This window comes from Heptranchias perlo, chromosome 12 (genome assembly GCF_035084215.1).
Source record: "Heptranchias perlo isolate sHepPer1 chromosome 12, sHepPer1.hap1, whole genome shotgun sequence".
NCBI lineage: Eukaryota > Metazoa > Chordata > Chondrichthyes > Hexanchiformes > Hexanchidae > Heptranchias > Heptranchias perlo.
The window spans coordinates 54882222-54954310 of record NC_090336.1 but is presented as its reverse complement, the minus strand read 5'-3'; the positions used below and the strand labels follow the sequence as shown (position 1 = coordinate 54954310).

The following is a 72089-nucleotide window of genomic DNA, read 5'->3' as shown; positions in this document are numbered from 1 at the left end:
ATCACCTTACATCTATGTCCTCTGGTTCTTGATCCTTCCGCCATTGGGAACAGTTTCCCTCCATCTGTTGTTTCTGGACCCTTCAAGATTTTGAATATCTCTGCTCTAAGGAGAACAATCCCAGCTTCTCCAGTCTATCCACGTAACTGAGGTCCCTCATCTCTGGAATCATTCTAGTAAATCTCTTCTGCACCCTCTCTAAGGCCTTCATATCCTTCCTAAAATGCGGTGCCCAGAACTGGACACAATACTCCAGTTGTAGCCGAATCAGCATTTTATAAAGGTCCATCATAACCTCTTTGCTTCTGTACTCCATGCCTTTATTTAAAAAGACCAGGATCCTTATGCTTTCTTAACCACATTCCAAACCTGCCCTACCACCTTCAACGATTTGTGCACATATACCCCCAGATCTCTCTGTTCCTGCACCTCCTTTAGAATTGTACCCTTTAGTTTATATTCCCTCTCCTCGTTCTTCCAAAATGTATCACTTCACACTTTTCTGCATGAAATTTCATCTGCCACGTGTCCGCCCGTGTCACCAGCCTGTCGATATCCTCTTGAAGTCTATCTGACGGACCACCCGGCATCGGACCACTGGGCACCGGACACGACAAAGGCAAACCAAGCCCAGTCGACCCTGCAAAGTCCTCCTCACTAACATCTGGGGACTTGAGCCAAAATTGGGAGAGCTGTCCCACAGACTAGTCAAGCCTGACATAACCATACTCACAGAATCATACCTTTCAGCCAACATTCCAGACTCTTCCATCACCATCCCTGGGTATGTCCTGTCCCACCGGCAGGACAGACCCACCAGAGGTGGCGGTACAGTGATATACAGTCAGGAGGGAGTGGCCCTGGGAGTCCTCAACATTGACTCCGGACCCCTTGAAATCTCATGGCATCAGGTCAAACATGGGCAAGGAAACCTCCTGCTGATTACCACCTACCACCCTCCCTCAGCTGATGAATCAGTCCTCCTCCATGTTGAATACCACTTGGAGGAAGCACTGAGGCTAGCAAGGGCACAGAATGTACTCTGGGTGGGGGACTTCAATGTCCATCACCAAGAGTGGCTCGGTAGCACCACTACTGACCGAGCTGGCCGAGTCCTGAAGGATATAACTGCCAGACTGGGCCCGCGGCAGGTGGTGAGCGAACCAACACGAGGGAAAAACTTCCTTGACCTCGTCCTCACCAATCTACCTGTCGCAAATGCATCTGTCCATGACAGTATTGGTAGGAGTGACCACCGCACAGTCCTTGTGGAGACCAAGTCCCATCTTCGCACTGAGGACACCATCCAACGTGTTGTGTGGCACTACCACCGTGCTAAATGGGATAGATTCAAAACAGATCTAGCAGCTCAAAACTGGGCATCCATGAGGCACTGTGGGCCATCAGCAGCAGCTGAATTGTATTCCAGCACAATCTGTAACCTCATGGCCTGGCATATTCCTCATTCTACCATTACCAACAAGCCAGGGGATCAACCCTGGTTCAATGAGGAGTGTAGAAGAGCATGCCAGGAGCAGCACCAGGCATACCTAAAAATGAGATGCCAACCTGGTGAAGCTACAACTCAGGACTACATGCAAGCTAAACAGCAGAAGCAACATGCTATAGACAGAGCTAAGCAATTCCAAAAACCAACAGATCAGATCAAAGCTCTGCAGTCCTGCCACATCCAGTCGTGAATGGTGGTGGACAATTAAACAACTAACGGGAGGAGGAGGCTCTGTAAACATCCCCATCCTCAATGATGGCGAAGTCCAGCACCTGAGTGCAAAAGACAAGGCTGAAGCGTTTGCAACCATCTTCAACCAGAAGTGCCGAGTGGATGATCCATCTCGGCTTCCTCCCGAAATCCCCACCATCACAGAAGCCAGTCTTCAGCCAATTCAATTCACTCCACGTGATATCAAGAAACGGCTGAGTGCACTGGATACAGCAGTGGCTATGGGCCCCGACAACATCCCGGCTGTAGTGCTGAAGACTTGTGATCCAGAACTAGCTACGCCTCTAGCCAAGCTGTTCCAGTACAGCTACAACACTGGCATCTACCCGACAATGTGGAAAATTGCCCAGGTATGTCCTGTCCAAAAAAAGCAGGACAAATCCAATCCGGCCAATTACCACCCTATCAGTCTACTCTCAATCATCAGCAAAGAGATGGAAGGTGTCGTCGACAGTGCTGTCAAGTGGCACTTACTCACCAATAACCTGCTCACCGATGCTCAGTTTGGGTTCCGCCAGGACCACTCAGCAGCATTTGACCAAGTGTGGCACCAAGGAGCCCTAGTAAAATTGAAATCAATGGGAATCAGGGGGAAAGTTCTCCAGTGGCTGGAGTCATACCTGGCACAAAGGAAGATGGTAGTGGTTGTTGGAGGCCAATCATCTCAGCCCCAGGGCATTGCTGCAGGAGTTCCTCAGGGCAATGTCCTAGGCCCAACCATCTTCAGCTGCTTCATCAATGATCTTCCCCCATCATAAGGTCAGAAATGGGGATGTTCGCTGATGATTGCATAGTCTTCAGTTCCATTCGCAACCCCTCAGATAATGAAGCAATCCGAGCCCGCATGCAGCAAGACCTGGACAACATCCAGGCTTGGGCTCCTAAGTGGCAAGTAACATTCGCGCCAGACAAGTGCCAGGCAATGACCATCTCCAACAAGAGAGAGTCTAACCACCTCCCCTTGACATTCAACGACATTACCATTGCCGAATCCCTCATCATCAACTTCCTGGGGGTCACCATTGACCAGAAACTTAACTGGACCAGCCATAAAAATACTGTGGCTACAAGAGCAGGTCAGAGGCTGGGTATTCTGCGGCGAGTGACTCACCTCCTGACTCTCCAAAGCCTTTCCACCATCTACAAGGCACAAGTCAGGAGTGCGATGGAATACTCTCCACTTGCCTGGATGAGTGCAGCTCCAACAACACTCAAGAAGCTCGACACCATCCAGGACAAAGCAGCCCGCTTGATTGGCACCCCATCCACCACCCTAAACATTTACTCCCTTCACCACCGGCGCACTGTGGCTGCAGTGTGTCCCACCCATAGGATGCACTGCAGCAACTCGCCAAGGCTTCTTCGACAGCACTTCCCAAACCCGCGACCTCTACCACCTAGAAGGACAAGAGCAGCAGGCACATGGGAACAACACCACCTGCACGTTCCCCTCCAAGTCACACACCATCCCGACTTGGAAATATATCGCCGTTCCTTCATCGTCGCTGGGTCAAAATCCTGGAACTCCCTTCCTAACAACACTGTGAGAGAACCTTCACCACACAGACTGCAGCGGTTCAAGAAGGCGGCTCACCACCACCTTCTCAAGGGCAATTAGGAATGGGCAATAAATGCCGGCCTCACCAGCGACGCCCACATCCCATGAACAAATAAAAAAAACCTATCTTCCTCACTGTTCACTACACTTCCAAGTATTGTGTCATCTGCAAATTTTGAAATTGTGCCCTGTACACCCAAGTCCAAGTCATTAATATATCTGAAGGCAAGCAATGGTCGTACTACCGACCCCTGGGGACCACCACTGTATACCTCCATCCAGTCCGAAAAACAACCGTTCGCCACTACTCTCTGTTTCCTGTTACTTAGCCAATTTCGTATCCATGCTGCCACTGTCCCTTTTATTCCATGGGCTACAATTTTGATGACAAGCCTATTATACTGCTCTTTATCAAACGCCTTTTGGAAGTCCATATACACCGCATCAACTGCATTGCCCTCATCAACTCTCTCTGTTACTTCATCAAAAAACTCATTCAAGTTAGTTAAACGCGATTTGCCTTTCACAAATCCGTGCTGGCTTTCCTTTATTAATCTACACTTGTCCAAGTGACTGTTAATTTTGTCCCAGATTATCATTTCTAAAAGTTTTCCCACTATCGAGATTAAACTGCTCTTTCCCCATTGCCCTGTAATTTTTTTCCTTCAAGTATTTATCCAATTCCCTTTTGAAAGTTATTATTGAATCTGCTTCCACCATCCTTTCAGGCAGTGCATTCCAGCTCATAACAACTCTGCATAAAAAAATGTTTCCTCATGTCGTCTCTGGTTCTTTTGCCGATCACTTTAAATCTGTGTCCTCTGGTTACCGATCCTTCTGCTACTGGAAATAGTTTCTCCTTATTTACTCTATCAAAGCTGTTCATGATTTTAAACACCTCCATCAAATCTTCTCTTAACCTTCTCTGCTCAAAGGAGAACAACCTGAGCTTCTCCAATCTCTACACATAACTCCACATATTATCCAGTACTTGAAATGTTTCAAGGAAGATCTGTTGCCTGTAAAAAGAGAGATGCCTCAACTGTGCAAAATGCTGTGGGTGGAATTGCAGCTCCAGTGCATCATTGTTTCTGATACTCATGTATTCTTTGAATGGATATGAATTGTAGCTGTCCATTATGTAATCCTGACATAAATATATGATTTGCGACACTTAGCTATGGGGTGAATCACATATTTAGAGATTGTAATACAACACGTACACTGTTTAGTGCTCCTTTATAAAATGGTCACAGAATAAATCATTGCCCTGTGTTGTTTCATATTCCAGTTGATCAAGCTGTCATACAGTTCATAGTCTTATGCTGAAGGGTATCTTCAGCAGTCCCTGCAAATCATACAAAGAGTTCACAGACATATGCTTATGTTTCCTTCACAGGTATACCTTCCACATCAGAGAGAACTTTGGAAGACACCCTCAAAGGCACCATTATATGGTGTCAGAAGAGGAAGGTGGTATGATTGACGACACTTTACTAACTCATCTGCAATAGCTCGACACAGAAAAAGGGCGTCAAAGAAAGGATACCATCTCACTTCAAGGAACCTCCATACAGCCAAGAAGGGAATGGAAGAAGTCCACATGGGATCCGCCTGGACCTGAAAAGATATAAATGGAATATCGGTGGTCAGGAGTATCTTCCAACATACTGAGACAGCAGGAAGTGAGCAGTGCTTTGAGAACTTTGAATGTTAAAATGTTACCACAGCTTTGCTATCTGCATGAGAACTGATTTTTTAAAAAGACATATCGATGTTTAGTTTCAATTCAACTTTATCTATATAATCTGATCACTAATATAGTACTAATTAAAAAGTTTACCAAAAAACTATTAACTGCATTTACAATTTCACTCCGTACAGCAACAATGTAAAATTTTGTGAAAACATGCACTGTACTTTATATATTGTTAACTTGAAGGATGAGCCAGATTAACTGTTGCGGGCACAAAAAAAGTTTGTGATAAAAGTAAAGCCATTGATCACTATAGTAAAAATTGTGCTTGAACATGTTTAACAAGAATATTGTGATAAAGTTATTCTTATGATAGATTAAATCACAAATAATCATCCAGTTTGTTTCAGTCGATTTGGAGTTCGTTCTTCTGGCTCTGAAACAAACATGCCTTCCCAGTTGGTGGGTCAGAGTCCATGCCCTATACTATTCTGGTAATTGAAGCACCTGGGAGTATCTCAGATTCCTCTCCCGAAACTTATTTTTTCAACTTTCAGTGATACAAGATCTTAACTGCTTCTAAGTAAGAAAATCACACAAGCTTTACATATTATGTAGTATTACAACACAATGATAGGGTTCTGATAAACTGCTCTAGAATTTCAGTCTCATAGTTCATAAAAAAAAGCACAACCTAAAAATAGAAAGGAAAATTGGGAATAAACATACAATTTTAAATTACTGTGCTTCAGGCCGATAGCACTTGTGGTACAGCATTGGATTCCAATTTAGTGGCCCATGCTTGAGCCCCAAACTTTTTGATAGCATTCAAGCTGGCTACGTTTTATGGGACAGTTTCACAGGCTGGGGCTTGTTTTTCTAGAAAAGGGGAGACTAAGCGGTGACCTAATAGAGTCTTTAAAATTATGATGGGGTTTGATAGGGTTGACATCGAGAATGTGGGGGAATCCAAAACTAGGGGTCATAAATATAAGATAGTCACTAACAAATCCAATAGGGAATTATTTTCCCAGAGAGTAGTTAGAATGTGGAATTTGCTATCACATGGAGTAGTTGAAGCAAATAGCATAGATGCATTTAAGGGGAAGTTGGATCAGTACATGAGGGAGAAAGGAATATAAGGTTATGCTGATAGGATTAGATGAAGTAGGGTGGGAGGAGGTTTATGTGGAGCATAATCACCGGCATAGATCAGTCGGGCCGAATGGCTTGTTTCTGTGCTGTAAATTCTGTTTAATTGCTCTTCAGCATTGAAGCATTCTCTCACTGAAGGGGAGAGGAATGCAATTAGTTAGGACAGACGAAATGTGCCTCTTGCCATTGGCTGATATGTACCATTGATACCACCCACAGAGAAGTTCTTAGCCCAACCTGCTCTCCTACCTGAATGACAATATAGCATTGGGTGCCAGGAATATGCTTAGGGCCTCAGGAGGTGCCGATTGACAATCATTAGACTGTGTCGCCTTGAATGGATGGCCTAGATTGCATGCAGCAACCTAGATAATACATTGTGCATTACATGGCATAATGCTCCTGTCCTTATGAAGCAGTGTATCCTCCAACATGAGCAAAGCCAAGGAAGATCCACTAGTGTATTATAAATAAGCCAGCATTCAAGAGGTTAAGGGTTGCATGGCATTATCATATCATACATATATTTTTATGATCTCTCCCATCTTCTGAAATATAAAATGGTAATAATTGTATTCACTTTTGTAGCATATGTTTGATTCATATGCATCTTATTCCTGTTGTCAAGCACAAATGCATTTATTCCTATGAGGACACCATTTTTTTCTACATCTCCTGGCTTATGAAACAGTCCCTAAGATTAATGGTGCCATCCCATAAGCAGTAGGAATATTGATGTCGGATTCATCTGGTGACTAGCATTATGTAATGTAGCGTTTCCTACATTGCAACAGTGACTACACTTCAAAAGTACTTCATTGGCTGTAAAGCGTTTTGGGACATCCTGAGATCATGAAAGGCGCTATACAAATGCAAGTTCTTTCTTTAAATAACACTAAATGGGATGTGAGAGATTCATTACATGAGTTCTCTTAAAATACAATCTTTAAATGACTGTAAAACTTAGTTTGCTAAAGACCAAAGTCCTTCTAGATATAGAACATTTTAAATTAACTGGATACATTTTAACCAAACGTGGATAACATACAACAATGCATTATAGTAATTCTTGTATCATGAGTTTGAGTTCCAGTCAATAAATGGTTTGTCAAAGTCCTCTGATAGAGAAAATTACATATACTTTGAGTCTGTTAAATTAAAGAGCCCATCAGTAGTTGGCCTCAGGGAATTTGTTATAAAGCTTTTAAAGATACATTCTGCACACTAACTGCTATTAGAGAAACATCTAACCTCATTTTGAAAGTATATTGCTCTCCGTGTCTAATGATTATTTGTAACATATGAGATTGTATGTCGGAATAGCTGAAGCTGGGCTTGACCGAGAATCTTGTCCAGCCAACTCCGGCACATGCACCATGCAATGCCTTCGATGAATATCTTCAATATTTAAGAAATGCACATGAGCAGAGGGCAGGAGTCCCCACGGCCTGGAACTTCTTCACAACTGGCATTCACTGTCACTATACTGAAGGACAAGTTGCCCCCAATTCTCCCCCTAATTTCCTCAAGATGAAACACTTCAGCATTGAGAATCAATGAAAGACTTCAATAAGTTTTGAAAGAAGTCTTTTCATTTACACATTAATTCAAGTTCTTTTTAAAAATGTAACACTGAAAATTACTTTAAAATAGAATTTGACTATTAGAACTCTGGATGTATATGTTTCTTTTAGTTTAATATTGCGGTACCACCATTTTATATTGTGGTACAACCGTTTCTGTACCACAATACTTTAATTTCAAAAAACTAAACATTAAAATTCAGAACATTCCTCAATCAGTCACAGAATAATTTACTTTTATCACATCTGTCACTTATAGGGAATCGTACTTGCTCAGTTGTCACTTAGAGTTTTCAAATGAATTACTTTAGAAAGAATTATCCCCTAGGCTTATTAATATCAGAGCTATGTGACTATTGTGCTGGAATTTGCCTGTAGTCAGCTGTTAGTCTATTTAAATGAAAAGCTACTAGATTTTCAGAACAAGTTAAAGTGATGCTAGAATATTACAATAATATGATAATCCAACATGCCATATATATTATGACCAAACAGGGATGAGGGAATCAAATTAGGGACTGAAATTCCATTCCCATGCACCAGTGGATTAGGTGCACATCAGATGAAGAGAGAATCAGAATCAATGTATACAATTTACACTTGTCCCAGGTTTTCCAAAGGGCATAGACTGGGGGAACATAGAAATATAGGAACAGGAGTAGGCCATTCAGCCACTCGAGCCTGTTCCGCCATTCAATTAGATCATGGCTAGAGGCATAGGAGGCTTGTGCTGCTCCATGACACAAGACTCATTATAGCATTGATTTGGGACGTGTTGGGGGCAGGTCCTTTCTGCTCCAGGAATTCCGATGAATTATATCCTTGGCATCAGGACAACACTGTGCACCTTAAAATGTTGGAGCAAAGCATACTGTTGCAACTGCATAGCAACCAGAAGTAGCTTTAAAACTGCCTGAACTAACCTTTTGATGAAGTTGGTCCTCTTTATTTTGTGCCGTTTTTAGTTTCTTGGCATTGCATCATTGCTTGTTTCTTTGCATTGAATGATTCTTTATTCCCTAAATATTACTGTTGGACCATACCATTCAAATCATTTTGCCTGACATAGGCTGCCTTGTTTGCCCTGGATATTAGTAATCTTTGCCACATCTGAATGCACAACACAGCAGAAATGTCCAAAACGTTGCTTCCAACAGGAAGTGCGGGTGCCACTTTGAGAAGCTACACCAGCACACTTCTAGTCCTGCCCAGGAAACCCTGTCCTTTGCAGCCCCAGAGCATGATGCAAATCATGCAAATCACAGCAGAAAACCCGGTGAAGCCCACTGCGCATCCTAATCCTTCATACATCCTCACTCTGTACCACTCAGATTGCCAAATTCTGCACTCAGTCCTTGTCCAGAGATGACGTCCCAAACCCAGCTTCAGTACCCATTACCTTTCCATGACTTGTTCCAATTCAATCTCGTCTCTACAAAAGCTCCTATGCTTTTGTCTCTGTCGTTACTACTAATATCAGAAGTTTGAACTTGACCTGCAATTGTGGCTGACACTATTCCTCCATTAAATCCTCCCTATTGTGCACATACTCCCCCTCACAGACCACCTACCTTTTGGTCACAATTTAGTCTTTGTTTAATCTGCAACTTGTTTTATTTGAACCTCACACAGCTCTTACTTGCTAACATTTAGTATGCTACCCACACAATCAGTTAGAGCCAGGCCTTGATTAGCTGCTGCCCACACTTCCTATCTGCCTTTAAGTTTGTTCCCACCATTACATTCTGGGAAGATTGCATTACATCAATGTCATGATCAATGGGAGCTTGCTGATGACCCAGGACCAAAATTTGCCTGATCAGAAAAAAAAAGATCCTGTTACCATAGTTTTTGGTCAAAAGTTTCTCTTGAGGATAAAGTGTTCAGTGAGATATATGTTATCGAGGAGCCAGTAATCAATGTATTTTCTTTTAAACTTTTGAAAAAATATCATAATTTAAAAACCACCTCAATAATGATTGTTATAAAATAAGTAATAGGCTGTCTGGGTTCACACATAAAGAATGGACACTTAAACAAGTTACCAGAGGGCACTCATTGGTTGTGGTGCGAGATAAGCTTTCAGGAAAGGAGAGACAAGGAGAAAATCGGGGGAAAAATGGGAAAAGAATAATAAATTCAGAAAACAGGAACATTTCTTTACTAAGAGAGAACAATAAAGTTCATAAACCAATGGAATTTCATTCTACACAGTAAAGAGACTTATGGCAAAGATAATGGCACTTGGAATTAAGGAGCATGTAGCCACCTAGATAGAGAGATGGTTAACAGGAGGAAGCAAAGGGTAAGGGTAATAGAAAGTTTTGTAGACTGTATAGATGTGATGAGTGGTGTTTCACAGGGGTCTATATTGGGGCTGCTCATATTTATAATACATATAAATCATCTGGATTTATGAATTGAGGGAATGAGAATTTGCCATTGACGCCAAATTTGGGCAGGGGGTGAGGGGGTGGGGTACATCAAATTGTGACAAGGATTGTGGAAGATTGCAGGAGGACATAGATAGACTAGCAAATTGGCCAGATAGTTGGCAGAAGCAGTTCAATATAGAAAAAATTGAAGAAGTACATTCTGAAAGTGAGACTTGGGAAAGGAACAACACCTTAAATAGCGTAGATTTTAAATGGCGTAGAGGAGCAGGAGTAGATGTGCAATTACACAGGCCATTAAAAATGGCAGTGCAAGTAGATAAGGGTATAAAAAGGCAAGCAGAATCTTTGGTTTTGTATCTAGAGATATGAAATACAAAAGCAAGGAGATGATGTTAAACTTGTAGAAAACCCTAGTCTGGCTGCAGTTGGAATATTGTGTGCAGCTTTGGGCACCCTAATGTAGGAACAATGCAAAAGCAATGGAAATGATGCAGCGTAGATTATCTTGGATTTATCAGGAATGAGGAGCTACAGTTATGGGGTGACTTGAGATTAAGGGATGACGTAATAGAGGTCTTCAAATTTTAATGGTTACGATAAGGTATATAGTGATCGATTGTTTCCATTGGTCAGCAAGACAGTAACAAGAGTGCAAAAATTTAAGATAATTACAAAAAAGAGGTGAGAAAAAATATTTCCGCAGAAGGCGGTTAGAATGTGGAATTCTCTGTTACAAACTTTTGTTGAAGTAGAATCCATAATTTCTTTTAGATAGCTGCTTGGAATAGAGGAATATTAAAAGGTATGCAGAGAGAGTGAGAATGGTATTAGACTAAGTTGCTTATGTGGAGAAAGGCACCAATGAAGATTTGATGAGCCAAATGGCCTGCATCTATGCTGTAATATTCTGTGATTCGTATGCCTCATCGTTTTTGCACACTTATCAGGATAGGCTTTTCAACAGGTCTACATATAAAGAAGGATGTAAAACCAAAAGACATTGTCTAACAAGATACAACTTCAATATTTTAATAACAGGGCAGCTGGACCTACCCAGTTTATGGAACTTGGGCTTCCCCGATTTTCATCGCCCCACCTTCTCTGTCTCTCCACCACTCTCTCCTCCTTTAAGACGCTCCTTAAAACCCACTTCTTTGACCAAGCTTTTGTTCACCTGCCCTAATATCCCCTTATGTGGCTTAGTGTCAAATTTTTGTTTGATAACACTCCTGTGAAGCTCTTTGAGATGTTTTATTATGTTAAAGGCGCTATATAAATGCAAGTTATTGTTGTTCGAGCAGCTAGTAGCCTAGCATATCATGGCCTGCAATTTTTATTTCTCTTCAGGGCCAAAAAAATGTGTAGATAAGATTCAGTTGTGAACAGCAGTCTTTTTTTCAATTTCTTCTGATTCAAATTTTCTCTCTACTTAAAACAGTGGTTGAAAGCAGACTTTAGGAGGAATGGTGACTAAACTTTGGAATGGGGAGGGCAGCCAGTTACATATGTTCCTACAGGGCAGTATGATCATTGGTAAATAGTTAGTGAATATCCTCTAGCTTAGGTTTGTGGATTTACACTGACTAGGCTTGAGCACATATTGGAGAAATTAGGTATTAGGCTGACCACATTAATTGAACAGTCAACACATTGATATTTACACAGAGAAAAATGTGGGTACAGATTGCAACACTAATTACTAAGCATATCCTTAGTATATAATTAATAGAATAGGACTCCACTGAAATTTGTACAGGAAAAGGCTGACCATCTATGAACTACACTTAATCAGACTATACATTTTTGTCAACTATGGCCCAGTGGGTAGCACTCTGGTTGTGGGTTCAAGTCCCACTCCAGAAACTTGAACACAAAGTCTAGGCTGACACTTTAGTGCAATACCGAGGTAGTGCTGCACTGTCGGAAGTGATGAGATGTTAAACCCATGACCCGACTGTCCTCTCGTGTAGATATAAAAGATCCCATGGCACTATTCGAAGAAGAGCGTGGGGTTTCTCTCCAGTGTCCTGGCCAATATTTATCCCTCAACCAACATCATTAAAAGAACAAATTATCTGGTCATTATCATATTGCTGTTTGTCGGACCTTGCTATGCACAAATTGGCTTCCTTGTTTCCTACATTACAACAATGACTGCACTGAAAAAGTACTTCATTGGCTGTAAAGCGCTTTGGGAAGTCCTGAGGTTGTGAAAGGCGCTATATAAATGCAAGTGTTTATTTTCTTAAAAATCTGGAATGACAGCTCCTTCCTTTTCAGGGCACTTCTCTAAAGCTTTCATGACAGCAACAACTTCCAAACTCTTGCTAAAATAATCCTAAAACTCACTTGTACAAACCTGCTGCTCTTATTGTACCATATTGAATACAATATATAGACACATATATACACACAAGAGTGCATTTGCACAACCCCTTTAATATAGTAAAAAAACATGCAAAGGCATTTCACAGAATGGACACAAAGCATAAGTAGGGGAGTTAGGGGAGGTGATCAAAGACATTGTTGAATAGGTAGGTTAAAAATATATAGTAGTTTTCAGTTGAAGAATGACAATACTGTAGTGCATGTCACGTAACAACATATAACATCAAGTTAAATGTCAACATAAACTTTATTAATTTTCACCTACAGCCCTACACATTCACCATACGCACTGTAAATGGCAAAAAAGGTTAAAACAAAAAGGCTTTTTAAAAAATATAAGCAACTTAGCTTATCTTATAATAACAACTAGCAGTGAGTTCAAAGCTGTAATTTAACCTTAAGGCTCTTTGCAGGTAATGATATTTTCATAACCCTCAATTGAATTACAGCTTTATAATTCAATTCCAACTATCTATTATCCTACATATGAGGTGTTGTATAGTCATATAATTAGAACATATTGCATCGGCAGTGGTAAATTATTGATAACATACATGAAATAGTTTCTTTTGTGGAGTTCATTCAAATACATGTTCCTATTAAAAGAATTATTAGTCGCTCTCCTTCCCCTCTCCCCCTCCCCCTCCCCGCCCCGGCTCGGTGAGTTTATCAAGTGAGTGTCTAAGCAATATAGACCAAGAAAGTCCCAGGTTTGATCCCCTGTCTGTGCTAAGTTAGCTGATTTCAACCCAGAAGCAGTAGGTTTGCTAAAATTTATCTCAGTACCCTTTTTCAAAATTCGGGCTGTGAGCAAGGTTAGCAAAGCTGCATTCTTAATGACCGTCACTGGTTGCCCGGAGAAGGTGTGTAAAGATGGGGCCTCTCCTTGAACCGCAACAGTCCTTGGCGCATGGTGCTCCCATGATGGTGTTCAGTATGGAGTTGCAGGATTTTGACCCAGCAGCAGTGAAGGAATGACAGCACGAGTCTCTGGCAGGTTGTTCTTCTCAGTAGTCAAGGTCATAGGGGAGGGACGTGTTGTCGAAGTAAGCTTGAAGAGTTCCTGCAATGCATTCTGTACGTAGTACATACTGCAGCCACAGTGCACCAGTGATGGAGGGGGTGGATATTGAGTGCATTGGCAGGGGCACTGCTCAAGCGAACTGCTCTTTCCTGGATGGAATCGAGCTTCTTGAGTGTTGTTGCAGCTGCTCTGCGATAGGGAGGGGAAAACCTTGCTGCTGATCGCTTCCCAATGACCCCTACTGGAAATACTCTAGTGGTCATTGAGTGAGGAGAGGTTTGGGTTTGATCCCCATGATCAAATAACCTACCACACTCACTGTCAAGGTTCACACATGAATGATGGCCACTTAAAAGTACCAGAGGATAATTAGTGTCCATGAAACTGTACCCCAGCAAGGACTCAATGGCTAGAGGTGAGGAGAGGAGAAATTTCATAAGAAAGAAATAAGATTACTGTGTGATAATCTGTTGTTTTAATAATTACTATATTTTTTAAGTTTTAGATTTACTTATTATAATGGAAATAGTCAACCACTACAAGACATCATAGTTTACTAGCAGTGAGAGTAAATCAGACACTCATCGCAAGTCCACAAACATTTTTCTTAGAAATAATGTTCATTTTTAATATATGTTATTTTTCAATCTACACGGGGCGGGTATTATTTTCTACTCTGTGGGCCCAGAGAGACAGGTGTTAAGAGGGTGGAAAACCAGGAAAATGCAACAGGAGCAATTCCAGGTGGTCCTAATGTATTCCAAGTTTTCTGCATCATGAAAGAAGAATTTATTAGCATGAACATTCTGGCACTATTTGAATGCCCACCGCCCAATAATGCCAATTCAGAGCTTGTTGATAGCACTTAAAGCCGACTGGTGTCATATTTTGGTTCAATGCATTGAAGTCCCCACTAGTGTCCATTGCTCCTGACCAGACTTGGAGTTATTAGGGTAGATTTTTCTCTTCATTGGATCGGAATTCATGGGTCTCCACTCGCGCAACATTGCCCAGGGATTTCCTGGGCTTTCTCTTTCATACATAACTGCACCTGAAGTAGTCGAGTCCCAGCGTACATATTACAACGAGATGAGAGGGGTGAGCGTTTCAGACCTCCCGCCTCACTTTTCTCAGACTTTGCTTATTTGGCGCCCAAATGGAGTGGTGTTTGAAGAAACAGGGTGGTGGGGTTTTTGCCTGGGGACCGTAGGCGGGAGGTTCTGCGTGGGTCCTGGGGCAGCCTAAAGAAACAAAGGAGGCCAACAGCTTAGTGAGTAGTTTGAAATTGTTAATTGAATCATGCAATTTTTGTGCCAAATGGCTAACCAAAAATGGAGAATACCTCAATTTGCTGAAGAAGTATTGAAACCAGTAAAAGGAGTCAGATTCAAAAGCTCACAGCTCCATTTGATGGCCCCTTCCCCCATTCCCACAAACTCACTCAATACATGAAGTAGTTTCAATTGTGTTTTAGCACAAAATGTAGAATATCATGTCTGACCTTTATAAGAAGGCCACATGACATTTGACAGCCAATGGAAGTAAAGTTTTCTAAGTATTGTTGGCTAGTGTATGTCAGATGTCCTAAGTGATAGGTAAAAATGCAACACTTATTACAGATGGCAGCTTCATACCTGCACATATCTTTCCAAAAGACTACAGGATAAATTTTACAAGGCCCCATGCCACCAACAAAGTGCTCATCGGAAAGTCCCAGGTGTGTAGCTAGTGATTTTCTGTCCATTGATTTTCCACTATGTGAGGCCCTACCAAGCGTGCAGGGCCTCGCAAAATTTACCCTTAAGTTTATTCGCATTGGAAATACTTATCCAGCTCTGCAGATAAGGGAATTGCACTAACTGCCTACATTGCTAGAAAGAAAGGAAGAAAGAAAGACTTGCATTTATATAGTGCTTTTCACAACCTCAGGACATCCCAAAGTGCCAATGAAGTATTTTTTGAAGTGTAGTCACTGATGTAATGTAGGAAACGTGGCAGCCAATTTGCACACAGCAAGATCCCACAAACAGCAATGTGTTAATGACCAGAAAATCTGTTTTAGTGATGTTGGTTGAGGGATAAATATTGGCCAGGACACCAGGGAGAACTCTCCTGCTCTTCTTTGAAATAGAACAGGAGACTGTTGAAAGAATACAAATTCATTTTTTAAATAATACATGAATTATTGGGCCTGGATGTTTGACGATCTCAGCTCAAACTCTCATAGCTTTTTATTATAATTTTTCATCTGGATTTGCCTTTCCCTCCTTGTTTCCATTGTTACTTTTCTTTGCATCTGCCTTCTTTTTCAATAGCCTCAAATGATAAGCACAACATAAACACTGACACTGTAAAACTTCATGCTGCTGAGAAAAGTTTAATTCATAGTTATTTCCTGTGGTTTTACTATGCCCAAGATCTGTTAAATACCAAAACCTCTCCCCCTCTCCCTCCCCTCACCCCCCATACATGCAGAGACACCATTTCCTGTATGTAAAATCTAGGCTGACACCCCAGTGCTGTACTGAGGGAGTGCTGTACTGTTGGAGGTGCCGTCTTTCGGATGAGATTTTAAACCAAAGCCCTGACTGTCCTCACAGGTGGATGTAAAAGAGCCCATGGCACTTTTTGAAGAAGAGCAGGGAAGTTCTCCCCGGTGTCCTGGCCAATATTTATCCCTCAACCAACACCTAAAACAGATTACATGTTCATTATCATATTGCTGTTTGTGGGATCTTGCTGTGCACAAATTGACTACCACGTTTCTTACATTACAACAGTGACTACTCTTCAAAAGTACTTCACTGGCTGTAAAGCACTTTGTGTTGTCCTGAGGTTATGAAAGGTACTCTAATAAATGCAAGTTCTTTCCTTCTTTCTAAGATAGGATTGTCAACATTAGACAAATACTCGGTGTATGATTTTAGTTGCAAGTTAGCCACTTGGGCACACCATCATCTAAGCCAAAACCTTGTCTGTTCTCTGCTCACTTACCACTGTTGTGGTGGGTTGATAGGGTTGGTGTGGAATGTGAAAATGAAACTGGCTGTTGGTAGTGTTGTGTGTTAATTTTGTAGCATAAGAAAGCCTCCAAATAAAAATTGTTTGTGAAAACATCTGGTAAACACCAATAAAAGCACAGAGATATCAATAAATATAGTGTTAGGCTGTTGCACCTATATATAATAACAGGTCTGTGTTGAATCATCTGCAGTTCTCTCAGTTGTTATTTCTTAATGAAATCCTGCATATCCTTGTTCCTTCCATTAAATATTCAATTTCACCTTATTCCCTTCCAAACAACATGGACACTAATAAATGCCTATCCAGGCTAAGAGCCTGAGTGTTTCCTTGCAAAGTACTTCTCTGTGCCTGTGTACTTCTCACAGGCGGAACCCCGCATACATGTGCAAAACTAACAGTGCACGCCTTCGAGAGAGAGCTGCTCCACACTGAATAGGTACACTAGTCAAGAGAGAAATTAAAGTCCTGAGGTCCCTGCTCCTTCCCCCTCTCCAGCCATTCTTTTCCTCAGTTTCCCTATGTAACCTGCATGCTGTTCAAACTATTAACTACCCCCCCACCTCAAACCCTCCATCACCACCATATGGGCTTGAAGTGTTCACTTCTCTCACTGCTATCGTGATATTTTGAAATCTCCACGTTCGTTAAATTCATTAATGTCAAGGTCTGACCTGGATTAAAATATTTTTTTTCGATTTGGCGGGGCTGCTGCTGAATGCTGCACGAGTTCTTCATTAATGATCTTAACGAGGCCTCAACAGACACAAGCCTTTTCTTTCCCTGAATTTTTTGCCAATGTTCATGCATCCATTTTTGAAGGGAAGCATATATTCAACGCAGTACTAGATGCAGACAAATAGTCTGTTAGCATTTTCGATTAACATACTGCCACTCTTTACTTTCATCTACTTTTAAACTACAATTGACAAACAGAGGGCTATGGTCTCATTTATTTTACAACACTACGTGGTCTGCTTTATTTGTCCATTATGCCTCTGTATCCTGCCTAGCCTAGCCTAGATCACTCCACACTTTGTAGACTCTGGTTGACTTATCAGGCATCGAAGCAATGAGAAAATGCTTTTCCAGATGTCTTTCCTCAGATGTAATGAGTGACACTGCTCCTTCATCCTTGTTTGTTGCTGTACAGGCAAAAGCTTCTGAAATTGTGTCAAAGTATTTTGACTGCTGTTGGTTCTTTGATGCTATTTCTTTTGTGTGAAGAATGTGTGCATTCACGGACATTAGGTTCACGAGTTGGTTTAAAAACAATACACTATTTTATTGTATTTTATCCTAACAAGTAATAAACTGAGAGCTGATTATTAAAGTTAACTCAGTCGCAGAAGTACTTTAAAGTAAACTTGATTCTTTAAATGTTATTTTCCATTTTTGGTCCATTTCTGAACCATACTTGGACTGTCATTTTGCCCTTTAGCTTCTAGCAAGCAGGTATCCAGTTTGAAGCAAGTCTACCTGTCCTTCAACAATTTTTTCAGAACATTCTGCATCTCTTTCTTGTTTCCCATACAGCACCAAATCATTAACTGCTAATTAATTCTGGGTCTATGTAAGTATGTACAAGTTCTATCCTTTGATATGGAGTTAGGGCATAAGAATTTCTAGAAACAGGAAAGAAACATTAGTCCTGACATTCAATTGATTGAATTTTTTGAGTAGGTAACAAGAAGGGTCGATGAGGGTAATGCATTTGATGTAGTCTACATGGATTTTAGCCAGGCTTTTGACAAGGTCCCACATGGCAGACTGGTCAAAAAAAGTAAAAGCCAATGGGATCCAAGGGAAAGTGGCAAGTTGGATCCAAAATTGGCTCAGTGGCAGGAAGCAAAGGGTAATGGTTGACGGGTGTTTTCGCGACTGGAAGACTGTTTCCAGTGGGGTTCCGCAAGGGTCAGTAATAGGTCCCTTGCTTTTTGTGATATATATTAATGATTTGGACTTGAATGTGGGGGGGGCTTGATCAAGAAGTTTGCAGATGATACAAAAATGGCCGTGTGGTTGCTAGTGAGGGGGGTGGTGAAGATGCGTGTGGCAAACCCGAATAAAAAAAGTACCGTTTCCAACGTGATTGTGATGTAATTGATGGTGATTAAAGTTCTTTCCGAGTTTCGTGCCCGGCAGCCAGCCTGATTGACAGGCTGACTGTCAACAGGAGCTGCAATGGTGAGAGGAGGGAGAGAAAGAGAGAGAGAGACATCATCTGGCACTGGAACAGAAAGTGGAGGACGCTGAAGATCGGGGGAGGGAGAGTTGAAGATCGGGGGAGAGGAGAAGATCGGGGGGGTGGGGGGGAGAGTGGAAGATTGGGGGCGAGAGGGGGAGATCAGAGAGGGAGACATCGGGGGGAGAGGGGGAGATCGGAGAGGGGGAAATCGGAGAGGGAGACATCGGGGGGAGAGGGGGACATCGGAGAGAGAGGGGGACATCGGAGAGAGAGGGGGACATCGGAGAGAGAGGGGGACATCGGAGAGAGAGGGGGACATCGGAGAGAGAGGGGGACATCGGAGAGAGAGGGGGACATCGGAGAGAGAGGGGGACATCGGAGAGAGAGGGGGACATCGGAGAGAGAGGGGGACATCGGAGAGAGAGGGGGACATCGGAGAGAGAGGGGGACATCGGAGAGGGAGACATCGGGGGGAGAGGGGGAAATCGGAGAGGGAGACATCGGGGGGAGAGGGGACATCGGAGGGAGAGGGGACATCGGAGAGAGAGGGGACATCGGAGAGAGAGGGGACATCGGAGAGAGAGGGGACATCGGAGAGAGAGGGGGCATCGGAGAGAGAGGGGGCATCGGAGAGAGAGGGGGCATCGGAGAGAGAGGGGACATCGGAGAGAGAGGGGGAAATCGGAGAGAGAGGGGGAAATCGGAGAGAGAGGGGGAAATCGGAGAGAGAGGGGGAAATCGGAGAGGGAGACATCGGGGTGAGAGGGGGAAATCGGAGAGGGAGACATCGGGGGGGAGAGGGGGTCATCGGAGAGAGAGGGGGAAATCGGAGAGGGAGACATCGGGGGAGAGGGGGAAATCGGAGAGGGAGACATCGGGGGAGAGGGAGAAATCGGAGAGGGAGACATCGGTGGAAGAGGGGGACATCGGAGAGAGAGAGGGACATCGGAGAGAGAGAGGGACATCGGAGAGGGAAACATCGGCGGGGGGGAAGAGAGGGACATCGGAGAGGGAAACATCGGGGTGGGGGGGAGAGAGGGACATCGGAGAGGGAAACATCGGGGGGGGGGGGGGAGAGAGGGACATCGGAGAGGGAGACATCGGGGGGAGAGGGGGACATCGGACATCGGAGCAGGATGAAACGGTAGGTTTATTTTGTTTTTTAACTTTGCGCAGTGATTTTTTAATTTAATTTATTTTGTTAATTTTTACCCGATCCGGCCCTGGTTTCACCATGCGTGAATCGGCAGCCGTGGGAAAGCCGCCCAGGTAAGTTTAAAATTGTTTCAACTATCTACTACGTCAGAAATAAAGTACCTTACGTACCTCAATGAGGTACATTTGGTTCTTAAACTATCATCCCGCCAGCTTTAATTGCTGGCGAGACTTCTGGATTCAGGTGCGTCTCTGGGGAACCTAGAAGTCGGCAGGATGAAGCCGGCTTCCGAACCTGCTTGGGATTTTCGCCATTTTTGCAGCCCCACCCCCACCCCGCTCCCAACGCACCCGCAATTTGATTTTAAAATTGAGCCCATAGAACCATAGAAAATTTACGTCACAGAAGGAGGCCATTCGGCCCATCATGCCCGTGCCAGCTGAAAATGAGCCACCCAGCCTAATCCCACTTTCCAGCACTTGGTCCATAGCCCTGAGGGTTTCTGCCTCTACCACCCTTTCAGGCAGTGAGTTACAGACCCCTATCACCCTCTGGGTGAACATTTTTTTCCTCAGCCCCCCTCTAATCCTTCTACCAATCAATTTAAATCTAAGCCCCCTGATTATTGACCTCTCTGCTAAGGGAAATTGGTCCTTCCTATTCACTCTATCTAGGCCTCTCATAATTTTGTACACCTCAATTAAATCACCCCTCAGCCTCCTCTGTTCCAAAGAGAACAACCTCATCCTATCCAATCTTTCCTCATAGCTAAAATTCTCCAGTCCTGGCAACATCCTTGTGAATCTCCACTGTACCCTCTCCAGTGCAATTACATCCTTCCTGTAATGTGGAGCATCACTTGGAGGAAGCACTGAGGGTAGCAAAGGCACAGAAGGTACTCTGGGTGGGGAACTTCAATGTCCATCACCAAAAGTGGCTCGGTAGCACCACTACTGACCGAGCTGGCAGAGTCCTGAAATACATAGCTGCCTGCGGCAGGTGGTGAGCAAACCAACACGAGGGAAAAACTTACTTGACTTCGTCCTCACCAATCTACCATCGCAGATGCATCTGTCCATGACAGTATTGGTAGGAGTGACCACTGCACAGTCCTCGTGGAGATCAAGTCCCGTCCTCGCATTGAGGACACCATCCAATGTGTTGTGTGGCACTATCACCGTGCTAAATGGGATAGATTCAGAACAGATCTAGCAGCTCAAAACTGGGCATCCATGAGGTGCTGTGGGCCATCAGCAGCAGCAGAATTGTATTCCAGCACAATCTGTAACCTCATGGCCTGACATATTCCTCACTCGACCATTACCAACAAGCCAGGGAATCAACCCTGGTTCAATGAGGAGTGTAGAAGAGCATGCCAGGAGCAGAACCAAGTGTACCTCAAAATGAGGTGCCAACCTGGTGAAGCTACAACTCAGGACTACATGCAAGCTAAACAGCAGAAGCAACATGTTATAGACACAGCTAAGCGATTCCACAACCAACGGATCAGATCAAAGCTCTGCAGTCCTGCCACATCCAGTCTTGAATGGTGGTGGACAATTAAACAACTAACGGGAGGAGGAAGCTCTGTAAACATCCCCATCCTCAGTGATGGCGGAGTCCAGCACGTGAGTGCAAAAGACAAGGTTAAAGCGTTTGCAACCATCTTCAGCCGGAAGTGCCAAGTGGATGATCCATCTCGGCCTCCTCCCGATATCCCCACCATCACAGAAGCCAGACTTCAGCCAATTCGATTCACTCCACGTGATATCAAAAAATGGCTGAGTGCACTGGCTACAGCAAAGGCTATGGGCCCCGACAACATCCCGGCTGTCGTGCTGAAGGCTTGTGCTCCAGAACTAGCCGCGCCTCCAGCCAAACTGTTCCAGTACAGTTACAACACTGGCATCTACCTGACAATGTGGAAAATTGCCCAGGTATGTCCTGTCCACAAAAAATAGGACAAATCCAATCCAGCCAATTACAGCTGCATCAGTCTACTCTCAATCAGCAGCAAAGTGATGGAAAGTGTCGTCAACAGTGATATCAAGCGGCACTTACTCACCAATAACCTGCTCACTGATGCTCAGTTTGGGTTCCGCCAGCACCACTCGGCTCCAGACCTCATTACAGCCTTGGTCCAAACATGGACAAAAGAGCTGAATTCCAGAGATGAGGTGAGAGCGACTGCCCTTGACATCAAGGCAGCATTTGACCGAGTGTGGCACCAAGGAGCCCTAGTAAAATTGAAGTCAATGGGAATCAGAGGGAACACTCTCCAGTGGCTGGAGTCATACCTAGCACAAAGGATGATGTTAGTGGTTGTCGGAGGTCAATCATCTCAGCCCCAGGACATTGCTGCAGGAGTTCCTCAGGGCAGTGTCCGAGGCCCAACCATCTTCAGCTGCTTCATTTATGACCTTCCCTCCATCATAAGGTCAGAAATGGGGATGTTTGCAAATGATTGCACAGTGTTCAGTTTCATTCGCAACCCCTCAGATAATGAAGCAGACCGTGCCCACATGCAGCAAGACCTGGACAACATCCAGGCTTGGGCTGTTAAGTGGTAAGTAACATTTGCGCCAGACAAGTGCCATGCAATCACCATCTCTAACAAGAGAGAGTCTAACCACCTCCCCTTGACATTCAACGGCATTGCCATCACCGAATCCCCCACCATCAACATCCTGGGGGTCACCATTGACCAGAAACTTAACTGGACCAGCCATATAAATACTGTGGCTGCAAGAGCAGGTCAGAGGATGGGTATTCTGTGGCGAGTGACTCCCCAAAGCCTTTCCACCATCTACAAGGCACAAGTCAGGAGTGTGATGGAATACTCCCCACTTGCCTGGATGAGTGCAGCTCCAACAACACTCAAGAAGCTCGACACCATCCAGGAAAAAGCAGACCGCTTGATTGGCACCCCATCTACCACCCTAAACATTCACTCCCTTCACCACCAGTGCACTGTGGCTGTAGTGTGTACCATTCACAGGATGCACTGCAGCAACTCGCCAAACCTGCCATCTCTACCACCTAGACGGACAAGGGCAGCAGGCACATGGGAACACCACCACCTGCTCATTCCCCTCCAAGTCACACACCATCCCAACTTGGAAATATATCATCGTTCCTTCATCATCGCTGGGTCAAAATCCTGGAACTCCCTTCCTAACAGCACAGTGGGAGAACCTTCACCACACGGACTGCAGTGGTTCAAGAAGGCGGCTCACCACCACCTTCTCAAGGGCAATTAGGGATGGGAAATAAATGCTGGCCTCGCCAGCGACGCCCACATCCCATGAACAAATAAAAAAGAACTGTACACAGTGCTCAATCTGTGGCCTAACCAGTGTTTTATACATTTCCAGCATAACTTCCCTGCTCTTACATTCTATGCCTCAGCTAATAAAGGAAAGTATTCTATATTTAACCACCTTATCTACCTGTCCTGCTACCTTCAGGGATCTGTGCACATGCCCTCCAGGGTCCCTCGCTTCCTCTACACCTTTCAGTATCCTCCCATTTATTGTGTACTTCCTTGCCTTGTTTGCCCTCCCCAAATGCATTATCTCACACTTCTCTGGATTGAATTCCATTTGCCACTTTTCTGCCTACCTGACCAGTCCATTGATATCTTCCTACAGTCTACAGCTTTCCTCCTCACAATCAATCACACGGCCAATTTTTGTATCATCTGCAAAATTCTTAATCATGCCCCCTACATTTAAGTCCAAATCATTAATATATATCACAAAAAGCAAAGGACCTAGTACTGAGCTCTGCGGAACCCCATTGGAAACACCCATTGACCATTACCCTTTGCTTCCTGCCACTGAGCCAATTTTGGATCCAACTTGCCACTCTCCCTTGGATCCCATGGGCTTTTACTTTTTTGACCAGTCTGCCATGTGGGATCTTGTCAAAAGCCTTTCTAAAATCCATGTAGACTACATCAAATGCATTACCCTCATCGACCCTCCTTGTTACCTCTTCAAAAAATCCAATCAAGTTTGTCAGACACGACCTTCCCTTAACAAATCCATGCTGACTATCCTTGATTACTCCGTGCCTTTCTAAGTGATGGTTTATCCTGTCCAATAATTATTCCAATAATTTGCCCATCACCGAGTTTAGACTGACTGACCTGTAATTACTCGGTCTACCCTTCTTTCCCTTTTTAAGTAATGGTACAACTTTAGCAGTCCTCCAATCCTCCGGTACCACGCCTGTATCTGTACCCAGTGAGGATTGGAAAATGATGGTCCAAGCCTCCGCTATTTCCTCCCTTGCTTCTTTTAACAGCCTGGGATACATTTCATCCGGCCCTGGTGATTTATCTACTTTCGAAAATGCTAATCCCCTTAATACTTCCTCTCTCACTAAGTTTATCCCATCCAATATTTCACACTCCTCCTCCTTAATTCTTAATTACAATGTCTGCATCGTCCCGCTCTTTTGTGAAGACAGACGCAAAGTTTTTATTAAGAACCATAACAACATCTTCCACCTCTACACATAGTTATCTTTTTGGTCTCTGATAGGCCCTACTTTCTCCTTAGTTATCCTCTTGCTCTTAATGCATTTATATAGCATCTTTGGGTTTTCCTTGATTTTCTTCATTTTTTATTCGTTCATGGGATGCGGGTGACGCTGGCAAGGCCAGCATTTATTGCCCATCCCTAATTGCCCTTGAGAAAGTGGTGGTGAGCCGCCTTCTTGAACCGCTGCAGTCCGTGTGGTGAAAGTTCTCCCACATTGCTGTTAGGTAGGGAGTTTCAGGATTTTAATCCAGCGATGATGAAGGAACGGTGATTTTTTTTCCAAGTTTTGCCAATATTTTTTCATTCCCTCTCTTTGCTTTCCTAATTTCCTTTTTAATTTCATCCCTGCACTTCTTATACTCCTCCAGGCTTTCTGTAGTATTGAGTTCTCGGTGTCTGACATAAGCTTTCCTTTTCTGCCTTATCTTACCCTGTACACTCCTTAACATCCAGGGGGCTCTAGATTTGGCAGCCCCGCCCTTTTTCTTTGTGGGAACATGTTTACTCTGAACCTCTTGAATGCCTCCCACTGCTCTGACATTGATTTACCTTCAAGTAGCTGTTTCCAATTTTGCTCCACTTTTGCTAAATCACTTCTTAGCTTAGTGAAATTGGCCTTTCCCCAATTGAGAACTTAAACTCCTGTTCTATCTTTGTCCTTTTCCATAACTATGCTAACACTAACTGAATTATGATCACTACCACCAAAATGCTCTCCTACTGATACACCTACCTGCCCAGCCTCATTTCCTAAAACTAAATCCAGAACTGCCCCCTCTCTAGTTGGGCTTGCTACGTACTAGCTAAAAAAGTTCTCCTGAATGCAATTTAAGAATTTTGCACCCTCTATACTCTTCACACTGTTTGCGTCCCAGTTAATATTAGGGTAGTTGAAATCCCCTACTATTACTGCCCTGTTTTTGCACTTCTCAGAAATTTGCCTATGTATTTGCTCTTCTATCTCCCTCTGACTGGGGGTCTATAGTATACTCCCTGTAGTGTGACTGCCCCTTTTTTGTTCCTTAGCTCAACCCATATGGTCTCATTTGATGATTCTTCTAACATATCATCCCTCCTCACAACTGTAATTGTTTCTTTAACCAAAATTGCCACCCTCCCTCCTTTTTTTTATCCCTTCTCTATCTCGTTAAAAAGGCATATGGGATACTTTCCTTTATTAGCCGAGGCATACACTGTAAGAGCAGAGAGGTTATACTAGAACTGTATAAAACATTGGTTAGGCCACAGCTTGAGCATACAGTTCTGGTCACCACATTACAGGAAAGATGTGATTGCACTAAAGAGGGTACAGAGCAGATTTATGAGGATGTTGCCAGGCTGGAGAATTTTAACTATGAGAAAAGGTTGGATAGGCTGGGGTTGTTTTCTTTGGAACAAAGGAGGCTGAGGGGAGATTTAATTGAGGGATATAAAATTATGATGGGACTAGATAGAGTGGATATGGAGAAACTATTTCCCTTAGCAGAGGGGTCAGTGACGAGGGGGCATATATTTAAAGTAATTGGTAGAAGGATTAGAGGGGAGCTGAGGGGAAATTTTTCATCCAGAGGGTGGTGGGGGCCTGGAACTAACTGCCTGAAAGGGTGATAGAGGCAGAAACCCTCAACTCATTTAGAAAGCACTTGGATGTGCACTTGAAATGCTGCAACCTACGGGGCTTTGGACCAAGTGGGATTAAGCTGGATAGCTCTTTTTCGGCTGGCAAGGACATGATGGGCTGAATGGTCTCCTTCTGTGCCATAACTTTCTATGATTCCACGATTCTATGAAGCCTGCCACTTTTTCAGAGATGAGAACTGGCAGATCTTTGAATTGCCTTGTTTAAGGTTCTTCATTGTTACATATGAAAACTACTGACATCATAAACTCCTTTGATATGAGCAGTGAGAGTTTTGATGTCCTTCATAGAATGGGAAGTTGTAAATTGGATTAGCTACTGGCTAGGTAATATTAACAAAGGAAGTGATCAATTGTAATAGGGAACCTTTGTACATTAAATGGTATAACAATAGACCTTAGTTGGAAACCAGCAAAACAAGGAAAGATGTCTCGTGAATTTGATTGAATTGCTCGACTGGAATGAAGATAGATGGGGAAATTGTATTTGAGTATTAATGGACACGTCACATGTAGTTAAGTGATGGAATATAGTAGCTCTATTTGGCTAATAACAGAGCATTGTTTTCTCTGTTTCCAATGATACTGACTACCATCCAGAGCCATGAAGATCAGTAGTCTTAATGAAGATGGTATACTACATGCCAGAATTAACCATCCACAACATTAGAGGCACGAGTGGTGATAAGTCTTTTACAGCTGCTCAAGAGTTGCTAGTACTTCAATCAATCCTCCATGTTTCCTCCAAACGTATGCATTCTTCATCCTGGATCAGCCAGCAACAGTTCAACTTAGAATAGTTAAAGGAGTTGTGTCTCTTCTCTTTGGACAAAAATAAATTAGAACATGCTCCAGTTCTAATGGGATTACTGTGATCAGTGCGATGCCCATGGGTCAGAGTTAGAACCTCTGCCCTTTACATTTATAAATAATCCTGATGAGTGTGCTGAAATTGGAATGTCTAAAATCACTAAATTATAGCAGGTTATGTAGGAATGGTGAACAGGATATTCACAGGGGACTAATAAAGTATAGAAATGTACAGAGACTTAAAATGTGGGGAGGTAAATGGCGGTGTTTAACACTGACAAATGCAAGATAATGCACACTGTTACTAAAATAGGAAAGATGATTAGAAACTGAAGAATACGTTGTGAAAAAAATACTCTTGGTGTAATAGTTGACCAACTAATGGAAATATCATAGCATATGGTAATGGTTATAAGGGCAAATGGAATGTTCTGATGCATAAATTGAATCAATGCATGTTGTCTAATGTTGTAAGACACAGTGTTATGCCCAGTTGTGGTCACTGTACTTATGAAAATTATAGAGACAGTGAAAGGATTTAGAGAATTGCAGCATGGATGGTTTCGATTTTAAATCATTTAACTACAAAAGGAGAATCGGGAAACTAAATTTTCTCTCATTGGGGGAGAGGGGACAATTAAGGGAGAGGAGGAGATGATCCAAAGTTTTAAAAAATGAACAGAATCAATTGGATAGACCCAGAGCGATATGCTGTTCAGAACTAAAATACAAGATTCAGGGTAAATCATTCAAAGCTAGACAAAACATAAACTAATATGACTTAAGCAATAGAAGTAGCTATGACTTGTAGCACTCCATGGATGACACAGGAGAACTTAAACCATTGTATTCCTGCATATAACCTATGCTTATCCTTATTACTTTCAATCACTTTCAGAAGCAGATATCTCCTTCCAATCTCATTAAAGGAGTTATCAAGTTCTGAAAAGTCAGTATTCCACATATGGGCTACACTGTGAAGAAAAACTTTTGCTATCTAGTATCACTTGTTGCTTGCTGTTACAAATTTGGTCTGCCATAGATACCTTCTTATGTTCAATGGCATTAGTTGCTCCCATAAGCGGCTTGAGCATCTTTCTTTTGTGGAAGTAGACTGACACTGCACTATATCTGTGTGTACGAAAGCATGGCATGGGACTGTAGCAATAGTATCCCCTTATGACCTGAATCAAATGCTTGTGTCTTTTGCAAATGTACTTCTTCAATCTCTCTGAAGGAGGACAGCACAAACACTTGGTGATATGAGGTTAGATATAAATGATAAAAATCCTTTATTTCATAGTAAGGCGAACATCTGGAATAGCCATTATGACCAGACTCACTCAATTCAATCCGCACAGCTTATCTTCACATAATAATACAAAATAAAGAACATGCCATGCTAGCCAACATCACTGGGTTGTCTTACTTGACTTAACCATGATGGTTTCTAATTATCCTTCAGCATTTCTAAGCTCTTTGCTCATTGAAAACCCTCATATCTTTCCCTTTAGCAAACCTGATAGACGTGTGGCTTTCCCCTGTTTCATAAAAGTATTTTTCCCTATATCATTGTCTCTCTCTCTCTTTTTATCCTCTCTCTGTTCAGACAGGGATCAAAGGACTTTCTGACACAATGGGTGTGAGGTGTTCTTTCATCACCTAGTCAAGGAAATTAATTGCTTGTTGCTTAGTCTCTAGAGAAAACAACTTCCATTTAGCATATTAATCACCTTTCATCTAGGTGCCTTTTTTAAACTTGTTAGAATAAATACATTTTGCTTAAAAACCAACGTTAACAGTAACATTTTTCAAACTCTTTCTGTGGAAAAATAGTCACAAGACCCTGAAACATGACACTTGCCAACAATGCAGGGGTGAGGGGCTTCAGTTATGTGGAGAGACTAGAGAGGCTGGGGTTGTTCTCCTTAGAGCAGAAGAGGTTAAGGGGAGATTTGATAGAGGTGTGCAAAATCATGGAGGGTTAAAGTAAATAAGGAAAAACTGTTTCCAGTGGCAAAAGGGTTGATAACCAAAGGACACAGATTTAAGGTAATTGGCAAAAGAACCAGAGGTGATATGAGGAAAGAACATTTACGCAGAGAGTTGTTATGATCTGGAATGCATTGCCTGGACGGGTGGTGGAAGCAGATTCAATAGTAACTTTCAAAAGGGAATTGGATAAATACTTGATAGTGAAAAAATTGCAGGGCTATGGGGAAAGAACAGGGGAGCGGCACTAATTGGATAGCTCTTTCAAAAAGCCGGCACAGGCACGATGGGCCGAATGGCCTCCTTCTCTGCTAAAACATTCTATGATTCTAATGAATTGTGTCATCTTGTTCTGTGATCCCAGTTTAAGCAAAAAAGCCTGCTACAGTCACACTGTGGTTTTTATCCTTCAAAATATTGGGATCATGTCCGAATGACATCCTTTTCTTCCCCCAAGAAGAACAAGTCCTGAAATTATCTGTGTTGTTACCCAATGACCATCTCCAATTAATTAATGGCCCACAATTTGCTGTCAAAATAACAGTGAGGCTAACGGCACTCAATGTTATTTATGCACAAATCGCACAACAGCCTCAGGCAAGGGCAGATGTGAGGTTAAATGCCAAAATCTGGAAGTTGCTGTCCGTGATGCGCCGTTCCGTCATTAGCTTCGCGAAAACAGCATCTTGCTGTCTGACTGACCATTCAAATGCATTGAACTGCGTGAAGTTCCTGTATTTGCATGGTAGATACGAACTAAACTCGCCACATAAAGTTAGGGCTTGCCCATTTCAGTCTAAATTCCCTTTTAACATTGTGGTAAGTGTTAATTGCTATCAAACAACCTCTTTGGCACTGAAAATTAACTACTACAAATGTGGAGTCTCATTCCTACAGCTTTTAATTGTTGTTGGAGATTTAAAAAAATTTTTTTTTTACTTTTTCTTTCTGTCTCTTTTCTCTCTCTCTCGCTCTCTCTTGATCCAATCTTTCTTTCCCGCTCCTTATTTCTCTTTCTGTACCTGATTTGACATTGAATTCATTATTTTATCTTACACTTCCTGGTGCAGACTCTGTGCTGTTCATTTTACAATCCTTCTATCTGATCATTAAGCAGTTACACAGCTGCTTGCCCTGTTCACACAGGTTCCAGATGCCCTGTTTAAGGGTGCAGTGCCATTTCTATCTCGCACTTACAGCAATTTGCAGTGCAGAATCTCATGGAAATTGAAGGGGCGCGGGCAAATCTAACCAACAGCGGGCGCATTTCTTAGACTGGCAAATTCTGGCCCAATATCTCTGTGAAAATAAGTTGCCCGTAATTGCCTGTATTATACAACATGTGACTTTGCCTAAAGTTATACAGGATCAAAATAACTTCTTCTGACTTATAATCAATTGCAATCTAGATTCATCCTGAGAAACATATAAATAAATTCTTGATTTGTCTGATCTTCTCTACTCTTTTCAACCAGCTTTAGGGACCTTGCCCTTCATCTAGATTTCTCATTTTACCTTGGGGGGAAAAGCCCTCCGCCTGCAACCAATTAAAGGAGAGCCAATTCAAAAAATATTTAGAGACATCATTACATTCCTGTTGATTAAATAGTGTGTCCTGCAATATGGTAGATGCAATGGAGAAATTAGGACAACTTAAATGTTAAGTGTTGTGCCCCAATTTATTTACCTGGAAACTGGCATCGTCAGCCTTGGAGCCCCATTTCCATTACATGGCATGTCAGAGGTAACCAGGATGTGGACAAGTACTCATTATCTCCTCAGTCGCATTTGGATATCAGTGAATGGGACCTGCTTTATGTATCTTGGGTACATTTGCAGAGTTCTGCTTTGCCCGGCCGAAGAGCAACGTGGAACCGGTTGTATAACTTGCATCTGCTGCTTCCACGAAACTTTAAGTAGATACCGCCTCTCAAACCGGTACTTGTATGAACTCACCGTTATAGCTCTCCAAGGCGGGAAGGAGTGTTTGACAAATTCGTTTTAGATATTGAGATAGATATTTTGCTGTCAGGTCACTTCATCCAATCGCATCTGAATCATATCAGCCTATAGCTGCTCTCTGAACAGTCCGCAACCGGATGATAGTATTACAGAGCATCACAAAGATTATACTGTTGGAAAGCATAGAGTATCTAATGCCTCCTGAAAGGTAGTTGAAGTAGTTGAAACCTGAAGTCAGAAGTAAAAGAAAGCTGAAAGTATAAGGAACCCTATCCAATTTCAGTTGAGAGAAGCTTTTCATTCATACAGTATTTTGAAATGTAGCTTTCTGATCAGCCACCACACTGATACATAATTTGGATCACAAAAGTACACATGGATATGAGATCATAATTTGGCTTAGGGGATCCATCCACACTGATTGTGGGGAGGAAAAGTGATCTATTTTAATTTTCTAAATTTAATCTCAAAAATGGTATTTAAATCGGTTATGAATTTTACCACAGATTACCGGTCGAACAAAGGGATTGGGTCACATCACATGCTTAGTAAACGCAGTTGCATATCAGATGCAACTACTTTTTTTCCTGACCTGAAGTGCTGTATGGGAATGAGACATTCGCCAGTATGTTTGCAGCGCGTTTTGACTGTACCCAGTCCTTTTTGCTGACAGGCAGGTGAGATCAAAGAGCCACAGGACAAAAGGGGCTCAGCGGTGATTTGTCAGGGGACGAAAGGCACTGATGTCTGAGAAAGTGACTGTAGCTCAGGCCGGGCCTTCAGATCAGTAACGAACTAAAGAAACTGTGGCATGAGAAAAAGTACAGCAGAAAAGGTTCAAAGGTCGGTTTGATTGGGTTAGCATCATTGCGGGTTCCTCTATGAATAATCAAGAGAAGCACTAATACTCACATCTAGAACATTTTATAGTTTATTAGTGTTTACATCTTCATGAAAGGCTATTGCATAACAAACAGTTGCATTTTGCCAGACATAAATAAGATCCCAAAGTACTACAATTTTTTTAAAGAGTATCTTAAAATTCGACTTATTGCCAAAGTACATTACATCGTTCTAGAAGAAAAAAATAAAAGTTATAACCATTTAGTTGTGTATCCAATAATGTTTTAGATCGCTGGTGTGTTGTATATACAAGCCTCTCTGTGATAGTGATGTTATGCTGCATATATACACAGATACCCTTTGTTAGTGATTTCATTGCTATGTATGTAGTCTGTGTCTTTCACTTTGTATAACTATTTGATAGTATGTGCCAGTGATTGTGTTGTATACATCAGATAGTATGTGCCAGTGATTTTGTGTTGTATATATCAGATAATATGTGCCAGTGATTTTGTGTTGTATATATCAGATAATATGTGCCAGTGATTTTGTGTTGTATATATCAGATAATATGTGCCAGTGATTTTGTCTTGTATATATCAGATAATATGTGCCAGTGATTTTGTGTTGTATATATCAGATAATATGTGCCAGTGATTTTGTACTCTATTGAAGAAGTTAAAGTATTTCTGCGTCGGGTAAACATAATTGTTGCGTTTTCTGTTCTTCCCTTTTATTAGAGCCAGGGACTTACGATATTAGAGAGCGGGGGTTACATTAAAAGCTAGATCACTATATCGAAACTATCCAACCTAAATCATGCATTCACCAAGTTTGTTTATGAAAGTAAATCAATTTTTGACAAAAAAACTCAACTTAATTTGTATAGAACCCTGAAAAGATTATAAGTAAATTCTATGGACTGTTATATTCCTCAATAATTTCAGTTGTATTTCCTCTTATAAGACTAGGATGTGAAAAAGCGCAGAGGTGCAGAATGCTTAAGAGGTGCAGCTGAACGTGATATCTTTAAACTGTGTACATTAGATAAATATTGGGGAATAACTTGGGAAAAGTTCCAACAAAAGAGTTTTTCAGGGTCCTTAATGTCATCCATAAGATTATTCCAGCTGGGATAACATTCTTGAGTGGTACCGTGCAGATGGTGACGGCGTGTGAGCTTTCAGTTTTGCAGCCAATGTGTAGCCTTATTGATGAAGTGTCTCGTTATAGAGAAAAGTAATAAATATAGACCCGTTCCAGTCTGTTGGTTAATTCAACCAATCGTAATTTCCCTTTCAAACAGAAAATCGATGAGAATTTGTAAATAATCTATCTGCTAACTCCTAAATCCTTCAACGCCACGAAGATACTTCTTATTGCAAAATGTGTTGTGAATTATAAACGTGAAATCGAAGAACCACTTTTAAAGTTCTCCATATATTTCCGTGACAAAGTGTGTTAGAAAGAAAAAAAACAAGCATGAGTAAGTAGTTATCTGAAAGATAAGACTTCATTATTATTAGAGGGTTAATCTGGCTTGTCTTTTTTTAAAAAAAAAAGTACATACCGGTAGTTATGCTAACAAAACTACTATCAGAATTGAAAGCAACACTTAATGACCGCCTTTGAATATTGCGTTCTTTGGGGCCATAGAACGCACTGTGTTTGAACAAGTAATGACTTTTTAATTGGCGAGGAAGGGGGGCTCCTCCACTCACATACCACTCCCACCCTTGTATTTATTGCGGCTACAAATTGTAACTTCCCCTTTTTTTCATCAGACATCCATTTAAAACAGTAAATCATTGACTTGCTGAGGGAGGGAGAGAGAGTTACCAACAGGATGTGCTGCCTACGGGAAACTGGAACAGTGAATCCCAAACTATATTTTACACCCTCACTTTTTTTTTTGATTAAAAATACCGAGCTTCCTGGAAAACTTATCTTTCCGACCTCGCTTCCTTCTCCCGTTAAAATGTGACTATTAATATTTGAAACCTCATAATTATGACAATGAACACTCCGCGTCCACCTTATGTCTTTGGAATTATGAAAAGGCACTACGTACATGTAATCCGTATATTAACCTATTAAATTATGGTGCGTTGTGTGCGGTGGATCTGGGGGTGTTCATCGGCGTCTGGGCTTCCTGTTCGGAAGTTAAAAAAAAATCTTCATTTCATTCATCCATTCATTCATAAAACTGCACACATTATGAACTGGGAACGCTGGCTGGAGTACAACTATGTATATGGTGGAAATATTTCGTATTGGTGGAAATGCTGCAGCTGTTTTTTTTATGTGCGGCTTAGAAATTAAGCAAAGAGTCGGATTTTAAATTAGACGAATACTGGTGCAGACTGAAACAGTCAAACCTACAAAGATGGATTTGAGAGACAAGCGCGCAGTGAGCCTTAACATGCTCCTGATTTAATTGGTACCGACATGGCCACCGCTGTTACTCGCAACCTTTGGTTAGATAAACCATTTTTCCTTCCCCTCCATCCCGCCTATTGCATGTTCTTGTAACAAGATCCCAAACTGCACTGAGATGCGTTTGCCAATCAATGTTACTACATTTACGCTCACTCTGGCTGCGGATAACATCCACATATATACGGTTAGACTGTGGAGAGCTTTTTTTTCCTTGATAAACATCTGTGTTTGGATTGAAATGCTGTGTGTAGCAAGGAGCTCCTCATCAGACGATCAAGGAAGAAAGACAGAGAGAAAAAAATCAAAAACTGCTCTCATATTGTTGCTCTAGGGCCACAAAGTACTTTCTGGGAGGTTAAGGGCTAATTAAAAATGCTTCCAGAAACAGACAGCAGACCACATCTAAAGTACCACGCTCAGTCACAACCAGACCACATCAAAAGCGGAACTTTAAAAAAAAATGGTCACCAGACAACTTATAATATACGTCACCGAGCTTCCATTTGACTGTGTCGATGTCTGACTGAAAGAACCACTTGATGTTATAAATGTACAACGAGAGATGTTTTAAAAAGTTTAATTTTCAGCTTTTTTTGGGGGTCCAAATTTAAATAAGATATAAATCTGCTGGATGGGCATAATTGGTATGGAGGGGAGGTGGGTGGCGGTGGAATTCCTTGCTATCTCTCGGTGAGCTGAACTCACAGTCCATTCTCCGTGTGTTGGCAGCTGCCGAGGGCGGGGGGATTTGTAGTCGATGGTACCCATTATGGAAATGGTAACCATAATGCAGCCGGGATGGAAGCAATTTTGGCAAAGGTCATTTGCGTGTTGCTGTTCTACCCACTGGGTAGCCTATTGATTAGCATTTAGTATTAAAAAGGGATTAGTTTAGACACGTACATCTTTATTGCAACATTAAACAACGATTGGATTTTGCTGTTGCGCTGTCTGATTGGAGACATATGATGTTATTGGAAACAAATGTTAACTAGATTTTTTTTAATTGATTACATGCCGGTTCAGGTTGTGACACTGACAGTAGCAAGCTCCTTAACCTGGGTACATTCAAACTTCCTACATATTCTAGATGCCTAAATGATGAAATGCACAGGTGACATTTTGGGCAATTCTTGTAAGGTATAAGGATTCTGCAAGAGACGATCACCTCGGCAGCTCTCCAGATTGCCATTCACTCAAAAAGGTCTTGCTCCGTCGTTACTTCGTGGCCAGTAAAAGCTCCTCTCTTTCCCAGTTCACCTTTAATGTGTAAGGGAATCTCGCCAAGTGATATCTGTGGAGGGATGCTGTTAGAAATAGCACCGTGTCACTAAAGCGGGTGGCTCAGGAGGGAGTAGATTTGGAATATGGTTATGGATTTTTTTAAAAACTTAGAATAGGCATTATTGTCTTCAAAATTCACGTTCCCACCCGAGGTATAAATGAGTGCATCACTTTCACTGAACATTGGAGAGCGCTGCCTAATCGATTGTCCTGAAATCGAGATGTGCTAATGAACATCTTACAGTTTGAACTAAATGTCTGGACATTATTCAGAGGTAGCTTTCTTTACTCGGTATCTCTCTGCAAGTAATTTTGTCCCAGATCAGCTGCGGGAAATAATAGGAGTTATCAGTTCGAGTGCTTGCTGTTCCCCAGTGAGATTTTAAAAAAATGAACAGCTTTAAATAAGTGCAGAAACAATGCAGTGTTGCTGTAAGTCCGCTCACTGGCAGTTAGTAAGTGAAAGAGCAGCACATCGGTTATAGTAGGATTATCCTGCATTAGTATTCCCGTGATTGTAGTGGATCTTCGGTTAATTTAGCTTGCTGCTTCAGGATAGCTTCTAATTGACTGAAAAAAGATTAAAATAACCACCTCCGAGTACGGGGAGGGGGGGGGGGAAATATTTGGGGCATTACATTGATAGTGAAACACTACAATTAATGTTCTGCACGTGGGGGTCTAGCGTATAAGAAAACTGTAAAAGGTGTTAATTTTTGTAAAAACTTGCGTTAAACTTTACGAAGTATGAACAAGCAGTCTTGCAGTAAAAGTAGTTTTTTTCCACAATCTGCAACGTTGGAGATTCTTTTCGTATGCAGCTTTTTGTGTGCATCTTTTTAAAGAGACTTTTTTTCTAAGTTGCTTCATTTTAGCATCAGTCATCCAAGTTGTCACGTATTGTTAGTTTGTATTGATAGTAGCTGGGAGCTCTGGCGTGCCCTGGGGAATATTCACTCCAACCCTTCAGTGTATATTTTTTCATATGTATAATTGGTTCTTTTGGACTTTTAAGAAGGGCTCTGAAGAAAATCTGCCCTCAGATGCGCTGCTGGTTTCTTTGTGATGCGGTTTTCCGCAATAAGCCACTGTGTGTAATGTTGTAATCTTATCCACGCCGCACTCTGTGAGTTCACACAAGACTGATACCTTGCCTCCTTCTCCTTTGTATCAATTGGTCGGAGTTCAGCTATTGTTCCGAGGAAAGTTCTTTTATTTCTATGCGCCGTCGATCACCGGGGTTGCGACGAAATCTCACGATAGTGTCTTAAGTGAAATTCAGTCGCTTTTTTAGCCACAGTCTGCCCTGCGCTATTTGGAGAGCAGGAGGAACAGGGGAGCAGGCACCGTTTCCCTCATAAAAGCCAGGCTGTTTTGGTGATTATGATGGCCCAGACAAGTGACTATTGATTCTGCAGATCAAGGCAGATGAACTACCAATGTTTCATCGAGTGGACCGGCGCGCCCCGCAACCTGTTGGCCCGCCTGTAACAGTTTTTTAATGGGACCCCTTGACCCAACTAATCCAGACCTTGATCCGCATCGGATTGTACCGGAGAGTGTTTCGACCATGCCACAATGTTTATAACTTTCTGTTTGTTGCTGAGTTTTCTGGATTTCAGTAGACAGCAGTCGCCGTTGCCCCGGGCGCCGACTGTGGCTCCGAAGGTGCCGTGCGCCCCGTCCCCAGCCTGCGAGTCCAGACTGCGGAGGGATGCCGGGGGGCGCGGAGGGGTCTACGAACACCTCGGGGGAGCACCGCGGCGGAGGAGGCTCTACTGTGCCACCAAGTACCATCTGCAGATCCATCTCAACGGGAAGATCGATGGCACGCTGGAGAAAAACAGCATCTTCAGTGAGTATGAGTCCTTCCCATTTTTTTTTCTAAATCGTTACATCAAGCAGGGAGACTGAGCAATACCGGGTCTGCGGTATGGCTCAGAATGGATGCGTTTTCTTCATTATAACTGCGTTCAGCTGAAACATTTGGAGACATGGCAAATCTATTTACACTTGTATGATACACGTAGGTGCTCAAGGAACCGATTCTTAGGGTAATTTAAAAGCCGGATAAGAAATTGATTACTATAATGCAATTTCTGAATAAATATTTCCCCGTAATGGTAATATGAATTTTACTAAAAGACATAATACAGCATCGGGCAGATATTTCATTTAGCACTTAACGCAACTAGTTTGTAGAAGTTATTCAACATAATTTATTTTAATTGGGATAATGTTTTTTGCTAGCGTTTCCTTGCAGTATAAGTGGTTATATTCGAGAGGCTCATTGCAGCGGTTCGCCTCTCTGGAGCATCTTAGAGGCATTACTGCCGCACTTTCGCTTCCGAGGTGCTCTCACACCTTTTATTATAGACAGCCTTTCAATGTGTGATTGCTATGATTAGTCAACAACTCCATTGTCATTTGGTCTTTCTTCGTCTAGCAATTCCCATGCATTTTATAGAGGTCCCCTCTGTTCATCAATTCATAGGCATTCGGTGTATTTTAATTCCTCCCATATTCAGCTTAAAGACGATTCTTCGCCATATTTTAACGTGTAATGTCATTTACTGGTGTACGATCTTTAAAAATCTTTGGTCGTTACGACTGACCAGTACAGAATTGCTCGAGTGTGACACTTCAGGCCTAGCTACTAATGGGGCATCGGCGTTATCTCGAAAGCCAAACGACCGTTTCCCTGACCGAGTACACTAGCTGGTTCCATGTCCGGAGTGATTTGCTAAGAAGACTTGGCCTGTGTTAGGGATCACTCTGGAGGGATAAGTAGATTTTTTTCTAACAATGGCTAACTCCAGTAAGCTGTCACTTTGTTTAACCGTCTCTGGAGGAGCCGACCCTTTGCTACATTTGCAGGGATTTATCCTAATACGCGTCACTTCCCCTGAAAGCTTAGTGACAAAATGCTTTGATACAATCCTAATTCGTTGCGCCATCCTAGGAGCTAGACTCAAATTTGTTTTCTTAAGACCACAAAGCGGTTTAAATTGTTACTATTCTCCCAACCTTTTGTACTGTGTGCATCTCTGACACCCATTAGAGTAATGAACTCCTGTATGGCCTCAATTGGGATTAATTGGAATTAGTAGATGAACAGGCAACGTCAGAATGTTAGACTTAAGATATTTATGGCGCACACGAGAGATGGGAACCGACAGAAGTCTATTTTTAGAATACAAAGTGGTTAGCCGCTTTTGGAGTATTTCGAAAACTACTGATGTACCAGAAGGTTGAAATAAGAGCGTCTTAAAAGTGTTCACACCTGTACTGTCTGTGATTGCAGCAATAGCTTTAATTATAACACATGAAAGAAATAAGAAGATTCATAGATGTGGAAACTGGGGGAAAACAAATCAAGAACACAGACTCCTTGGCAGCTGTTAGAAACATTTTGAAATAAGAACTGACTAAAATCGCAATATAGGATTGGGTCAAAGGTTTAGGTGTCCCTCCATTTGGCTGGTGACGCGCAGTAAAGGGGGACTGTTACTGGATTAAATGAACTATAAAGTTCAATGTCAGTCAATTTTCCCTGAATTGTTGTAACGTTTTGTTTGGTTTTAAATCGCCATTACGTAGAATAGAACAACTTTCTTTGTGATTTCTTAATCTAAAGGCAAGGATTTGTCAGAATATTGTAACTGTCGTGCTAAACCTTAATGTGCCAATTCAACATGAATTCCTTCACGAATCTTCCTCAGTTGGGGTTGCCATGATACATGAAATGCATCTGCCCAATGTGCTATCCTCCTCCACTGATTTCCTGTTTCTTTTTTCAGGTATATTGGAAATAACTGCTGTTGATGTGGGAGTTGTGGCGATTAAAGGTTTGTTTTCGGGTAGATATTTGGCTATGAACAAAAGAGGACGCTTGTATGCGTCGGTAAGTTGTTTTTATTAAAATCTTATTAAAATTGGGATATATTTTAATGATGTGGATGTTCATGTCATGCCCATTTCAAATATTAAAAATAGAGCAGGCTTTATATAAAAGGCTTTATATTAGTTTAGATTACCCAAGGACGATCAATGAATAGGATACTAAGCATCAGTGTTACTAAAATTCTATATCAAGAACATGAACTCAATACTCTAGATGTTAACGTTATTATATGCATCAAAGTGCAGCTGTTAAGTTTGTTTCGTTAAATATATTTATTAATAGATAAATTCCTGCCGCCATGTAACAAAAATACCGTAATACTCAGAAACAGCAGCTACAATTATTGGTGGGAGTGATGAGAGGAGTTTGTCCTTGGTTGGAGAGTCAGTGCAACCCTTCTACATCAACCCACTAGTTTTTTTTTCTACACGGTTTTACTACCATGCTCCTTAGCTTCTCGCTTCACTGTAGGGTTGAAATCCGGATAAGTTGTACAAACAATCATGCTGTTTTGTTTATTTGATGATCCCAGAGGTCTTGGGTTGTTATCTGATAGCCTGATGAAGGGACCCCCACGGGTGGTATCCCACCAATTTAAAGTGGACTTTGGGAAGGTAGAAGCGATGTGTATCATTTGTGATGGCTTCGTGAATATTACCCAACGCCACAGAACAGAAAAGAGATGTACTGAAAGATTGAGAAAAGTCTTGACGACACCCATGGCGACCCATGTGTCGATCGCTCTCTACGTCATTTGCCCTCTCTTTTAGAGTGGTAGAGGAGCAAAATAACTCCCCATTGTCTTATTGAACCATACTTAGCTGTAAAACCGTATGATCCATACATGCCAGTAGTAAATGTCTCCATTAACTTCTTACATGCAGATGAAACGTTTGAACATTTGGTTTTCATCAAAAGCCAAAAATACATTTCCAGACTCTCCACGCTGACCAGTCAGTGGTTATATTGATGAATAAACACGAAAACAGATGACGCCAACTAAATACTTCTCGCTGCCAAAAGTGGCGCAAATACCAGCCCCCCTGGTAAAAGTAGGGTGCACAGAGCTCCCATAGATGCCGCCACCGTGAGATTCATGTGGCGACACACAAACCACAGGCCGCACAAGTGGTAATTCAGCTTGAAATCTGTGGATAATCATTGTGGAAACTTTACATTTTACCCAAAAGTTTGAATATAACAATTTCACCGTCAATTATTTATACACGATTTCTAAATCATGGCTACTTCCGCCGCCCTAGGGTTTTACACGAACCTAGTTTGGCAAAGACGTGTACTGCTATCAAATACCTCAAATGCTTGATTTGAATATTTACAGCGTGTGTACCCTTGTGAGAAATCAATTGTGTGCAATATATTCAACGCATTCATTTAAATACACTTTCTAGTTATACCATGTTGACACTAAAACTTTTTGAAATATAGTTTTAACATTGATACGAGGCTGGTAGTTTATGCTGTTTCTCCGAATTCAAATTCTGCAAACTGTACGAGCAGGATTTAGTATTGCTTCTTCTTAAAAAGCGTGGACACACTTCGTCGCTGTTTGATCCTTTATTCTCCTGGATGTTCTATTCAGATAGAACATCGTTTGATATCATGGGCTTCAAATCTCTTTATCTGTTCAAAGTGGAATTGCACACAGAAAGGGTTCTCACAGTAACTCTCTTATCTCTGATCAGACTGCTACCATCTCAGCAGCAGCTTGTTCAATATGCCCCACTGTTTGATTCAATGCAATTTTATCCTTGATCGACTGATATACTTGCAGACAAATATCCGAGGAAAATGGTAGTTCCGATCAGAGTTTGATTATCTGGAAAAGCGTATGATGTGTTGCAGATTTTTTTTTGCTGGGAAAGCGGTTATTAAACACCACTTCCGATTGATTTTGTAACTTTTACTTTAAGTACTTTTGAAAAGTGAACTTTAATTTAATATGGAATCATGGTAACAAGAAAGGCATAGTTTTTAAGGTCGAGGTTATTAACTTTTTTTAAAAAAAGAAGCAACGTCATTTATACGTACATAATTAGCACCGCAGCTTCTAACAGCTTTACCATAATGGTAATCTATTGCTCGGAATTAGAATGACTGACTGTAGCTTTGCAGAAATCGCCCATCATATTTACTTCGCTGATCCGTTCAGCAGCATTAGAATTGATTTTCACTACAAACAAATGAAGATAACTTTTAAAACTCGGACTTGATTCAGGACCACTTGATTTGCACTCGTAAGGCAGATAAGGAGACACTAACGAGCACTTAAAACATTGTTCTCATTTACATTTAGCGAATTTGATTAAGTTGACGTGATATACGATTGGAATGATATCACTATCCCTAGAATCATATCAAGTATTTAAACAACTCGAGTCGGGCAGCAAACTGTTGACTACCTTTCACATTCTCTCTCCACGGCTTTGTATTATCCAAATCGATGTTTAGTAGCTTAAGTTGCTCTCAGTTCTCCCAAATAAAGCTATGCAGGGTAGATGTAATTTCCTAGTTTCCAAAATTGAGGTTAAAATATTTACTTTGAATTTCGAGTTACCATTGTTGTCACCGATATTGACTTCCAGCAGTGACATTTTGTGTGCTGAACAATCTTTTTTTACACTGGAGATATGCACTCCATATTGATGCGTTGGGTTACCTATACAACATTTTAATAGCATAAAGTATTCCTGCTGTAACAGCAAATATGACATAACACCACATCACCTTGTCCTGATAAAGAAAGGTCGTAAAATTGCCAAACTTGATATAGGGAAGGTGACAAACAACGCAGGGCTGGCTTCACTTCCATAGATTTATATTAGCAAGCAGTCTAATGATAGGGGAGGGACTCGGGATAGGTAAGTGATTAGATCCAATTATTTTAGGAGAAAATATTAGATATAATTTAGAAAACTGACGGCTATGGTTGTGGAGTCTCATGTCTTTCTCTACCGTTTGCAGGAAGTCTACAATCCGGAGTGTGAGTTTGTAGAACGGATACACGAGCTGGGATATAACACGTACGCGTCCCGATCCTACAGGACCATTCCAAACCCAACGGGGACAAGGCGCAGAAATAGCGCGGAGAGACTTTGGTACGTGTCCATCAACGGCAAAGGCCGACCACGGAGAGGCTTCAAAACCCGTAGGACTCAAAAATCCTCCCTTTTCTTGCCGAGGGTGCTGGATAACAAAGACCACGAAATTGTCCGATTATTCCACACCAGTTCCAAATATCGGGAGAGCCTACTGAAAACTTCAAGCAAGGCCGAAAAAACGAGACCGGCCCAATAGTGATTAATACTGCTGCAATAACTTAAGACTTTGAGCAAGATATTTTATAATGTTGGACTCTCCGGTTTAAATAGGACAAAATTTATTTGTAGAATGATATACTTAGCATTGCAGGTTGAAACTATCTGTGATATAATAATTAATGTAAATATGTAAATTAGTTTTTATTTCGATTTTGTCGCTGTTTTAAAAAGGACATTTCATGTATATCATCTCCAATGCCTTATTCGAACTATGTAGGGATTTGCTGTAGTCGGTGATATTTTAAACATGTTCTATTTTTGTATGTCTTTTTGTTTTCCATCACAAGAAAATACAACGGATTAGTATAGCACTTCTCTGCAACGTAATTTTTTCCCTCATTTCGTAAAGAGCACTAAATTATACTTAACCGTTCTCACATGTAACGATTGATGGCCTATTTGAAGATGCGAACATGTGATAGAAGCAGAAATCTTTAAAAAGGAGGGGCGGGGGGAGGGGGATTACCAGTTGCATGTCAAATTAACCCAGCTATGTAACGGAGTTCAGAATCCAAACTGAACAATGTACACATGGCTTATCTTTATTTGTTTAGTCATATTTATTTTAAATACACGTACACATGCGCACTTTGATGTAAAAGAATGGTTCACGATGCAGTTCAGATGGCCAAAGCCTCTCCATCAGTAACACAAGGACGAACGAGTCACTACAATTCATACTTTAGTCCACGAAACTAAATCCTATTGAATGTCATCAGGCTTTGCTTATAACGGGAATAGATCAGATCTGTGATACTTCCAAACCGATATTGATGTAAAATATCTGCAATCAATTATTGTTTTAGAAATGTACTGTACGGTGATCGAGGTGGGGGGATTCCTAAATTATTTGCACAGAAAGTATTTGGTCATTATTACGAAGTTGATGAAATTGTGGGGCCATTTACAAGTGCGTTTTATTAGGAGTAAATACACCTGTCTGCTCCCACACTCACCTAGTCTCTACCTCTCTCACACAGAGAACTACTGAGCTGAACTATACTGACAGTTCCTCTTTCAGCCTTTAAAAAAATCGAGTTTTGAGAGAGGCGAAGTGCTAGTCTGTCAAAATAACCTATTGTTATTCAATAATAACTTTCAAAAGGGAATTGGATAAATACTTGAAGGGTAAAAATGTGCAGGGCTATGGGGAAAGGGCAGAGGAATGGGATTAATTGGATAGCTCTTTCAAAGATCCGGCACAGACACGATGGGCCAAACGGCCTCCTTCTGTGCTGTATCATTCTATGATTCTATTAATGTAGCAGACGTTCTTTGATGTAACTTTCGGGCCTTCTTTTCGGGCCTACATATTCTGTGTGAAATCGTACATTTTTGAATCTGATGAACATACAGGCATGGTGTTTTTCATGCGCAGTTTCGACATAACTCCCTTAATACTCGGTAGATGCTTATACAGAGACAAGCCCTATCAACTCAGGTACGAATATAAAATAAACTTCACACAATGTCCATTCCACTTGATACTTCTGCAGCAACAACTAGCTGAGACAATATCGACACCCCAGGGAAACTTCTTACAAAGTGGACAAGTTTTCATATTAACATAGACAGTGTCTGGACAAGAAGTGATATTTTAGTAATTAGTTGTGAAGTTTCAACTGTTAAGATTTGATAATATTTGTATTTATTTGTAGCGTGGAATGTGATTTGAGTTGTTCGTTTGCCTTGCTGGTTTGGAATGAAGTTTTGATGGAAGTTGATCTCAAATGTAGTAAGCTTCGGAGTTCCTCCGCTGACAGCTCAAACTTCAAGACAGGGTTTCTTAAAGCTACTCTTTTCATTAGAGTTATCTGTTCATAATTCTTTGCCTCGAAAGGCGTGTTTCAAATTATTTTTGCTCAAATGATAAGTGATAAGGCCGACCATTAGAAGCGGCTACTTCCATCGTACCGCCCAACACCGAATCTGTTCACCTTTCCACATAGGTTGTAGAACGCTTTGCAAGGTTACGTGCGAAGTTAATACCTATAGATGTGAACGAGGTATTGCGATTCCATAATACTTCTGTAGTAAAATAGTCACAGGCAAATTGGTTTATTTATTACATTTTAACACAACTTGAAATGTTTGGTCCTCGCAATATGTCATAGGGGTCCCAGAATTCAACCTATGTCCGACGTCAGCTACCCACCGGGTTGTTAGTTGGTTACTCGACCATTCTTGAAACATCATTGCGACGTGTTCTGATAATAGACCGACTCTTCGATTAATTAAAGTAGTTTCATATATGCGCATATTGAACACTTGGAGTGTTGATGGTTTACTACCCAATGGATTATTTTTTGCAATGCGTGTCATTGAATATGTATTACACGCAAGAAATAAGTCATATCTACTAAATATTCATGCATGAACACATATAATCCTGGAGCCGTCGAAAATAGTACATGTGTGTTTCTGATCCATGGTTTTGTGTAGGTAATGGAAGAATGCGTTAGTGGCCTACGGGAATAGCCGAGCAAACTAAGATCTTGCTTGTTGACCATAGATGACTAGTATTTAAATTATGCATAAATGACAGCGTTCTGGTATTCAGATTTCATACACCAAAGGCTCCAGGATTATATATCTGCCAGGGGTATGGGGGCTGCCAAGAGGAGCACGCTGAGACTCCTATATCCGAATTTGTACTGAGACCCCTATATTCCGGATGAAACACCAACTATCTTCTCATATGGACATCATTTGCAAGCTCACGTTTTGACCAAGGAGCCCCAGATGTTTTAGATTATTAGCAGTCTCACCGATATAACAAACCATCGAACCCAAAGGTTTGCGACTGATGTTGTGCATTGAGCAACGTGTGAAATGGCACAGGGAAACTATAAGCTAAAAAAAAATCTATTTTTATAAGTGCAACAATCTATTTGTTCGTGTAGATTAAATAACTTCTGCAGGTTTTGTTTTAAATATATTTAGTATGTTTGTCGTGGATAATGAATTGATATTACCAGAGCTAACCAAAGGCAACCCCCTTGAAATGTGAATGTCCTATCTTCTCTGCAGGAAGTCATTGCAATTTCTACAAGCGAGAATGGATATAGAACCATCATCTTAGTGTTTATAATTGTAAAATGTACTTACAACATAATGGTTGATAAATATCACTTCGGATTGCGTTTCCATATTTTGATGTTTTCCATATAAAGAAGGATGACAACGAATCTCATGTAATCTGAAATGGTTTTATATCAAAGATGAAACTCTATTTCGGGAAAGTTTCAAAGTACCCTGCGACCTTTTATTTTAGCTGCCGTTTTAACATAATATTCTTTGGATAAGTTTAAATGGTTTACCAATAAAGGAAACATATCCATCTACTGTGAAGCAGAAATGGCGAGGCGTGAACAATGTGTCAAATAAACTTTTGGTACCGTTTGAATCAAGATTTTAACAGACAATTTTTTGTTACAGTTACAGCCGGAACTTTGATGCTACTGGCAAACTTACCTCATAATTACCAGAAACTGCGATTCCAATCTGGTAACTGCATCTTCCATGTCTAAAGTTGCGAGCTAGAAAGAAGTTCTGCAGTAAATAATTTATACAAATTTAGCGCCCGTGCATTTAAAAGTGACAAGTGCAGTCTACTTCGTCATGCGTTTTGAATCTTTGCTGAACAGCTGAACGCATGTGTTTACTCTAAATACATGCTCACTTGTGCAAAGGTACGACGGATTAACTGAAGTTCGATCAAAAACCATAACCAGTGAGGTAATAAAAAGTATCAAATCAAATTAAAGTGGAGATACTTTCCTGATGAAATGACACGTTGGTCAGTGACCTATTCACACAAGCCGTAAAAGGCATTGCAACGTTTTCATTTTAATAGTGTAAAAACTTATTAAAGATGTTTAACCTATAACGCAGAATGAAGGCACCATGTGTCAGAATATAATGCTGCAACTAACGTCGCCTATTTCTATTTCTATTTCTAGCTGATATAAGTCAGACATTTCATTGGAACACCAGCATATTCTCTGATCAATGTGATTGAATTACTGTATCACTGCAAACTTGCTTCATAAAGAACATAAAGGTGACTCTCTTAAGTGTCACTTTGTCTCCTGTAACTGTTAGGCTACTTTTAATTGAGTGAGCCTGTATGAGATTTAAATAGATAAAAGTGATCACGAACGCAAATGGATTGGGAATTTTCGAGTCTAGACTAAAACACGTTATTTTCAACAGAATGGAGGGACCACAATTAAAACGAAGTTGGCTGAACTCAAAACTTTTTCAAAGAAACCAAGGTAGACTTGTTCAAAAGAGGCAGTCATGAGGGAGATTAATGAGTCTACCTTGCTTTCAATGGAAGTCTGTGGGGTTGAGCGTAGTGCATACAAGTTAGGAAAAAAGACCCCCTCGAGGCACGGTGTGACTAGGATTGTATACCACGGGGAACGGTGATTGTCTGGATCCTCATGTGGTGCTCCTTGTGAAAAGGCTGCTAATCAGAAGTGCCAGACTGGGGCATTCCATGGTCATCCCTGCATTAACCTGAATTCTGCAGTCAGAAGTCTCCCGTCGATCCGTGATTTGCTCAGCAAGTCGTGCCCTGTCACAGAGTGAGCGTGCCAATGTGCTGAGGGGAAGGGGCGTGCCTGTCAATATTCACCTCGCTACATTTTGCATTGATTTAGTGAATTTCCTTTATTCCTGATAATTGGGTTAAATACATTGATTTCCTCCATATTTTCTTAAACTGAAAGATATGGGAAGCTCCTATATTTTCTCCAAGCTCATGTCTGCACCCGTCTAATATTAAACACATTTATAGTCGCGTGTGCAAGGACAGAAGTGATTCTGGGAACATGTTAGGCACGATATTCTAATCGATCTCACGGTGTAACGCACGTTTCCAACAGGGGGAGGGGTTACATCGTGTATTATATGATATATGCACAACAGCATTATATCCATTAATAGACAATGCATTATCATATGACTTAATCTCCCGTGTAATTGGTCTCTGAAAACAATTGTATCTTTTGCCTGCACTCTCATTTTCTCCCCGTGTCTTCCATTGTTTCTGTCTAGCTCTCTCGATGCTTCGCATTTATCTCTCATTATTGTCTCTACATTTATTTGTCTTGACTTTTCCCTCACTTTAGTCTCTCCGTTCCTCTATTGGCTTATTGTTCTCAATATCTCATACTGCGTGTTTCAGGCGCATGTTCCTTCCCTGACTTACTCGGTGGGTATCTTTTATTTTATGCTGAGTCCGAATTGAACTTACAAACAGACAGTCCTGACCTGGAAACTATAATGGTTAGTCTTGCTGTCCATATGAAATCCTGGGATCTTATTTCCCCACTCAACAAACATATACCTAAAAATAAAAGTTGAATGTGTTTGTACCAGGATTTTTAAAATATGATTCTATAACACTGACAGATCGCGGAACGATTGGCTGTTCGTAAGCCTGATTCTTTGAGCCAAAACGACATGTAAATGGTGCCACTGGTGCACTCTGAAAGTTGCAGTGTAGAGGGACACTATTATTACATTTTCATTGCATGGTTAAGCTTCGGTGCTTACATTACATTGTTGAACAGGGAAGATGATGCAAGCCCTGGGCCTCTACAGAGGCCGGTAAACTTGTGGGAGAAACTTTGTACAGATTCCAAACACAAAAAATGTAATTCGATGGGTAATGAGTTTCTGTGAAATTTTGTGTGTATGTTGGAAATTTTATTTTTAGCATTATATATCTAGTTCTTGGGAAATCAGGATGGCGATTGAGAGCACTTTTTAAAAGAATTATATTGATTGCACTTCTCCTGCTTGCAAGCTGCTTATTGCTGCTTTAATGGTTCTTCATTGATAACGTTCCTATCCATTTAGTCATATTTGAGGCAATCGGCATAATTTAGTTAACATCGATTTGTTGTCTTCTTTAAAAAGTATGTCTTCAGGACATCCCGAGGACATGAAAGACATTGATAAAGAGAGGGCATGCATTTCTGTATAGTATCATAGTATCGCAGTAAGTACAGCACAGGAGGAGTTCATTCGGCCTATCGTGCCTGTGCCGGCTCTTGGAAAGAGCTATCCCTTTAGTCCCACTCCCCCTGCTCTTTCCCCATAGCTCTGCAATTTTCCCCTTCAAGTATATGAATTTGATGTGCAAGTCAGAATGTCAAGAGTGACCGACACTTTGCAAGTGCCACAGTTTGAAATGTGCTGGATATTTTCCCTCGCTCTATGGACGTCAACTCGAGACAAAACTTATTATTTATCAATTGCAGATCGCAATGATTTCAGGAGATCAATCGTAAACGTTTACAAAACTATTCCTGAAAGTTTGCATGGACTATACACTACTTCTCTCAAATGAGAGCTTGCATACGAAACAATTAGTAGGATGGAACACTACTGCAGAATTATGGTTGGCAGTCTCGAATTAATCTATAACTTCCCTCTGAAAAATATGTACTAAACAATAAATGACTTCTGAACTGATTAAAATGTAGGTTAAAATGTGAATGAAGGCACAGTTGCAAATTCTAGGGGGTACATTTCTAGAGGTCACGGGATAAAATTAATACTGATGTAAAAAGAGGCGCGTTAATTAAGAACAGCTAATATGAATTTGTAAAAGACAAGTCGTTTCTGACAAATTTATTACAATTCTTTGTAGAAATAATGGAGTGTATTGATAAAGGAAATGCACATATAAATTTTTAAAAGGTGTTTGATAAGCGTCCATCAAAGAGGCTAGTTAAATTAAAATACACAGCATCAATAGGAGTGTTGCAGCATTGAAAGAACAGAAAATAGCGAGTCTGGTTAATAGTTATATTTTGGACTGGAGGAATGTAAACAGTAGTGTCTCCAGAGATCAGTGTTGAGACTAATGTACTTTTCCAACATATATAAAGGTCTTGACTTGAGAAAGGAGGGACACAATATCAACGTTTTCAGACAACACAAAAATAACTAGACAACATGGGTTAATAGATTGAGCAGATAGATGTCAGATTGCTTTTAATGCAGAGAAAGGTTAGGTGATATATTTTGAGAGGACTAAAGAGAGAAAATATATACTAAATTTTATAACTTTAAAAGGAGTAGAGGAACAGAGAAACTTAGGGGTTCACATGCACAAATCTTTAAAATTGGAAGGTAAGTCGATAATGCTTTAAAAAGCATATACAATCCTAGGTTTCATAAATAGAGGCATAGAGTACAAAGGCAAAAATATAATGATAAATATGTACAAATCATTGGTTAGGCCATACAATATTGTGTTCCAATTTGGAAACCTTACTAAGAGGGGTTTTGATAGAGTAAATTGGGAAAAACTATCTCCTTTAATTGGTGAGTTGGTAACCAGAGGCAATAAATGTAAGATCACCACTAAAAGAATGAAGTGAGAGGTTAGAAATTGTTTATGGAGAGAGTTGTTAGGACATAGAGTACCCTAATAGAAATAGTGGTGGAAGCAGAATCTATAATAGCTTTTAAAAGGGATGTGAATAAATATTTGAAAAAGAAAAATAATTAAAGAGTATTGGCAAAGGGCAAGGGAATGGGTTTAAGTGGATGACTCTTTGAAGGAGCTGGCACCAACTCGATGGTCTGAATAGCCCCCTTCCATGCAGTACAATTCTATGATTCTACAATTTCTGATCTTGGTTCCTGACAAAGGGAGATTACAATTATCAGGGTACATCTTATTTAGATTTAGTAAACAACATTAGAACAGTGCCCTACATGGCCATTTTGATATGTAGCAATGTACTATGTGCAATAAAATGTATTGCCTGACATACCTCTCATACACCATACAATAGTTTAACAGGACAGTAGAGAATTCCTTTTATAAATTCAAGAGCCATGATTGGCTAGGAATTTATTCTGGTTGTTTGAATGAAGGAGTTAGCTTTGCAGATTAATTCAGATGACCAAGCTTGTTGTCAAGTTGCTGTCACAGGATATCTATCTATTAAAGTATGTGGTAATATAGTGATGACATGTTGTTTCAGTGGATTCTTGGCACACTGAGGAAAATGGAATGTTTTTTAAAATAAGATTATTTTAGTATCAATGTTGGCAGGGAGAGACTTATTTTGAGCAACAGTGAATATGACCAGTCAGGCAATTTTGATTGGTAATAAAAGTGGCCAATAACAAAATGAGAAACACAAGATTAGAGCAGGTTCAACCAATCATGATGTTAGATTACCCAAGCTAGGTATGGAATTTCTCACTCTTCCAGTGTTGGCCAACCTCCAAATACAGATACAAAATGATTTATCATCCTCACGGGAGAAGTCAGAGGGATAATAACCACTTAAGATGTTTCTGCCATCTGCACCTAGTTACTCTCTGTGTATATTGACTCATTTTGGTCATATCATCATCTCCTTAAGCGGAGAAGGCAGTAATGAGACCACCAGTGCACTCACACCAGCCATAAAATACTTGTTTCTTTCAATCCTTATTATTTCAACAGACAGAGAATTTAATTAGGCTGGGTGGAGGATTGCACTGCATGTAAATAATAAGGAAGCCCTTATTTATGTTAGGTAATTGAGAAAAAAATTTCAGTCATACTATCATAGTGTTGAAACTGGACATGTGACTCTGATCACTCGTGTAGGCCGCATGGGATTTACTGTACAGAAACAGTCCATTCGGCCCAACTGGCATATGTCGATGCTTTTGCTCCACACATAGTCTCCTCCCACCCTACTTCATCTAACCTTCTCTTCCTTTCTCCCTCATGTACTTATCTAGCCTCCCCCTTAAATGCATCAATGCTATTCACCTCAACTACTTCATGTGGTAGCAAGTTTCACATTCTAACCACTCTCTAGGTAAAGAAGTTTCTCCTGAAGGCTAGGTTGGAACAATTATGTCTTAGGAAGCATATCAATTTCTCTAAGAAGTTGCCCCAGGTACAATGCTCAGATAACCCTGGAGGCTATCGCACACAGAGTGGGTTTGAATCTATGATTTAACGAGGAGAACAAATAGGAAACTTCCTAACTTTGGAAGTTTTAAAAGATTAATCATCTGCATTTCTCCTCCTTGTGCATGTGGGAAGAGAATAGAGATTTCATTCATAAATGAACATTATTGAAATTCCTCAAGGCGCTTTACAGTTGCAGATTCAGAGATAAATCGACACTGAGCCAAAGGAGTAGATATTAGATGGGGTGACAAAAAGCTTGGTCAAAGAGGTGGGTTTTAAGGAGGGTCTGAAAGGAAGAGAGGCTGGTGGAGAGGTGGAAAAGTTTTGGAAGCAAATTCCAGTACATAGGGCCTTACCGGTTGAAAGCATGGCCGGCAATTGTTTGGAGCTTTTTTTTTTAGCAAGACTGAAGCCAAGTTTTTCAATATGGATCCCACCATGAAAGTGAGTGACCTTATCTGGGAATCACAGAATAAAAGATGAGAACATTTTTTTAAAGTTGCACTTCTGAATAAAACAAATTTTGAATTGTTGGAATATACTTTAGCAGCTATATGTAAAAAAAAGTAAAAGCAAAATTAAAATAAAGAGAAAGAATGGGGAAGAAGGAGAATGGGTAAAGTGTTTACAAGTTTTTAATTTAAAACCTCTTCTCAGTGTTTATTCTAAAGCCTTGGGTTAATATTCAAATGACATGAGTATTTTACACCACATGAATGGAAAATATAAAAATAAATTGCCTGGCCATGGTGACTGGAGTTTCCCTGGACTCACTAGTAGTCTAAGGATTAAATGTCCTGAGATGTAATGGCTGGATTGCTGTGGTACCTGCTGAGTGTCATATCAGTAAGAAAGGTATTATGGCCCTTTTCAGTAAATTACCCCATTACTGGGCAGGAAAATAAGTATGGATAGTTTTGTGTGTTGTGGCAGTGGTTTACAAGTTTAATCGCTGCACTGTATATTTTGCATAATGTGCATTGAGGATTGTTGAAATACAGAGGCTCTTTCAAAAGGTATGAAAGACCTATAAGAACCAGAGTACCACGGGTGCAAATGAATTATAAATGTATTTTATCAACGTGAAAGGGGACAGTTTTCAAAAATGTTCATTGAGTTATCTTGTTTATTCTGCTTCACTATAAAGAAATAGGTACGCAATGTGCTACATAGATTTGGTAGGTGCTGTCGGTGCAACAGAGTGACATTATGTTTTTACAGTTGCGAAGCAATAGTTTGAATTACTACTCAAGCCAAAAAAAAAGCCTGTTAACAAAATACAGCAATAGAAATAATGGTTAAAAAACTCTATCTTTCATTGGTATTTTTCTCATACTTTAATTCTTCCGGTTCTTCGGTTAATTGCTGTTTCTCCTATTATTTTATTACATTGCACATTTTTTCATTTATTTTTCCTGATGTCTTGCTCTTTCCTCCTGCCGCTTCTTTCAACATCACCACAGAACAACAAGGGCCGAGTTCTGCTCATGAATGTTACTGTGCAGGGCTGCTTGTTTAAGCCTGTAGTACTTTAATTGTCAGAAGCGTTTTAATGTACCCTCATGAGCCAAAGGCAAATGCACTGGGTAGTGTTTTAAGACGCTATACAAAACAGGAAGGTTGTAGGTTCAGTTCTTGCTCGGTGTTGATTTCTACTGAGGTAAGCAGTCGGGTTGCGAAACTGACCGGAATATCTTTAGGTTAGGACGGTGAAAAACCAATTAGAGTTCCCGCTCCTAATCACTGCCCCCTGTTGGAACATGCTTATGGCCAAAGTCAGCTGAGGGCAAGGCTGTCCGTGACTGTGGTGGTCCCATCACCAAAACACACTCTCTAGGTTCTAGCACGAGGAACAGAAATCTGATTTATCACCATCTATGGAACCAAACCCCAGCCCTCTGCGAGTGGTGGAGAAAAAAAAACTGAAAATTGAAAAAAAGGAAATTGTTCAGCAAAAGTGAATTTAGGCCTAGGTTCTACACTGTCAATTTTGGACGAGAGTAAAAAAAAAATCTTACAGCAATTAGATGATAAACCCACATTCAGCAGCAGCAAACAGTTAACAGAGAGAGAAAAGAACATAAGAAATAGGAGCAAGAGTAGGCCATATAGCCCCACGAACCTGCTCCACCATTTATTAAGATGCTGGCTAATCTTCGATCTGAATTCCACTTTCCCACCCAATCCCATATCCCTTGATTCCCTTGGAGTCCAAAAATCGATCCATCTCAGTCTTGAATATACTCAGTGACTGAGCATCCACAGCCCTCTGGGGTGGAGAATTCCAAATATTCACAACCCTCTGAGTAAAGAAATTCCTCCTCATCTCAGTCCTAAATGTCCAACCCCTTATCCTGAGACTAAGCCCCCTAGTTCTAGACTCTCCAGCCTGGGGAAACATCCTCTCAGCATCTACCCTGTCAAGCCCTCTTAGAATCTTATATGTTTCAATGAGATCACCTCTTATTCTTCTAAACTCCAGGGAGTATAGGCCCAATCTACTCAATCTCTCATCATAGGACAACCCTCTGATCCCAGGAATCAATCTAGTGAACCTTTGTTGCACCGCCTCTAAGGCAAGTACATCCTTCCTTAGGTAAGGAGATGAAAACTGTACACAGTACTCCAGGTGAGGTCTCACCAAAGCCCTGTACAGTTGCAGCAAGACTTCCTTACTCTTGTACTCCAAGCCCCTTGAAATAAAGGCCAACATACCATTTGCCTTCCTAAGTGCTTGCTGTACCTGCATGTCAACTTTCTGTGTTTCGTCGACAAGGACACCCAAATATCTTTGAACACCAACATTTAATAGTATCTCACCATTTAAAAAAATATTCCATTTTTCTATTTTCCTACCAAAGTATTATACTCCATTACTTGCCCACTCACTTAACCTATCTATATCCCTTTGCAGAGTCTTTGCTTCCATCTCACAGCTTACTTTCCCACCTAGCTTTGTATCATCAGCAAACTTGGATACATTACACTCTGTCCCTTCATCTAAATCATTAATATAAATTGTAAATAGCTGAGGCCCAAGCACCGATCCTTGCGGCACCCCACTAGTTACAACCTGCCAAGCCTAAAATGACCCGTTTATTCCTACTCTCTGTTTTCTGTCTGTTAACCAATCTTCTATCCATGCTAATATATTACCCCCAATCCCAGCAGCCCTTACCTTGTGTAACAACCTCTTATGTGGCATCTTATCAAATGCCTTTTGAAAATCCAAATACACTACATCCACTGGTTCCCCCTTATCTACCCTGCTAGTTAAATCCTCAAAAAACTCTAATAGATTTGTCAGACACGATTTCCCTTTATTAAAACTATGTTGACTCTGCCCAATCATATTATGATTTTCTAAGTGCCCTGATACTATGTCCTTAGTAATAAATTCCAGTATTTCCTGACTTCTGATGTCAGGCTAATTGGCCTGTAGTTCCCTGTTTTCTCTCTCCCTCATTTCTTGAATAGCGGGGTTACATTTGCTACCTTCCAATCCACGGGGACCATTCTAGAATCTAGGGAATTCTGGAAGACCAAAACCAATGCACCCAACTATCTCTGCAGCCACCTCTTTTAAAACCCTAGAATATGGACCGTCCAGTGGATTTGTTGGCTTTTAGTCCCATTAATTTTTCTAAAACTTTTTCTTTACCAATCTTAATTACTTTAAGTTCCTCCCTCTCATTAGACCTTTGGTTCCCCTGGTATGTTTTTTGGTATTTTTTTGTGTCTTTTACTGTGATATCGTACAAAAATCCCTGTGAAATATTTACTGAGTTGTTGCAGTCCTGAGGTTTTCCCCACAGATGTCAGATTAGAATTTAGTAAAGAGCAAGGGTAAAACTACGAAGTACAAAGCTCCAATAGGGAAAAAGTGGTACTGTCTAAGGATTATTTAATACCACAAATCACCTTTACCAATTAAATATTACCTTTTTTAACTATTTGTATGTCAACAATACCTAGAAGTGTACGTGGAGTATCTGTACAGTAGATGGATATAGAAAACCAGTGATAAATGGAGAACAAATGAAGTAATATGAGAAAAGTGATAAATAGACAAATCTGAACCATTGGCCTGAAGGACTCTGCCTAGCGTCTGTGCCTCTCAAGGCTATCTCTATCTCTTTATTGTTTGGCAAGTTAACTTATACTATATTCTCTATCCTCTCTTTCTTTTAATTCTTTAAAAAAAATTCTTGAATAGTATAACTGGTGGACTAATATCTTGAGTTCAGGGCCACTAACGCATTAGTCAGAACTAGTCCTCTGCCATTATGAAAAATAATTTTTAACTCTTGCATTTAGATAATGGTAATAAACAACGGTTGTGTGCAAAGGAAAATTCCAAACTGACTGCACGTAAACCTTCCTCAAAGCTTTAATGTGGAGAATTTAAGAGACTAATTGAATATGGTCTGCTCATGAAGGTTCCAGCAACTAACGTTGCTGTACTGCAGAATAAGCATCTCAATGAACTGGAATACAGTCAAGTGAACTGTACAAATCGAAAATGATTTCAGTGGCATGATAAGAAATTATACAGCAAAAAATCGATAGTAAAAGAATCTGCCAACATTCTATTAGACAAATTGATGGCTACCATAAAACACATGTGGGCAGACTACTTTATATATTTAAATTGAGGTTAAAGATCTTTTTTTATGAATCTGTATATTGCGGAATGAACTATTGGTGACGCCTAAAAGCGTTCCTATATTTTGGGACATGTTCCTTTCAATGTATTGAATTATTAAAACAAGATACATATAATGTCAAGATTTTAACAGGCATTCAGTTAAAGGGTGCCCAGGGAGTTCCTCAAATGGCACTGCATGTTGTGGTGCTAGACCATACAGATTAGAAGATCTGACGTCCAGTCTTTGCTGACTTGGCATTTGCAGCTAAGGCAACAAATGGGATACTATACTTGACCTTAATGACCCTGGGCGAGAGCAGGAGCGGGGCTGGGGTGAGTAAATCAGTGATTCTTGCTGAAGTGTGTACATGAGTGTGTGTGAGTGTGTACGGATGGAAGGTGAAAACACAATTGGACTCAGATGTGATGCACTCTATAGTCAAATAATCTAGCATTCACTGTCTGAGCTCACACATAAAGAATGGCCACTTGTACAAGATACTGGCGAGCTGCTGACACCTGTGGAACTTTATCCTAATAACAATCAATGGTTTTGTATACAGAAAATTGAAAAAAGATATAATTCTGCCTACTTGCAAAATACTTTTAAAATTTTATTACAACTTTTCCCTCATGTTGCAATTATGAATTAATCAAATAGAGAATGTCCTGCAGACAACTTTCTAATCCAAACATGGACAATATCCTGAGTTTAACAAATCAGTAGGAAATCCAATATTGAAAAAAGTAAGGGTTATGGTGGCCTCCTTACCTAAGGAAGGATATAGTTGCCTTAGAGGGGGTGCAATGAAAGTTCATTAGATTGATTCCTGGGATGAGAAACGATTGAGTAAAATGAGCCTATATTCTCTGGAGCTTCAAAGAATGAGAGGTGATTTCATTGAAAATGTATAAAATTCTTAGAGGGCTTGAAAGGGTAAATGCTGAGAGGCTGTTTCCCCTTCCTGCAGTCTAGAAGTGGGAGTTGTTAATTGTATCATGTGATTTATCTCAATTAGTGTTAATTGTATTCAGGTGGCATGTGTCAATTGGGGACATTAGGACCGAGATGAGGAAAGACTTCTTCACTCAGAGGGTTGTGAATCTTTGGAATTCTCTACTCCAGAGGGCTGTGGATGCTTAGTCATGGAGTATATTCAAGGCTGAGATCGAGAGATTTTTGGACACTAAGGGAATCAAGGGATATGGGGATCGGGCGGGAAAGTAGAGTTGAGATAGAAGATCAGCCATGATCTTATTGAATGGCGGAGCAGGTTCGAGGGGCCGTGTGGCCTCCTCCTGCTCCTATTTCTTATCTTCTTATTTTCTTAACTCCTTTATAACTAATATAAACTTATACGTTTACCAAAATAGTATCTCAAGGGAGAGATGCATGGTGCACCTTACGAGCTCACTGCATGCACAGGTGGAGATGTTTGATCGAACTGTAATCTCAGTTATTTTGTACTTACTGTATCAAGGTTTAAAACTTTAGGAAATTCTAGTAATTCTAGTAAACATATTAAATATCAGGCTTAAGACACGTTAGATCAGATTCCCAAAAAGCAAGTTCGGGATCTTCAATTAATAGAATTCAATCCTAGCCCTTAACTGAGTGTGAATATTCTCACACTCTTGTGCTAAATTGGAACACTACATGGACGTGATGTAGGGCTAATTTCAGTAATTAAAAACCCAGTAGCAATTGTGTCAGTCACTGGCATTTGTTTTGTCTGCAAATTCTCTGACAAAACTACCCAGGCCAGACACAATTGACCTTCAACAATGATATCCAGAATTTCCCCTCATTTTCTCTCTGCTCTCTCCAGAGTGCCACCTCGTACCAGGATATAATTACACAGGCATCCCAGTAGTACTTAGTGACCATTTTCCCTGTGTAAGCCTAGACGGTGAGCGACAGCAAGCTATTTGACTACGGAAGGCATCACAACAGTGCCAACTCTCGACTGAATTTTCCACTCCCTAACCCAGGGGTACTGAGGGAAATTGCCCACTCCAACTGTTGCCCTGATTGAGATCAGCTGACACAGCACAGACTGGAAATCAATTCTGGAACCTGCTGGACTGTATGGCTTTAGTAAAACACTGGGCGATGCCTTTACCCTCAAATTCATGAGGAATGCTGCAGTATCCAAATTGTCACTGAAAGTAAATTGAACCAGCTGAAACATACCACCAACAGGCCTCCTCTGCAAAGGAAAACCACTGCTGTAACACAAACTTCCTCAACGAATGTCAGTATCAGGCTGAAGCCACTACCTCTCCATGACGCTATACTAGACCTCAGTGTGTAGCTGATAATTCTCCAATTACTTAAAAATATTTTTAAAAATAGAGATAAACTAAAAACTAGCTTTTATTAGCACAAGGGAATCACAGAATAAAGAGGAAAAAGATCAGCAACCCACTAGATATGATGTGAATCCAATAAGTGGCCTTGGCTATCACAACAGATTCCGATCCTCTACTTGGCTACAGAATTACAGTTTCAAAGGACAAAAAGCTGGAAAATCTAGTATCCCTGTCACCATTTCAAATTTTTGATGTGCTCAGATCATGGCTTATCAGCACATTGATGTGTATTGGATCCATCAACACATCTTTCACATCAAGGGTACCATACACAATTTAATATGACATTACAGTATCAAATTCATGCAAGACTATTACATTGCTAGATGCCCTCATAAATCTGAAACACTTGCATACCTCAGCTATTGTTTACAAAAAAAGAGCCAGTTTAGAGTAACGTAGAGGCTGATGGAAATGTGAATCCAGTGCAAATTTTAACAATGCAGAGATTTTGGATGGTTTCAAAAGATAAGAGGTTCACATGAAAGCTTCATTATGAAGAGCACATCTTTCAAACTGTCCAACAACAATTTGGTTGTAAAAGTTGTGACAGACTCACATTTCTTCTGTTGTGTGTGATGCTATGAACTGACTGTTGGCTGTGTGCAGGAATATCTGGCTTGTAACTGCTCGTAACATTGCCCCTTTAAATAATAAACACAGAGAGGTGTCATCAGTCAGCGTTATGGCAGGCTCACAGATTTGGGTAGTAGGAAGCACAAATTAACTCCAGAGGGGCTAATAAAACAATATAATTTTCTGTATCCCATATGGCTTAGTTTCTGAAGACACCATTCCTTCCTTCCCCCACCTCCTTAGCAGAAAGCAACAGGAAGGATGTGTGGTATAGTACATTTCTTGATTCTTTCCTGTTATAACTGTTACAAGGTACAGTTAGTGGTTTGAATGATATGCCATGCTGAGGATTTTAGATTAGTTTAATAGTACTTCATAACTGGATGGTAAACAACAGATTTCCAAATAAAGGGAAGAGGTGAGGTGGGTATATTTGGCGGGGAGAGGGAAATTAATTATAACAGATCTTAGTAAGTGGCAAAATCTCTCTCATCATTAAAAATTATAAAAATGGAACATGAGCAGCCTCAGATACATTTCAAAGAAGAAATGCAAAATTTATTCAACGTGCTTACTTCTCAGGTGTTGACTGTTATTAACAATAAAATTTAACAGGAGCAAATCTGATAATTATACTAAAAATGACATTTGTTGTTCTTTTTCTGCAGGGCACGTCTGTATTAATATGGATTTCTCTAGACAGGATGTTACCCAGGTAGGTGAAACTGTCCGCCGCCTGAAGCATGTGATCACCGATAGTGACGATAGGTGGAGTGTAATCTTTGCCTGGGGCTGGTTGGAAAGGTACCACCATCTTTTTTAAGGATGGTAGTCATGCCAAATTGCAGGCAAGCTGTCGCCAAAGTCATCTTAGCTGTTGGCACACTCTGTGAGCACCTTCGGGACAAGAGAGGCATCTATAACATCTCTGAAACAGTGCAAAATAGATGTCCACAAGTATGAGTAACTTGCTCACGATAAGTCAGCATGGCAAAAAAACATCCATGATGGCACCTCCTACTATGAGGCCCGTCACATTGCTGATGTTAAAGGTAAATGCCAGCTGAGGAAGTCAAGCCTGAAAAATCAAGATTCCCAACCTGGCATATCCGGGATCCACTGTTCAATCTGTGGACGCTCATTCCCAGTAAAAACTGGTGTCACACAAACAATGACAGGCAAGAAAAGACCCTCTGGTCCATCCAGCCAGTCCCATAAAATCGTGGTACCTTGTGTATCACAATATATACACTCCCCACCCCATACCATGGGAGAGGCGAAAAGCCAGATAAAAATCCAGGCCAATTTGGGGGAAAAAAATCTGGAAGATTCCTCTCCGGCCCCTTTGGCAATTGAAACTAGTCCAGGAGATCACTCTGGCCCTGATAATTCTATGCATTACGTTACCCATCTTTTGTAAGAGGTGATCTCCACCCCAGCCAGAAACAGATCCAGCTCCAGCTCCCATTCAAAGAAATTCAGCAAATCGACATTGACCGCACGAGCCGGCAGCCTGTTCCAGAGGTCCACTATTCTCTGGGTAAAGAACCACCTCCCAACATCTAACCTCGATCTGGCCTTGTACCACTTAAAATTGTGATCCCAGGTCCTCCCTAACGTATTTAATTGGAGCAAACTGTCAACTGGAACATAATCTATTCCTTTCATTGTCTTATAAACCTCAATCAGATCACCCTTACGTCTACATTTCTCTAAAGTGTAGAGGCCCAGCTCTTTTAGCCAATCTTGATAACTAAGATGCTTTAAGCTGGTAATTTTTTTTTTGTTCATGGAATGTGGGCGTCGCTGGCGAGGCCGGCATTTATTGTCCAACCCTAATTGCCCTTGAGAAGGTGGTGGTGAGCCGCCTTCTTGAACCACTGCAGTCCATGTGGTGAAGGTTCTCCCACAGTGCTATTAGGAAGGGACCCAGTGACGATGAAGGAACGGTGATATATTTCCAAGTCGGATGGTGTGTGACTTGGAGGGGAACGTGCAGGTGGTGTTGTTCCCATGTGCCTGCTGCTCTTGTCCTTCTAGGTGGTAGAGGTTTGGGAGGTGCTGTCGAAGAAGCCTTGGCGAGTTGCTGCAGTGCATCCTGTGGATAGTACACACTGCAGCCACAGAGCGGCGGTGGTGAAGGGAATGAATGTTTAGGGTGGTGAATGGGGTGCCAATCAAGTGGGCTGCTTTGTCCTGGATGGTGTCGAGCTTCAAGTGTTGTTGGAGCTGCACTCATCCGGGCAAGTGGAGAGTATTCCATCACACTCCTGACTTGTGCCTTGTAGATGGTGGAAAGGCTTTGGGGAGTTAGGAGGTGAGTCACTCGCCACAGAATACCCAGCCTCTGATCTGCTCTTATTATTCTAGTGGCCCTACTTTGCACCCTTTCTAAAGCCTCAATATCACCCACCATGTGAGGAGACCAAAACTGGACACAGTATTCCAAATGAGACCTGACCAAGGTCTTGTACAAGGACAAAATAGTATGCTTTGTCTTATCATCAATTGTCCTATAAATGCACCCCAACACCCTATTTGCTCTAGACTCATTTTCTACAGTCATCAAAGAATTGACTGCAGAAAATGAGATGATATTCTGGCTGTCTTCATTGACGTTGAAGGATGAACAAACTTGTCTTTTTTATTATTTTATCATTCTAACTTATGTTTTAACTAACCACTAACAATGTGCATGTACTTGTGGCTGAATTTGTAAATTCTTCTATGGCTTTTTTAGATTTAATATTTCAAATTTTTTCATACTTATGGCTGTGCATACATGGGACCTTCAGAATGATATTAAATTTGACTTGCCAAAAAGTAAATCCTAAGTAATATTCACACATATATTAGATAGATCTGATATTAGTATTACTATCATTTAGGTGCCAGCCTTTGCTCAGTGGTAGCACTCACCTCTAAATCAGAAGGACAGGGGTTCAAGTCCCACTCTCCAGGTACTTGAGCCTATATTTTTAGGCTGACTCTTCAGTACTGAGGGAGGTGTTGCCTTTTGGAGGAGATGTTAAAACCAGTTCCCGTCTGCTCTTAGACGTTTGTAAAAGATTTCATAGCACAATTTGGCCAAAATTTATCCCTTCACCAAAATCACTAAAATAAATTACCTGGTCGTTGTCTCATTGCTGTTTGTGGGATCTATCTGTATACAAATTGGCTGCTGCATTTCCCTACATTACAACAGTGATTACATTTCAAAAGTATTTCATTGGCTGTGAAATGCTTTGAAATGTTCCTAGGTCAGGAAAGGCACTATATAAATGCAAGCTCATTTTTTCTTTCATTCCTAATAGCATTACATTTATACTATTTCAGTTTCATAACAATACTAGTGTTTTAATTCATGGCTTCCTCCATTTCATGGTTTCAGCCATGGCTCTGTGGCAGCATTCTCGCCTCTGAATCAGAAAATCATGGGTTTAAGTCCCACTCCACATATCTGAGCATGTAATCTAAGCTGATACTTCAGTGTATTACTGAGGGAGTGCTGCACTGTCGGAGGTGCCATCTTTCGGATGAGACGTCTGCTCTCAGATGAACGTAAAAGATCCCGGGGCAGTATCTGAAAAAGAGCATGGGGGTTCTCCCCGGTGTCCTGGCCAATATTTAACCCATAATTAACTTCACTAAAAACAGTTTACCTGGTCATTATCTCATTTCTGTTCGTGGGACCTCATAGTTTGCAAATTCACTGTCACGTTTCCCACATCACAACAGTGAATACACTTCAAAAGTACTTCATTGGCCGAAAAGTGTTTTGAGATGTCCTGTAGTTGTGAAAGGTGTTTTGTAAATGAAAGTTCTTGCTATCTATTTTTACACCTTTCCTTGGTCTCACTAGGCCTTGCATTCACTGTGGCTAACAATCTGGGTGGGTGGGTGAGCTGCTCTAGGCCGGCATCATTACTGCTCTACTGCAGCACCTAGGAAGCTCTTGTTTAGATTGATATCAGCAGATGCCTCTTTTTCTCACTCCCATGTAGAGAATCACTTGGCCTCTCTTAATACTTTCCCCACAACGATGTGGCTAGCGTCAGAAACTCAGATGATGTGGGGAGATTGTAGATGCAAACGTCCACCTGAGCAGCGTCATGTTCTACATTTTGTTGTAAGTACATAAGAACATAAGAAATAGGAGCAGGAGTAGGCCGCACGGCCCCTCGAGCCTGCTCCGCCATTCAATAAGACTATGGCTGATCTTCTATTTCAACTCTACTTTCCTGCCCGATTCCCATATCCCTTGAGTCCCTTAGTGTCCAAAAATGTTTCAATCTCAGTGACTAAACATCCACAGCCCTCTGGGGTAGAAAATTCCAAAGAATCACAACCCTCTGAGTGAAGAAATTTTTCCTCATCTCGGTCCTAAATGGCCAACCCCTTATCTTGAAACTATGATCCCCAATTCTAGACTCTCCAGCCAGGGGAAATAGCTGCTCAGCATCTACCTGTTAAGCCCTCGAAGAATTTTATACATTTCAATGAGATCACCTCTCATTCTTCTAAACTCCAGAGAGTATAGGCCCATTCTACTCAACATCTTGTCATAGGACAACCCTTTCATCTCAGGAATTAATCTAGTGAATCTTTGTTGCACCGCCTCTAAGGCAAATATATCCTTCCTTAGATAAGGAGACTAAAACTGTACACAGTACTCCAGGTGTATGGCAAATTAAATTAACTTTCATATGAAAATGTATTCTACTTACCATAACTATTAATTCTGTTATGCTGCACTTTTGGAGTCAGTCCCAAAAGCCAGGTACAAAGATACTGATTTTAAACTGGTATCAATGTAAGTGAGATCCCTTCCAAGACAATTTGTTTTCATGGCTCAGTGGTAGCACTCATGCTTCAGAGTCTGAAGCTTGTTGGTTCAAGTCCCCCTCCAGAGACTTGAGCACAAAATCCAGGCTGACATTTCAGTGCATTACTGAGGGAGTGCTGCCCTGTCGGAGGTGACGTTTTTGGATGAGACGTTATACCGAGGCCCCGCCTGCCCTCTCAGGTGGACGTAAAAGATCCCGTGGCATTATTTCGAAGAGCAGGGGAGTTCTTCCAGTTGTCCTGGCCGATATTTATCCCTCAACCAACATCGCTAACATAGATTATCTGGTTATTATAACATTGCTGTTTGTGGGACCTTGCTGTGCGCAAATTGGCTGCCATATTTCCATTACAACAGTGACTACACTTTAAAAAAACACTTCATTAGCTGTAAAGCGCTTTGCAACATCCTGAGATCGTTAAAAGGCGCTACAGAAATGTAAGTCTTTGCCTTTTTTCAGGTTTCTAACTTATTTTATACATATAAACTTTGCCAATACAGTAATTCATCTTTCAGTTTCTAATTAGCTCTTCCCAATTGGAAGGGATTGCTCAGAGTCAGAGGTCAGCAAGCATGAGTTACCTACATGTTGACATAGAATTTACAGCATGGAAACAGGCCATTCGGCCCAACTGGTCTATGCCAGTGTTTATGCTCCACAGGAGCCTCCTCCCACCCTACTTCATCCATCTCTATCTACATATCCTTCTAAAAGACCTCTGCCTTCCTCCCTCCCACAGTAAATGAGAGGGCAATGGGCTTCCTCCTCCAGACTGTTTCACCAGAATGCTCTTGTGGTTTCTTCTGTAACTTTGAACGTCTTCCTGTGCACTGTCAAAAAATTAAACAGAGCGTTTAAAAGAAAAAGCATGAAAATTCTCCCCACATTGTTTGTTATTTTGCTAAATAAATACTGCCTGCTTGATCGACAGTTATTATGGAAATAAATTTCACCAGAGAAACAAAAACTAACTCTGCCGGTCCCATGAACAGTCCCAGGCTGTACTGCTCGCAGCTGCGGAGAGAAGGCTGGCCTGGAGCGGTGGAGGGAGAGTCATCCCTGTACAAAGCAAATTTTAAGCAGTGGTTTCCTGTGCACATAGGAATTTTTGTGCTATCTGGGAGCCCTAAGGGCAATGTAACCACAACTGCTGCAAAAATGTTGTCAGTGCTGCACTGGAGTAGGCGTAGTATAAAGAAGGCACATCAGTTCTGCAAAATGTTACATCAGGTTTAACTTCTTTTTTAAACAAAAAATTACCTTTGAATTTTTATCACCTATCTTTATAAACTTTACACTGTATTTACATGTATCACAGATGCATTTAAGGGGAAGCATAGATGCATTTAAGGAAAAATTGGATAAACACATGAGGGAGAAAGGAATAGAAGATTATCCTAATAGGGTTAGATGATGAGGGGTGGGAGGAGGCATGCGTGGAGCATAAACAATGGCATGGACTAGTTGGGCCGAATGGCCTGTTTCTACGCTGTAAATTCTATGTATTGAGCAGTGCCGTGCATATTCATATCAGGGTCCCTATAATCACAACTTATAATAGGGGAAAGAGGTTTTCCGTGTTCATTTTTATAAAAGGAATACTTCACTTTGTGACAATTAATCCAAAAGGCAAATATACTGTAAAATCCAAAACCAAACTTTGCTATATTTCAAAAATATGTTTTTCTTTTAGAGTTTAGTAATCATTTCCCCCCAATTTTTTTTTAACTGGGGTGTGGGGAGGAGGGTGGCAATTGGTTTATATAGGTGATAGTTTAGACACAGCTGAAATCCACCACACCTTCCTTCCAGAATTACCATGACATAAAATGTTTTGTGATTTGTTTTACATAATATTTTATTGTTTATGGTCAAAGAGCAAGATTTTATTCCATTTATTTCGGAGTAAAAGTTAATTGCATTGCATTTCACGAGATACACGTGCGTCTGTGTCACAAATTCACTAATTCTGCTACCTTCACTAATACTGCATTGCCAACAGATGTGATTTCGCATCAAATTGATGCATGGAAGAGGGGAGTATTGGCAATGTAAATACATTAACCTGACAGAGTTGACCAGGGTATCCCAGAATTATGTTTTTTTTTAAATTTGAAATGGTAAAGAAATGGCTGCAACATTTATGTTACAGTATGTGGGCTGAAATTATAATAATTTATAAAGAGATGTGGGTTATCATGTGCTAAAGATGCAAAATTATGTTACAGTGTAGCTTCCTGTTTAAATCTGCTGCCACTTTTGTGTAGATGCGAGGCAATTTTGGGTGCATGTTGACACAAAAGTGGCAGCTTAACCAGGCAGTCAGGTCAACAATCTGACTCGAGTGCACTAAAGGAACGTGCATAACCACCTCATGTAGTCAAGTTTGTACCAGGTGCGGCCTGGGGCAAAGTCACATTTTAAAAATACCCAAGTGGTCCATTGATAAATCAGATTCCAGAACCATCTCTGTAACATCATTTTTAATTGTCTGCCAATGGCATTCTACCAAAATCATTTTCTGTGGTATACAGCCATTGAGATACATTTACAGAGCACATAACAAATTTCAATAATTCAGAAGAAAAAACACAAGCTTACCAATCTACCAATCACTTGAATAGTTCACCAATTCCACGCAGCACAATGTACCTTGCTGGACACAGCTACATCACAGGGTAAACCCTCCCCAATTAGCACACAACAGCAGACCCACCCTGTGTATTCCATGGCCTGGGCCACATGGAAAATGGATAAAGATTCTGTACCTTGCTCAAAAATGCATGCACAGCAAACCAAAGCAGCGAATACCCACTCCCATGCATGTTGAGGCTTGGAGGAGTGCATCTACATCATTCCAATTCCCGCATCCCAACAGCAGCACCTTGACGCCCCAATCCCAAGATGACATCCCCAGTCCTTGCTATCTGTGCAGCCTCAGCCTTGGTTGAACTAACCACATCAGGCCCTTCACTCCGAGTACTCTCGGCACTGATCGGGCCATGGTCACAGGTTCCTAGCCTGATCTCTCCCCATGTTTCACCAAGGTGTGCAGATAAAAAAAATGTAAGTCAGCCCTGGCTTAGTTGGTGGCATTCTCACTTCGTAATCAGAACGTTGTAGGTACATTCACTACTTCAGGACCAAAGCACGCAATCTAATCTGACAATCCATTACTGAGGTAGTGTGGCACTGTCAGAGATGCTCACTTGCAATTTCCACAGCGGGGTTTCTGGTGGGTGAATAGTGGAACCCGTAGAGAAATGGTATAAATGGCCATTTAAGCTATTTCTCCAGGGTTTCTGACCAAAGTTAGAGCAAGGAATTCTCCTGGTGTCCTGGACAGCATTTCCTCTTCAATCAACACCAGCAAAAGCAGGATTAACTGGACATTTATCGCACTGCTGTTTGTGGGTTCTAGCTGAACACAAAACGACTACTGTGTTTGCCTATGTAACAAGTCAGTGCACCTTAAAGTATGTTGAATGTTTTGAGATATTGTAAAGAGATATGACAAAGTGCTATATAATTGCAACTTTTTATGTCTATGAAGAGGAAATGTAAGCATAAAGGGGTATATTCAATTGTACTATACTCCCACTCCTAACAGAACAATACTGTTCAAGTACTGGCAGGTAATATAAATTATTCATTCAGTTACTGCATTGCTCAGGAAAGTGGATAATTTTATCTTGGGTTAAAAATGTAACAGAGGGAAGCTAACATACAACACATCATATTTACTCATTACTGGAGTCGGATTGGATGAAAAGTTCATTTATCAGGAAACAAAGGCAATACTAGGAAACATAAGAACAGGACTGTGCCATTCAGCCCTCAAGTCTGTTCCGCCATTCTATTAAATGCTGGTGAATCTCTGCTGTTTCCCCTCCAAGGACATGGTGCTCAAAACTCAACACAGTACTCCAGATGGGGTCTGACCAAGACTCCTTACAACCAAAGCACAACTTCCTCCCCTTTGCATTCCAGCCCCCTTGAGATAAAGGCCAACATTATATTAGCCTTTTTTATTACTTTTTGTTCCTGTGCATTAAGCTTTTAGTGATTTGTGTACATGGACACCTAAATCCCTTTGTACCTTCGCAGTTCCTAGTTTCTCACCATTAAGAAAATATTCTGATTTGTCTTTCTTGAATGCAAAATGGATGACCTCACACTTCCCCACATTGAACTCCATCTGCCATAGTCTTGCCCATTTGTTAATCCATTTATGTCCCTTTTTATTTAACTTCCTGCTCCCATTAAGGCACAACTTACTGTCATCTGCAAACTTGGATATACAACTCTCTATACCTTCATCCAAGTCATTGATATATTATATCACTATAGATATATATACATGTAGTGATATATATAGTGAAAAGGTGAGACCCCAGTACAGATCCCTGGGGAATATCACTTGTCTCATCCCAACAATCAGAGTATGTTCCCTTTATTCCTACTCTCTCTCTTCTATCTCCCAATCAATTACCAACACATGTCTTTAATCAGAATTAAATGAATGGACAGAAAATCCTGATTTTCCAAGATGCATTCCCACTGGGAGCACCAATCCAGGGATCAGCCCTGAAAAGAGGGAGCACAAATGAAGGACATGTTAAAATTGTGCCTGCAGAATTCCTCTTTGCTTTCTGATTGATCCACCCATAACCAATTGCAAAAAACAAAATCTGCCATGAAAGTTATCTGTGGAAACTGATAGCACAGCACGTGCAAGACTCCAGGGTGGCTCTATTTTCAAATCTGAATCCACAGGCAAGCCCAAGTGCCACCAGAACAATTATTATAAGTGTCCTCCCACACAGGAGGGCACTGCTAAAACAAAGGAACTGATCCAGTCAACCAAAAGTGCATGCAAATACCAAATAATAATTTTAATCTCATCATTGATGATTCAGAGGTAATGGCAGAAAGTCTGAGTAGCTGTTGCAGGGCCAGGAATTACCTAATTCCCCCGTGAAAAGCTCTACTTAGGTTTTATCCATTCCCAGAAAAAAATATAGGATCCATTCCTATCATTTCCACAGTATTTTCTGAGAGGCTACTTGAGCAACCAAGCCATTTTTGGCCCAATTCCTTAAACGGGAGTCTATGATTACATCTTAGACTTGAGTGAATAGGTACCACATGGGCGCATATATATATATATGCCCAAAGTATATGTGCAATGATACAGAAGCATTTGTAAGTTTTTTTTTAAGGGGAGGGGGCACAGAAACAGGAAAAGCAGAGTTAGGAGCACGTTTCATTAGACAGCAACTTGGTGAAACCGCATTTTTTTTCTCTCTCATGCCGCAAAAGCTTCCCTTACTGCCACACCCCTCCCAAATGTTTGCCGTAACAAACTCATGCGCGACCATTGCCTGACATTGAGTCTTTCCAATGCAATGGCCTGTGCTTAGGAAGTAAATGGAGTGGCATTGGCTCCGAATAGCTGGTTTACCTCTTTTACAAGTGTGTGAGAATACTGGTCTCGGTCATTGAAATACAGCATGTTTAGCAAGTGTGTGTTATCAGTCAAATTCACACCAGCATACAACTAGCATTAAATTGAGCTAAACATGTGAATCCCCACTGAACCGTCGTTCCGGTTAAAGTCTTTCCACCGGGTTTTCCGACTCACCCCTCTAACAGTGAACTAAGTATAAGCACCGTAATTTTGAACTTGTTTTTTTTTTCTCTCTCTCAACCAGACGCCTCAAAAAGCAGAGGCTATGCTGTAACTCGAGCACAGCACATCTCCCATCTGATGCCAATCCTCAGAAGCACCCTCTAGTAATACAGAAAAGGCCGCGCAATGCGGATTCCTGTCCGGGGGGTCAATTAATTAAAAAGGTCGCCGTGAATGTCGGTAACCGACTTTAAATGCTTTTGACAAGAAATTAGCCTGGGAATAGGGTTCCTTTTTCCCCATAGGAGGCACCCGCGTGTGCCGTTTTGTTAAGTTTCTCAGGACACAAGCGTTCGGGACTGAAATAACATGCTGCGCGGAACGACCGGCGCCACTCCTACTCTGTGATGCCGCAATAGTTACTTTGTTACGGGGTTTCTACAAAAGGGGGTCTGCAGAATGTCCGACAGACCGAGGAGAGGGAGGGAGGAGGAGGAGAGAGAGGGAGGGAGGGAGGAGGAGAGGGAGGGGGGGAGGGAGGAGGAGAGGGAGGGGGGGAGGGAGGAGGAGAGGGAGGGGGGGAGGGAGGAGGAGAGGGAGGGGGGGAGGGAGGAGGAGAGGGAGGGGGGGAGGGAGGGGAGGGAGGGAGGAGGAGAGCCGCGCCCGTCACTCGCTCCTTCAAACTGATACTTCGCGTTCCATTGTCGCGTAATGTTTCCGCCACGTAATACCCCCCTCCCCCTTTGTTACGTCAGGGACGCAGGCGCACCTGCGGGCACCAGTTTTTTAAAAAAGAATTGGCACATTGACTGAAGGAGGGAATAAAGGTGTCTGGCAGCTGGGTTCAGTGAAAGAAAAAAATAACTTCCATCCATATCTGACCTGTCTGTTAACTAATTTTCAATCCATGCCGGTGTATTACCCCTAATCCCAGGTACTTTAATTTTGCACACTAACCTCTTATGTGGGACTTTATCAAAGGCCTTCTGAAAATCCGAATAAACCACATCCACTGGTTCTCCCTTATCTATTCTACCAGTTACATCCTCAAAAAAACTCCAGTAGGTTTGTCAAACACGATTTCCTTTTCATAAATCCATGTTGACTTTGTCTAATTGATTAAGAGGGGAAAAATAGAGTATGAGAGTAAACTTGCAAGGAACATAAAAGTGGACTGTAAAACCTTCTACAAGTATGTAAAAAGAAAAAGATTGGTGAAGACAAATGTAGGACCCTTACTTGCTCTCGAGGCAGTACAAAGAAGGTTCACTCGGTTAATCCCGGGGATGAGGGGATGGACATATGAGGAGAGGTTGAGTAGATTGGGACTCTACTCATTGGAGTTCAGAAGAATGAGAGGCGATCTTATTGAAACATATAAGATTGTGAAGGGGCTTGATCGGGTGGATGCGGTAAGGATGTTCCCAAGGATGGGTGAAACTAGAACTAGGGGGCATAATCTTAGAATAAGGGGCTGCTCTTTCAAAACTGAGATGAGGAGAAACTTCTTCACTCAGAGGGTAGTAGGTCTGTGGAATTTGCTGCCCCAGGAAGCTGTGGAAGCTACATCATTAAATAAATTTAAAACAGAAATAGACAGTTTCCTAGAAGTAAAGGGAATTAGGGGTTACGGGGAGCGGGCAGGAAATTGGACATGAATTTAGATTTGAAGTTAGGATCAGATCAGCCATGATCTTATTGAATGCCGGAGCAGGCTCGAGGGGCCGATTGGCCTACTCCTGCTCCTATTTCTTATGTTCTTATGTTCTTACAGTCAGAAACGGGAGAATTTATAATGAGGAACAAGGAAATGGCAGAGCAATTAAAAATTATTTTGGTTCTGTCTTCACGGAAGAGGACACAAATAACTTCCCAGAAATGCTAGGGAACCAAGGGACTAGTGAGAAGGAGGAATTAAAGGAAATTAGTATTAGTAAAATAATAGTGCTGGAGAAATTAATGGGACTGAAAGCTCAGTTTGGGTTCCGCCAGGACCACTCGGCTCCAGACCTCATTACTGCCTTGGTCCAAACATGGACCAAAGAGCTGAATTCCAGAGGTGAGGTGAGAGTGATTGCCCTTGACATCAAGGCAGCATTTGACCGAGTGTGGCACCATGGAGACCTAGTAAAATTGAAGACAAGGGAATCAGGGGGCAAACTCTCCAGTGGCTGGAGTCATACCTAGCACAAAGGAAGATGGTAGTGGTTGTTGGAGGCCAATCATCTCAGCCCTAGGACATTGCTGCATGAGTTCCTCAGGGCAGTATCCTAGGACCAACCATCTTCAGCTGCTTCATCAATGACCTTCCCTCAATCATAAGGTCAGAAATGGGGATGTTCGCTGATGATTGCACAGTGTTCAGTTCCATTCGCAACCCCTCAAATAATGAAGCATTCCGAG

At 41.3% G+C, this 72089-nt stretch overlaps 1 protein-coding gene across 1 annotated transcript; it reads left to right on the top strand.

The window, feature by feature from the left end:
* Positions 1–36999: 36999 nt before the first annotated feature.
* Positions 37000–42640, top strand: fgf3 (fibroblast growth factor 3). Its single transcript, XM_067993547.1, has 3 exons — positions 37000–37276; positions 39222–39325; positions 42308–42640. Exons 1-3 carry the CDS (start codon positions 37000–37002, stop codon positions 42638–42640), a joined length of 714 nt encoding a protein of 237 aa, XP_067849648.1.
* Positions 42641–72089: the final 29449 nt, after the last annotated feature.

Bases quoted from the DNA above. Each gene is read 5' to 3' on its own strand.
- fgf3 (XM_067993547.1), top strand. From the start codon at position 37,000: ATGTTTATAACTTTCTGTTTGTTGCTGAGTTTTCTGGATTTCAGTAGA. The intron at 37,277-39,221 runs GTGAGTATGAGT...TTCTTTTTTCAG, and splicing joins GGAGAAAAACAGCATCTTCA to GTATATTGGAAATAACTGCT. The intron at 39,326-42,307 runs GTAAGTTGTTTT...TACCGTTTGCAG, and splicing joins GAGGACGCTTGTATGCGTCG to GAAGTCTACAATCCGGAGTG.